Genomic DNA, 72,089 nt, shown 5'->3' with positions numbered 1-72,089 from the left:
ACCCACCCCCCACAAAAGGGATGTTTGAACCTGAGGCAGATGAGGGAACATCTGATGAAAGACCCCGCCTTCCATTTCCCATGCCTATATAATAATGCAATCTTCTTATATAATAAAAGCCTAATATGCTAAGTGTCCGGTCGTCCATTCAACCAATCAAAGCATAATATGCTAATGATATGCTAAGTACACTCAACTGCTCACTATGATGTGCACTGACAACCAGGGGGCAGAGAGTTGACTGGTCGACCAGTCGCTATGATGTGCACTGACCACCAGGGGGCAGATTCTCTGACTGGTAGGTTAGCATGCTGCTGGGGTCTGGCTGATTGGGACTGAGCGAGATGGACTGGACACGCCCTGGAGCCCTCTCATGTCCCTCTTCGGCCCCGATCGTGCACTGGTGGGGTCCCTCAGCCTAGCCTGCTCCCTCTTGCAATCCAGGACCTCTCAGGGGGGCACATTCATTGTCAAGTAATTCCATCTCTATAATAAAAGCCTAAGCAATCGTTATGGTGGAAGAACCGGAACGACCAGTCACTATGATGCACACTGACCACCAGGGGCAGACGCTCAACACAGGAGCCGCCCCCTGGTGGTGAGTGAGCTCCAACAGAGGGAGCACCGCTCAGCTAGAAGCCGGGCTCATAGCTGGTAAGTGCAGCAGTGGTGGCTGGAGCCTCTCCCGCCTCTGCAGCAGAGTTAAGGAGCAGCGAGCTGAATGGTAAGGAGTGAGCAGGCGGGCGGTAAGGAGCGAGGGGTCCCAGACTGTGAGAGGGCACAGGCCAGGCTGAGGGACCCCCCCCCCCCCCAGTGCACGAATTTCATGCACTGGGCTCTAGTTATAATATAAGCAATATATGACTACATTCTTAATGCTAAAAATTTCAAACAATACAGAAATATATGGGTAACAAGAGAACATTCCTCTTTCCACCCTCCTATTACCTTCTCTTCCAAGTAAAACCTGTCAACAACGGTGTACCTTCTGGAACTTTCTCTCTGCATTTATCTTCACTTCTATCTATGAATATATCACCTACATATTTGGCTTTCTTGTATTTCCTACACAAATGAGATCATCCTTTGTGAAAATGATGCCTTTTTATTTTCAGTGGGCAAGATCTTAATCTTCTTAAACTTCAGGGGCCTATGAGACCTAGGAGCCTCATTACTAATATGAAATAGCTGCATTTCGTGGCTGAGTGTAGGTGGATGCTTCACTTCCTCCCCTGGGCTGTTAATCTGGTATTCAGCCCACTATATGATAATAATTTGTTTCTGCCTCTGTCTCTTCTACTGGACAGTGAATTCTTTGTGGTCAGAGACTGTCTTTTCATCCCAGAATTTCCAGTGCCTCGTACAATGCCTACTACATGGTGGGTGTTCGGTAAATGAACGGGCAGTTAATTACACTTCATAAATTACCCTAGAAGGCTTCCAACACTGGATGGGATCCTGGCTGAGATCAATGGTATGTCTGTGCTAATGGGAGGCGATCCCTTCTCCAGTGAAAAATCCGTCACTGTGGGATGCAGCCTCTGTGGGATGGCGGCCAGAATGACTGTGGTCAGATTCTTTAAATCAAATAGTCCAATGTTACCATTAGAATTAAAAGACCGATTAATGAGGCCTACCTTTCACTCCCTTTGCTGAAAGAAAATGGACATTTAATGAGTAGACAAATGTGCTAAGCACTTTACAAACCGCTTCTCTTTCAAGGCCCTAAAACAACGCAGTGAGATTGATATTATTATGCAGATGAGGAAAGCAAAAACCAAGGAGATTAAAAGGGATGTTCTGTGGGTCCATTCAGGTACCCATCATCTAGATTTATCTGTCTTAACATTTCCCCATATTTGTTTTAGACTGTTTTCCTCTGGAAATAAAACACCGTGTGTGCGTACACCCTGGAGGCCCCTGTTCACAAATTTAATTGCCAACCCTGGATGGGACATTAAAAAAGACACTTAATACAACTTCATCACTTAGTCAACAGACGTTAATTGAGCCTGGGCCCTATGACCAGAGGAAGGAAGGAGGCTCCGTTCCAGGCCCCAGAGGGGCTCCCTCTCTCGGGGGAGAGAGCTGATACAAAACCTTTTACAGCTGCCAAGCTGAGGTTCTTCCAAGGGAAAAAGCCAGGCTTAGCGCTCAGGGACCAAGGGAGGTCCCTGTAGCACATCCCTGCCCCGTTGTGCAGAGTGGCCCTGAGCAGAGCTGGTCTGACACAATCCAGCAGAATCCGTGAGAAACACGCATGGCTGTTTTTCTCTCTCCACTAAATTTTGCTGCAAAGAATTAAATTCTTTTCTGGTGACAAACACTTCCTGTTACGATGAGACACACCCAGTCAGCCAATACCAGCAGAATTATATTAGGAAAAATCCCTCTAATTCCTCTAGGCACACATTTTTGGATTCCCCTGGAGTGTTGCCATTTTCCCAGGGGCTAAGCCAGAGGTGGATTTGAGGGACAGCAAATAAGAACAATACACTAATAAGGGTAGCAATCACAGTTAATTTATTATCTCCAATTAAATTTTTGTGTTCTATGAAAGCAATTCATTCTCACAGAAAAATGTCAAAAATTTGTGTTTTTTTGTAAAAACAAAACTGAAATCTATAATCTCTCAACTACTGTTAACATTTTGATATATTTTTTCTTTTTATTATTGTTTTTAAATATATTTTTATTGATTTCAGAGGGGAAGAGAGAGAGAGAGAGAGAGAGAGAGAGAGAGAGAGGGAGAAAGAGAGAGAGAGAGATTGAAACATCAATGATGAGAGAGAATCATTTGATTGGCTGCCTCCTGCACAACCCCCACTGGGGATCGAGCCTGAAACCTGGGCATGTGCCCTGACCAGGAATCGTGACCTCCTAGTTCATAGGTCAACGCTCACCCACTGAGCCACACCAGCTGGATTTTATCTTCTTTTTTTTAAATCATATTATATGCATTTTATATCCTGCTTTGTTCACATAACATTGTGTGGTCAATAATTCCCCATTAGTTATATTCTTTACAACATAATTATAAGTCATTACATAAACTTTCATTATGCAGTTGCTCTGTGATTTAGTGGGTCTTGTTGGACATTCAAAATTTCCCCCATCTTTTGGGTATTATATTATTACAACTCTAAGCAAATACTTGCCTTACTGAGAGACACCGCTGGTCTCCTTTCTTACATTCCCCCATTTCCTCACCATGAACCTGCAGAGAAGGCATAATCAGGGTTTTAGAAACGAAGGAACTGGAATTCAAAGAGGGTAAGAAGCTGTCCCAAGGTCAGTCAGTTGAACTCTGAGCCAGCCCTATCGTCATCAAACCCTGGGTGTATTCGGCTCTCTCTACGCCATGCTGACTTGTCTGTCTTCCCAGATGGAGGCGCTTTCTTGTACTCTCCTTTGTCCAAACTTCTTAATCCTGGTCTCACTCCTTTCACGTTCCCATGGATACCCTGGTCCCTCAGTAAGATCCAAGCCTTTCCACTTAAACACTCTGCATTTGTGTATTCCCAGGCAGCTGGGCTGATGCGATTGATGGTTCCCAACTGCTGGGCCATATGTTCTCTCCCTCCTTCCTCCTCAGCTGTTCTGGGATAGACGGGCTGCGAGGTTAATCACGTCTCCACGTTGTAAAACTGAATCCTGATACACTCACTAAAGCCTTCATGGTTATTTGTGCCCCATTTGGATTCCCATTTATATGCTCAACAGTTTCTAAGTTCTGAAGTGTCCTCAGCACAGCATAAACAGGATGCTAAACTTTAAAAAAACCACCAAGCTCAAACTTGTCTTTTGAATTCCAGTCTTATATATTCAACAGTCTAATTGACACCTATAATCAGACGTTTTGAAACTTACCACATCCAAATCAGAACCCTTGATGTTTTGCTCCCCAGTCTGGTGTTGACTGTGGCCAGTAGCCATGCCCTACCTCCTCCTTAGTTCACAGAGCCTTAATTTTGCTCAGGGACAACGTGCCCAGACCAGGATGGAACCAGGATTGGTCTAAGGCCATCCTGGCATCTCAGCTCTGTTGCTGGGTGCTCACGTTCTTGGCCTCCAGTGAGGGGTGGTCAGTGAGATTTAAAGGAAGTCTGCTAGAGAACTTCTAGATACAAATCGTCCTTGAGATAAAGGTCAGGCTGTAGTAGATATTTCTTGTGCAGAATTTCAAGTCATCTTGGCCTCTCTTCTTACTCCAGCCATCTCGGTGGTGATCAGCTACTTGCAAGATTCTACCAGCTCTTCATGGTGCAACTTCAGCCAGCAGTTGAGGGGTTCTTGCTTTCTGCCCTGGGGGAACTCATCGTCCCAGTCACCCCCTCAATCCAAGGTGCCATCGTCTCTCATTTGAACGACTTCAGAGGTTTCCTAATTGATCTCCAACTCTTGCCCCTCCCCCAATATACTCTCCACATCATACCAGTGTGATCTTTTAAAAATGTAACCTGAACCATGCTAAATCTACGCTTCAAATCTTTCAAGGACTTTGCATTACATGTTGAATAGAATTCAAACTCCTTCCCATGGCCTGCAAGACTTTGTATGATCTGGCCACCTGCCCATATCTCCAACCTTAGTTTACCTCAGTTCTCTCCTTGCCCAAGCAGCCTCCCAGGTCTTCCACCTTTGGGGCCTTCACAATGCAGATTCTTGTGCCTGGTACAGTTTTCCTAACACCTCCTATGGCTGGGTCATTTTTGTCAGCCTAATGTCAGCCTAATGTTACCTTCTTAGAGAGGCCACCCAGGATGAAGCAATTTCCCATTATTCTTTATTACTATATCTTGTTTGCTTTCTTCATAGCACTTGTGGTAAGTGTCAATTATATATTTATTTGTTTATTAACCTTTTTTTAAAATATATACATATATATTTATTTCAGAGAGGAAGAAAGAGGGAGAGAGAGAGAGAGAGAGAGAGAGAGAGAGAGAGAGAGAGAGAAACATCAATGATGAGAGAGAATCATTGAGTGGCTGCATCCTGCACGATTCCTACTGGGGATCAAGCCTGCAATCCAGGCATGTGCCCTTGACCAAAATCGAACCCGCGACCCTTCAGTCCGCAGGCCGACACACTATCCATTGAGCCAAACTGGCTAGGGCTGTTTGTTCACCTTTTTATTGCTTGTTTCTCTGATTAGGTTAGAATTTTTAGAACAAAAACAAGGTTTTTATTCTCTATTTTAGGCTCAGGTCCTTCTACAATGCCTGCCTTAGAATGAGTACTCAATAAATACTTGCTGAGTGATTGAATAAATTGTGCTAATAACAACATCAGTTGCCATTTAATGTGTTTCTTAATAAATCTTTATGGTTCAGATTATTACAGATGTTCCTCTTTTTTCCCCCCATAGCTCCCCTCCACCTGGTTCCCACCCCATGCCCTTACTCCCCGCCACTGTCCTCATCCATAGGTGTAAGATTTTTGTCCAATCTCTTCCCGCACCGCTCACACACCCTTCCCCCTGAGAATTGTCAGTCCACTCCATTTCTATGCCCCTGCTTCTATTATATTCACCAGTTTATTCTGTTCATCAGATTGTTTTTATTGACTTATTTTTTAGATTCACTTGTCGATAGATATGTATTTATTGTCACTTTGTTGTTCATAATTTTTATCTTTACCTTTTTCTTCTTCTTCCTCTTCTTAAAGAATACCTTTCAGCATTTCATATAATACTGGTTTGGTGGTGCTGAACTCCTTTAGTTTTTTCTTGTCTGTGAAGCTCTTTATCTGACCTTCAATTCTACATGATATCTTTGCTGGGTAGAGTAATCTTGGTTGTAGGTTCTTGCTATTCATCACTTTGAATATTTCTTGCCACTCTCTTCTAGCCTGCATGGTTTCTGTTGAGAAATCAGCTGACAGTCTTATGGGTACTCCCTTATAGGTAACTAACTGCTTTTCTCTTGCTGCTTTTAAGATTCTCTCTTTGTCTTTTGCCCTTGGCATTTTAATTATGATGTGTCTTGGTGTGGTCCTCTTTAGATTCCTCTTATTTGGGGTTTTCTTCGCTTCCTGGACTTGTAAGTCTATTTCTTTCATCAGGTAGGGGAAGTTTTCTGTCATGATTTCTTCTAATAGGCTTTCAGTATCTTGCTCTCTCTCTTCTTCTGGCACCCCCATAATTTGGATGTTGGTATGTTTGAAGTTGTCCCAGAGGCTCCTTACACTATCTTCATATTTTTGGATTCTTTTTTCTTTTTGCTTTTCCAGTTGGGTGTTTTTTGCTTCCTCATATTTCAAATCTTTGACTTGATTCTTGGGATCCTCTAGTCTGATGTTATTCTTTATTTCAGTCAGTGTATGCTTAATTTCTGACTGTTCCTTTTCCATTTTTTTGGCATTCTCATTAAGATCCTTGAAGGTCTCACTAAGTTCCTTGGAGGTCTCACTAAGTTTCTCAGAGGTTTGTAGAAGATTCTTAAGTAACCTTATAACTGTGGTTTTTGAACTCTATATCCAGTAGTTTGCTTTCCTCCATTTCTGTCATTCGTGACATGTTTCTTTGTCTCCTCATTTTGGCTGCTTTCCTGTGTTGATAGAGTGGCTTTGTGTGGTAGGTGTCCTATAGGGCCCAGTGGCTCAGCCTCCCCAATCACCTGAGGTGGACACTCTTGGTGCACCCCTTTGTGGGTTGGGTGCACAGTCTTGTTGTAGCTAAGCCTTGATTGCTATTGGTATTCCTGAGAGGAAATGACCTCCAGGCCAATTGACTGCGAGGACCCACTGTGTCTATAGTGGAAGAACTGCTGTGCTGGAGACACCCTTATGGGGCAGCACTCGCTTCAGTGGGGCTTTGGTGCTCACTGAGTCTGCCTCTTGAGTGTGTCACTTATGGATGTGAGGAGTTGAAATCTGGTATCTGACCACTGGGTACACTGGCTCCTGGATCTCCAAGGAAGTGCAAAGTCAGCCACTGTGTGAGTCCACCCAGCAGGAGCTACAGCAAGATCTGCAGATTTCTCCTCTTTGTTTGGGGTTTGGAAGTTTTGGAGCTCTCTGACCCAACAGCAGTTTGTTACATTAGGCTCTGCTCTTGCACCTCTGCACCTCCTACCCAGTCTCAATGCTCTTTTTTTCTTTCCTTCTAGTTGTAGAACTTCCACTAAGCCAGCCTTCCCGTGGTTCTGGATGATAGCCGTTTTGTCTTTTAGTTGTAGTTTTAATGTGGTTGTGGGGGGCAGCACGTACAGGTATATACCTTATGTCGCCATCTTGGTTCTCTTAATGTGTTTCTTATTTGTGGGTTCAAATCCTGGCTCTGCCACTTATTAGTTCTGCGAGCTCAGGTAAGTATCTTAAACTCTCTGTACATCAGTTTTCTTATCTTAAGTGCAGATAATAAGAGTCCCCAGCTGAGTTGTAAAAATAATTAAATTATTATGTGTGTGAAGAACTGAGAACAGTTCCTGGCAAATAGTAAACACCATATACATGCTTAGCTGCTACTGTTGTTATTATTATTCTCTCTGCAAGGAAATTGTAGCTCAGGGAGATTAGAGTCAGATAGCGAGTGATTGGCAGCCTGGGATTCCAACCATCTGGAGGTGTTTATTAACATAGATCCTCAGCTTTAGTGGAAGTAAAATTATAAACTATTTGAGGGGAAAGTTGTTGATGGGTACTACTGAAAGTGTCTGACACATTATAACCTTTTTAACAATCGATTGCTTCTAAATGCTTTTGAAAGCATAACCAGATGGCACTTTTTTTCAAGGATGTTCCTGTAAAAGTGGGAACAAAAATGGCTTAATATAATTACACTTAAAAAAAATTATATGCTGCATGATTGGGAAATTTGTGTGTGGGAAAAGAAGCAAGAAAAATGTGGTGAAATGTTTTGAAGGCATCTACAGATGCAGAACAACCCCACTTCCTCAGTTCCCATTCACCTTTTAACACTGTCCAGTCTGGCTTCTCCACCTTCCATTCAAACTAATCCCATACACGTCACCAGTGCTGACTGACATCAGTCGTATTTCCAACTGACCGATCCAATGGAAGCTTTCTGGACCTCAATTTACCAGATAACCTGAGGCACCTGATGTTATTGACATCACTTACTGACAGCACTCCTTAAAAAAATGTTTTTATTGATTTCAGAGAGGAAAGGAGAGGGAGAGAGAGATAGAAACATCAATGATGACAGAATCATTGATCAGCTGCCTCCTGCATGTCCCTTACTGGGGATTGAACCTGCAACTCAGGCATGTGCTATGACCGAAATCGAACAGTGACCTCTTGGTTCATGGGTTGAAGCTCAACCACTGAGTCACACCAGCCGGGCAATGATGCTCCTTTTTGCAACTCTCTGCTCTCAGCGTCACCAGCATGACTTTCCTGCTGCTCCTTCTCTGATTCTTCTTTGCCATCTAGCTGACCCGTCACTCTCTGCCTCTGCCCCAGGGTCCAGCTCCTGGTCCACTTCCCTTCTCATACTTCCCATTTTCTCCCAGGAAAATAGGGCCCAAGATCATCCCATCAGCTCTCACCACAACCTGCATCTCTAACCAGAAACTCTTGACATTCTAGTCCAGACTCAATTGCTGGTCATTTTCCCAAACAGTTGCAATTTTAGAGTCTAGAACTCTCAAATATGAACTTTCCTTTCCATCAAATTGCAGCCGCTATGAACCCTCGCCCCCCTTTTCCGTGGACATCCTACCATAACATCCTGCTGGCTCTTTCTATCCAGTGTCATCCCCAACCCGTTCTCAGCACTCCTGGAGATGACCTTCTGGATATCAGATATCCACTTCTGAAAAATGGCCTTGGGGTTAAATTGTTTTGGTTTTCTTTCTTTACTCTTTCTAGAAAAAAACAAAACAAAACATAGGTAGTGGCATTACCTATTTACCTCTCTCCTCAGCTATTTGCACCTGGCGGTAGTTTAATAGCTGGGCCTCTGACATCATGATTGCCATCTGGTGGCAGCTAACTGACTTAGCCAATTTCTAGGGGATTCACACTTTATAATCTCAGGGAGGTCTTGGGCTGAGGGAAGGCAGGTGGACCTGGAGTGGCTGATGCTTTGAAGACAGACTCTTATCCAAGTCAGCAAAGACGGAATGACATAGTCTGAGTTCTAGTTCTTAGGAAGCAGAAAATTGAGTACAAATGCCTTGTCCAACGGGAGGAAAGACTCCACCTGGAAGACATTGTCAAAGGTAATGAGATAGGCTGAGTGTAAATAGAGCAGAATTTGGGAGTAAAGAGAGTGGGGCTGTCCTAGCCGGTTTTGCTCCGTGGATAGAGCATCAGCATGCGGACCAAAGAGTCTCAAGTTTTATTCCGGTCAAGGGCATGTACCTCAGTTGCAGGCTCCTCCCTGGCCCAGGCCCTGGTCAGGGCTCATGCAGGAAGCAACCAATGTGCTTCTTTCACATTGATATTTCTCTCTCTTTCCACTCTCTCTAAAAATCAATGGAAAAATATCCACAGGTGAGGATTAAAAAGAAAAAGAGAGAGAGAGAGCCGGGCTCTGGTGATTATAAGGAATGTCCCCATAGTTCTGAGCACAGGTGTGTCTGGTTAAAAGCACAGCATCTTCTTAAATGAATGCCTGGAGGGACAACTTCATTTTAGTGAAAAGAAAACTCCACGAATCACTTGGCAATAAGGAAACCGAGGCTTGGCGAGGTTACACACTCTCCTCTACCAATTACTCATGTGTACATTCAATACCTTGATTGCTCATCAGCTCTGTGCTCAGCACTGCTCTGGGCTCCAGGGAAACAGGACACGCAGCATCCAGTTTCTGCCTTGAAGGCGCTGCCAGTGCTGGTTCAGCGGAGGGAGACAGACATGAGTCATGGTTTCTCTGTCTACTCTTTCCTGGAAGTGTCCTGGCTTTCGTAAATGGCCATGGCTCGACATGCAATGCCTTTATGAGAATATCTGATAATCAGCAGAAAACCAAAGGAATGACTGGAAGATGCCTTGAGTTATGGGAGCAGCTGCGCGTCTCGGGATAACACTGGAAAACACTACACCATGTGAGCAAGGGGCTGCAGGGTCCAGCTGCTTCCCTTTCAAGTGTCCCCTTTAAATTCTGCGTTTCCACAAGTGACTGTATGGCTAGGTATCTGAGTGGCCAGCTTCCCCAGGAGACTTCTGATTAGAGGCTTCCTTGTTTTGAAAAGTTAACCTTATTTTTCTCAAAGTTCTTCCTCGCTTTTCAAGCCAGTGGCCCTTTAACTCAGTTCCTTGGCCAAAAGGAGAAGATACTCTGCTAACCTACCATTTGCCTCTAATTCCATCGGTCTTAGATACTTTTAATAATTTGCTATCTCATTGTGAGGTGATTTTGATCAGAAGTTACCTTTACTCTTTCAGCTCCGGCTGTTGCAGTAAATAATCTGGCAGCTCTCTTCAGGCCAGCCATTCATTAATTCTCCAAACACTTGTCACTCATTGTGCTGAGCCAGGAGCGATGCTACATTCTTGGTATACAATGCACATAAAATAGATGTGGTCAATGCCCCCATCTAACAGACATTAACTCCACACATTTTTAAAAAGTATGTATTTATTAATTTCAGAGAGGAAGGGAGAGGGAGAGAGACATCAATGATGAGAGAGAATCACTGATCGGCTGCGTCCTGCACAACCCACACTGGGGATTGAGCATGTGCTCTGACTGGGAATTGAGCTGTGACCTCCTGGATCACAGGTCGACCCTCAATCACTGAGCCACGTAGGCTGGGCACTCCATGCATTTTAATGTGTCAATAGGAGAAGACTGAACTATTGTGTGCGTATAGTAGGGGTGGACCTAATTTGGATCAGGACATAGGGAAGGACTCTTTAAAAAGAGACAGTGATGTTGAGATTTGGCCTGTGCACCACTAGGCAGAGTCAAGGGAAGAGATCCCAGGCAGAGGGAGTAACCTCTGCATAGACAGTGAGCTGGTGCCACAGAAGGGAATGTCACTTACAGACTGCCAGAAAGCAAACACGGCTGTGGCATAGTGACGGTGAAGAGTGACACAACATGAGTGAGGTGAGGTGGCTTGGAGACAGACCGGGCAGGGCCTCGTAGCACCTGGTAGAGTGTGGGTTTCCTCCTGGGTGGCCTGGGAAGTCACGGGAGCAGGGACGCAGTGTGAGCGCCTTCATGAACAAACACCTGTGAATGCTGTGTGTGGGATGGATCAGACAGACATTGAAGAAAAACACAGTTCAGAGCCTGAGTCGTTGGGTATCTGGCTTACCTGCACTGTATCTTGGGCAACTTGATTTTTCAAACTCTATGTCGAGGTGGGCACGGAAGCGGGGCACAACTTGGGCCCATGCATTTCACCTCCTCTTTCTGGGAGGCAGAATGCGGCCCATAGACCCGGGAACCAGGCCCGAAGTGTCTGCCAGGGAGTTTTTGCAGAGGAAACAATAAGTCAGGTTTTAAGGTTCTAGTCGTAAGTTGATGCTCAGTGAAAGGAGTATGTTTGGCTACAAGTATCTCAGGAAACATGTCCTTAGGGCCCATTGATTTAGAAGCATCTCTATTTTCAAAGTGGTGTTTGGTCAGCCCCTTCCCTTTTCTAACTCAATTTCCTACTTTTCTCCCTCACAGACCATGCATCCTTCGGTTATCTGATTTGCCTTTGTAATTTATTTTTTAAGAAAAGTAAAAACGTCTTTAAAAAACCATATTTTTTTTTTAGCGTCACTTGCCATTAGTTTCCCCTCCCAATTTATTTCATGGCTGAGGCCTCCTTGGGGTAATCTTTTTCCCTGGACTGGCCAGTTGGGCTGGTTCCCCTCTCTGCTCCTGTAGGCGGAGTGTTGGGGGTTGGGAAGGGAATCCTTTCAGGCTGGGCCAGAGTTTGTTGAAGTAGGTGGCTGTTGAAGGGTGAGGGACATATACCTCCCAACCTCACATTGTAAACATGGTGGCAGCTCAGCTGAGCTTATGAGGTGTCCTTTGTCTGCTGGGTGTGCCTGGCAGTCGAGTGACGCCCCTGAAGATGTGTGAGCTAATGGGCAGGACACCAGGGTTTGATTTCTTACCACTTCCTAGTCCTCAACCCAGGCCACAAGGAAATGACCATGGAAAAGTTCCTGCTACCACCAGGCAATGTACATAGATGCTCTTGGGCACTCGAAGAGGTGAGTGTTTGTTTCCTCCATTCAGAGGTGAGGAGATGAAGGTTCAGAGAAGTCAAGCTTTAATTTTCCAATCTGTGAGAGGATAGTAGCCTATCATTGGATGAGAAAGCATGAGGGAGCCATTTATACCCTGTGGGACTTCCATGAAGACAGGGGCAGGGCCAGGGTCAAGGGGGCGCTAGGGCTAGGGCTAGGGCTAGGGCTATTTGGTCCAGGAAGATACCTTCTCAATCCCTGTGTGAGATTAGTCTGAGTAGGAATCACTTGGTAACAATTTGGGATGGAGTGTGTAAGAAAAACATAGCTTTGTCTAGGTTTAGCCTTGTAATGGGTGACAGATGTTAATGATGAGCGACTGTTTCTGGAAGAATTACAAAAAGGGTTTCTATCACACAGGATCTAAACCTTAACCTTCCTAGCTGATGCTGAAAGGGAGCTTGTTTATGAAGCATGTTCTTGCAGAACTGTTTGGTGGACTCTGACAAAGATGAATGGCCGGATACTACAATTTAAATTTGAAAATAAGGTAAATGGGAGTCCTTGTTTATGTGCGTGTGTATGTGTGTTTTCTTGGACAAAGGTCAATGCCTTATTGAAAAATAGGAAGGCTGAGGAAGTCATTCCACTCTGCCTTCCCCATTTTTCTACTCCCAACTGGAAGTAATGGGCAGGATTAAATACTCCACCTAGGGGCTCAACAAAATTATTAAAAATACCATCACTATATACATTCTGAAATATCTGCCCTATAATTACAATGGGAAAAAGAAAGTTTTTCTGTACAAACTTAATTGGTGATTTTAATTGGGGTCTCTGAGAATTACTTAAAGTTTTAAGGAGTCTGAAAAGATCCTTTGTCCAAAGTCAGGAAGAAACCGAGGTGGTGTTTAAAAGCTGCACAGCCACTGCCATAAACCATCTCCCTGTCGCTGCGGTATACAGATTATTGTGATATTTCCCAATAATTTGCCTGAAACAATTGAAGGACTGAGCAGAGTCATCTATGAATTCATCTTTGCATATAGCCCCTAATTGACATAACTATGACATACCTTCTGCTAACTTTAGCTGTGTCTACATAATAATACCATACACCTGGTATTATTAAAAGATTTAATACAGTAAAAAATCCAAATACTCTCACTTTAGAGGTAAATAATAATGAATGCCATTGAATTTATGACAATACTGTATGTACAATCGACTTATATAGCACCATAACCCAAGGTGGATTTATTATCCCCATTTAATGGATGAGAAAGAGGCCCAGAGAGGTTAAGTGACTTGCCCAAGGTCACTTATGCTAATGAGTAGCAAAACCAGGATTTGTCTTTGATATTTAAAATTCCTCTTATCTTCTAATACCTGACTGTCCTGGGTAGGACAGACATTTAACTCTCTGATTAAATCTTATGTGCTAACTGTATATCAAAATGGGATCTGATTTAAAGTATGATTTTCAAACTCAGGATCTGAAGTCTCATCTTTTTTTCAAGTCATAACCAGTTTTATTACAAAAAGACCCTGTACACATTTATCCGAGGACCTTAATAGCTACCCAACAAATCATTAACATACAGAAACATGCATCATGAAAAGCAAGAAATATCACCCATTCCTTCTGCATATCAGCAGCTTGACACTCCCGACCGACAGTGCTCATGTCACCAAGGTCTGTGAACAGTGACTGTTTGCATTCATCGTGAGGGAAAGGTGGAAAGAGCACTGTTCAAAGATACTCTTTACTCTCTGTGCTCCTGAGAGGAGAAGGGAAGTAGCAGACTTTCTTTTGCTTTGTACTAAAGAGAGACCAAGAAGGAGGAAGGTGATAAATGAGGAAGATGTCAGCTTTGGGCAAGGCAGTGTCCTAGAAGCTGTGAGGGTTAAAAAGATAAATGAGATACTTAGAGCCTACGGGAGAGTTAAGACACAGACACAAATAGTCAGCGATGATAAAGAAAAACATACAGGGGGGCCTTGACTTACGAGTTTAATTAGTTCCGAGACCGAGCTTGTTAAGGAGCTCGTTAACTCAAATTACTCTACCAACTCAATGCAAAAAATCGGCTGAGAGACAGCTGGTATCTCAAAAAACTCGTTAGTCGGGACACTCCTAAGTCAAGGCCCCACTGTACATTGAGGGATGTGGGAGTTCAGGGGAGGATGAGATTTTTAGCCCTGGTGGTCAGGTGAGGCTGCGTGGAGAAGGTGGCATCACACTGTGAGCTTCCAAGTACAAGGAGCCAAGCAAAGGTTAGTCCTTCCTTCCTTCAGTCTGACTTCCCCTTCCTGTTGCTGGCCTACCTTTCCTTCTCTTCATCGCCCAACTTCTCAGATAATCAAGATGTTTTGTCTTCATTTCTTTATTATTTACTAAATCTTAAACCGATGATCCTGGCTTAGGCCCTTTAATTAAGACGACTAATTGTCCTCCAATATCTGTTCTCTCTGTGTTTTTTAGGAAGAGTCCTCACTTTTGAGCCAGGCACGTGGCCACATGGAATAAAGCCTCCATTTGCCAGCTTCCCTTGCGGCAGGGAACGGACGTAAGCTCGGGCCAATGGAATATGACCAGAAGTGATCTATGCAACCTCTAGGTTATGCCCTTAGAGTCAAAGGGTATCACACTCCTGTTCTCCACTTCCTGCCAATAGGAATGTGGTTGTGGTATTGGTGAGCGATCTTGGCCCCTAGGGATGGAGAGGGAATAAATAAGATGGAAGGGGCTGGTCCCCTGGCACTGGGAGCTGCCATAGTGGTTCTAGAATACGTAATGCTCATCATTATATGAGAGTGTCAGGAGAAACTGAAAGAATTTGAAATGAGCAATTAAAAGATGTATGGGTGTCCTGAGGATCTCATGCAGTCAGATTATCTCTACCATTCATTGCTTTTGAACTATTTTACACTCTATACATTGTAGGTAACTGACAGGTGAAAATGATTATTTCTTTTCCACACACAAACAAATTCTGTCCAGTGGAATTATGTACATTCATTAGTAAGTTCATTCTAGCATTCCTGATTGACCTACTCAAGTGTGACACTTTGAATTCTCCATTGAACTGGAAGCAACATCTTACTGATTCATTCATCAGTTAATGAGTTAAAATCTTTATATTGGTATGAGAGTTGAGATTATTAAAAAATTATTCTTTTACAAGGGGAATAATCTTTTATCTTATTTTTAAACATCTTTTAAAAAACAGTTTATTGATTTTTAGAGAGAGAGAAAGGGAGGAGAGAGAGAGAGAGAAACATCAATGTGAGAGCACAACATCGATTGGCCACCCCCCTACCAGCGACTGAGCCTGCAACCCGGGTATGTGCCCTGACTCAATCGAACTGGTAACCTTTCAGTGCACAGGATGATGCCCAGCCAACTGAGCCACTGGCCAGGGCTCTTTTATCTGGTTTAAACCTCTGCTACTTTGGGTCTTTGTTAGAATGATCAAACCTCTATCCTAACTCATAGCTCCTACTACTGTATTTCCTTAACAGTCAATATTGACTTTGTTTACTCTTTTCTTTTGTGTTTATTTAATGAGGATCCAGCACTGACTCTGAGTCACCAAATCCAAATATCTCTGCTGAGTCAACATTCATCCTCAATGAGAGACAAAGTAGAACTATTTTTTCCAACTGTGGTGACAACCGATCAACGAGTCATGAAATCAGTTGAGTGGGTCACAGCGAGTATTGATGGGAAATATCAAAGTACATCACCCGTAGGAAAGCTACCTTGTGAAGCGTGGGATTAAAATACATTGTAAGTTCATGTTTGAGTTTCCTAGGGCTGCTGTAACAAGTTACCACCAACCAGGTGGTTTGAAAACAACAGAAATGTATTCTCTCACGGTTCTGGTCCTGGAAGTCTGAAAGGAGGTGTTTGGGGCTGTGCCCTCTCAGAAAGCTCTGAGAGGGAGACCTTCTCAGACTCGTCCAGCTCCTGGAGGCGTGTGATGGTCCTTAGCTTCTAATAGTGTAACTTCATCTCTGCTTCCACCTCACATCGCCTTTTCGGGATGTCCTTTTTATCTCTTAGAAGGATACACTGATTGGATTTAGGGCCCACCATAATGCAGTATGATCTCATCTCAATCCTTACCTAAATTACACCTGCAAAGGCCCTATATCCAAATAAACTCATATTCTAAGGTTCAGGGTGAACATAAATTTTAGGGCCTCTCTATGAATAAATATATATTCTTTTTTTATTATTGACAGTATTACAGGGGTTCCCCAATCCCCCTCCCGCCCCCCAGCTTCTTCCCCTCCTCAGGCCTTCACCACACTATTGTCTGTGTCCACTGGTTATGCATATATGCATATAAGTTCTTTGGTTAATCTCTTCCCCTCTCCCCCTCCCCCTCCTCCCTCCCTCCTGATATATGCCAATTTGTTCCTTGCCTCCATGCCTTTGGACCTGTTTTGTTTGTCAGTTTATTGTGTTCATTAGATTCCACTTATAAGTGATTCGTGTGATATTTACCTTTCTCTGACTGGCTTATTTCACTTAGCATAATGGTCTCCACGGCCATCCATGCTGTCGCAAAGGGTAAGAGATCCTTCTTTTTACAGCTGTAAAGTATTCCATTGTGTAAATGTACCACAGCTTTTTTATCCGTTCATCTACTGATGGGCACTTGGGCTGTTTTCAGATCATAGCTATTGTAAATTGTGCTGCTATGAACATAGGGGTGCATACATTCTTTCTGATCAGTGTTTCTTTTTCTTATCATGGGAAGAAGTCTCAAAGTTCAAAGCACAGGACTAGAAGACCCCACTAAGTCTTCCACTCTGATTCCAGAAAAATACTTAACATTCTTGGCCAACCCTTCCTTTTTTGGAGTAATAATAATCATAATTAATTTAATAATAGTAATAATAATAATTGATAATAGCAATCATAGCAGTAATTAATAGTAACAGTAGTAAATCATTTCAATCTCATAATACCTTAGAAGGTGGGCTTTAATAACATCTCTGTTTTAAAGGCTATCATCAGCTAGAAAGCGAGGGAGCTAGGATTCAATTCCAAGCCCATGTTTTCTCACCACATCATGTTTCTTTGGGACTTTCATCCCCCTCGGCTTCATAGTATTGCATTGACCTGAGTGTCTCTAACCTGGATTCATTTTCTGGCTCATATCTTTCTCTGTCTATCTCCTAATATTGTCACCCCATCAATGTCTGGCTATGGCCTGCTCCCCCCAATCTCATTTGCTTCCTTGGCATCTACTGATAGGCATTGCGAAGCTCTAACCCCATCTGCAGGCAGCACGGAAGGAGCCAGCAGACAGCAAAGCCTGAAGGGATTTGAAAGAGGGAACGACTGATCAAATGAGGTTCCAGAGAGATGACCAAGTGCCAGGCGGAGGAGCTCCCCGTGGCAGATGGGACAGACACTGCTTCCTCTGAGACATGGGGCCATTTAAAATATATGTATTTTTCTCAATTTCAGAGAGGAAGGGAGAGGGGAGAGAGACAGAAACATCAGTGATGAGAGAGAATCATCAATCAGCTGCCTCCTGCATGCCCCTACTGGGGATCAAGCCCATAACCCGGGCATGTGCCCTCACCGGGAATGGAACCATGACCTCCTGGTTCATAGGTCGATGCGCAACCACTGAGCCACACTGGCTGGGCCATGTGTTCATTTTACCAGAGCAGCAGAAAACAGGGAGCTCCTGTCATTGGAAAAGGTCCTCCAGTTTCTGGCCTGAGCCTTGATGTGAACGGCAAGGCTTTGCCACGTGTGGAAGGTGCCCCATTTTACGGATAAGGCCAATCCAGCCCGGAAAAATAGGAAGTAGTGCAGAGCGTTCAGTTGCATTGTTTACGAAAGAAACATGGGAAAGCAGAAAGAAAAATCCAGCGCCCAGAAGCCTTCCTCTGCCACCTCATTGGCTGGGGTGATGACTCCCAGGGGGACATGTCAGGAATCCAAGACAGCCGTGTTCCCAGCCCGAGGGGCAGCCACAGCCACAGCCACAGCCGCAGGAGCCCTGGGGGATGACAAACCGCTCTCTCCTCCGGATGACGGATGGGCTACCCTCTGGCAAATGAGGAAGATGGGAGCTTCCACTGCTTGCTTCTGCCAACCGGGCCCTTTTCTATAAGCATGCACTGCTGAGGGGGCAATAAAACCATCAGAATGTGGCTCTGGCTTCTTTCCATCTTATTAGGCTCCAGGTAATTATCCAGGTAATTCAGGAAAAATAAACGGCTTTGCCTGAATTACTCAGATAATTACCTCCATGTTCCAACTCAGTCCGGCGGTGGAGGGCCAGCTGTAAAGGTCTCACAGGCCTCAAATAGCCTGATAACTGAAAACAGGCGGGCCATTTAGGAGACGGGGTGAAACAGTGGAAGGGGTTGAGCTCAAATAATTAGGAAACCTGGGAGTTTCCGACCAAGCACTGCAAGCGACCTGCTTGCTGGTCAGCTGCTTCCTGCACTGGGCCGAAGGCCATTTTGAGGATGGTAAACTAGAAATTGCTAGCCAGCATGCTTTAATCAATTATTATTAATAATGCATTTTTTGGTGGTTTCATCAACAACTGATGTGAACTTGTTCTGGCCTAAAACTGGATGGAATAGAATGCTTTATGCAAAGGCCTGAGAGTCCAGGGCAATGCTTCTCATTTCGCCGCCCATTAGACTCATCTCGGGAGCTTTAAAAAAAACAGGATTTCCCAGGCCCCACCCCAGACCAATTAAATTGGAATCTCGGGGGATGGGGCCCTCGACATGGGTATTTTTTTAAAAGTTTTCCAGGGATTCTAGCGGGCAGCACCACTACATGTCAGATAAAGACTCAAAGGGGAAGGGAGATTTCTGTCACCGGAGGGAGGGTCCTGTCTGATGGATAAGCTCTGGACTGACAGGTGATGCTGTCTGTCTGTCCAGCCTGTTCCCCGGAGTTCCAGGCGGAAGGGGCCCAATCGCTGGATCCCAGGATCCTGGTCTGAAGGGCCAGGGAGGAGCGTGGGGGGCCTGCCTGCTGACCCCCCCCCCCCACTCCTGTCTTAAAGGCTGAGGGTCCGTGCCCATCTCCACACCAATGTTGTTCGAGTAACTGAAAGACGTGCCCAAGGCCACTCACCCACAGCTAGTTATTGACAGAGATGGGCTGAAAGTATCATTTCTACTTCCTGCTAATTCCTAAAAACGTCCCTTCCCAAAGCTGAGCACCAGCTGCCTCCCCCCACCCCCACGAGCCACCAGGTCTCTCTAAGGCGCATCCGTGCATCACATCAACATTCAATAAACGTAACGAGACCGTAACTGCTGGAAGACGTGACTTCATCTGGCAGCAAATGTCTCCCAAGGGCAAACCTGCCACATGTTAGGCAGCGCTGGGAACGGGCAAGCTCGCTCTCTTGAAGCACATCCTTGGATCCCCTGCCTCACAGCATCTGGATGGTAACTGCTGTCAGCATGCAGCTACCTTCCTGGTTTCGCTTCCAGTGGCCCACTGTCAGAGCCTGAGGACAGAATTCCTGTGGTCTAGACGCCAACGCCGCTGCCAGGGCTTACAGATGGGGCTCTCCTTTAAGTCTTGGGGGGACGTGGCTCAGAAATGATGGCGCAATCTCTCAGGAATGGTCAACAATCTCTCCGGATACGGCAGAACATCTGTTTCCTCCGTGCGGCCCCGCGGAACCTCGGCTGCCTTCCCCGGGCACGTGAGGCTCCTGCCGGGGTTTTAGGACACGCACATTCAAAGGACCATTCCTTTTGCCCCGTGACAAGCTCCTCAAAGGGCGAAGGGCTTGGATTTGCAGTGATTTCCCCCAGTTGTTGAAATATGGAAAACACGATCTGCTACAAGACAATGCAGTGCTTATTCCTGGTGGAGGGCTCTCCACGCCCTGGAGAAAAGCAATAATAGCATGCATCCTCCCTTTCACTTAGAAAATAGTCTAGTCTTTTAAAATTCTCCCTGACTGCAGACAGCCCTGGTACCCTTCAAGGCCCCGTTCCAATGGCATCATCTCCTCTTATAAAGCCATCCAGGGTCCCCCAGCGCCCCCTCCCTGGGGACAGAATTAACCACACCTTCCATGGCAGCTCAGTCTTTCTACTAACTCAGCTCAGCTACATCCTGTAATAGTTTCTTGCTATATGGTGTGTGTCTGCATCCTTGCCACTCGCCCTGCATTGGACGATGAGCTCCTTGAAGAAAGGGATCATGTAGGTAACATTATTACATTATCCTGTATAATAAAAGGCTAAAAAATAAAAAATAAATAAAAGGCTAATATGCAAATCGACCAAACGGCAGAATGACCGGTGGCTATGACGTGCACTGACCACCAGGGGGCAGATACTCAATGCAGGAGCTGCCCCTGGTGGTCATTGCGCTCCCACAGGGGGAGTGCTGCTCAGCCAGAAGCCCTGAGCCAGGCTCACAGCTGGCAAGCACAGCGGTGGTGGCAGGAGCCTCTCCCGCCTCTGTGGCAGCACGAAGGATGTCCAACTGCCAGTTTAGGCCCGCTCGTAAGCTGTCAGTTGGACATCCCCCGGGGGCTTCCAGACTGTGAGAGGGCTCAGGCTGGGCTGAGGGACCCCCCCTGAGTGCACAAATTTTGTGCACAGGGCCTCTAGTAACAAATAACTATCATGTGGGGGATTGAATTTGATCCCTAGTTCATTTTTTTGGTTTATTTTGTTAATCCTCACATGAGGGTATTTTTTCCATTGATTTTTTACAGAAAGTGGAAGGGAAGGAGGGAAGCGGGGAGAGAAATATTGATGTGAGAGAGACACATCGATTGCTTGCCTCTCACAGGGATCAGGGGTAGAAGCTGCAATCTAGGTACGTACCTTTACCCAAAATTGAACCTATGACTCTTTCACCAAAGGCTGATGCTTTAACCACGGAACAACACCAGCCTGGGACTACTTCAAAAAAATTTTTTAAACAGTGGGTGTCAGGGATATTTAACACTTTTAGGTGCTCCAAGTCCTTGCAGGGAATATTTCCTGAACCTCCTCACCCCTCCCTCCCATTCGTCTTGGCACTATGAAACCTTTCTCCTGAGACAGTCCTAGTTTTCTCCCAGGACCTTCATGTTTCTGGTTATTCCTGACTCTTTTCGTGTCCCTTTTCTGGTTGTTTCCCATTTACTGTTTCACATCTTGGGCATAGCTGGCGCGTCACTGTAGCTAGCTCTCTGATGCTCTTTTCGGCTTCTCTCTGCCCGTGAGTTCATCATTCTCTCTACAGACTGGCTTCCTTCATCTGGCAAGGAAACATGGTCATCAAAACTCCCAAGTTTCACCTCTTGCAACTTTCACCAACAGAGGGATGTTTACTGTCTTCTTCATTTTAGTTTGAAAAAAAAATGAGGGAAAGGCTCTGATTGGCTTTGCTTGGATTAGGTGCCAACCTCTGGATCCGTCAAATGTGGCCAGGGATAGGGTCTGTAAGAATATAGAATTTCCTGGGAAAATCACATGCTGGCAACTGGGGGAAGAACTATTTCCAAAAGGGCAAAGAGGGTTGGGTAGTCACTATCATAGGGGAGTTCCTATGGTAGCCCTGATCTACAGAGTAATGTCAGCCAAATTTTTCTAGTCCTCATTAAAGTAATGATTTTTAAAAGGTGCCTTCCAGTTCAAATTTCTAAAATTAAAGCTATAACCACAGCTTTCTGTCTTTGCTACCAGCTAGTTCACTGGTTAGGCTTCAGGCTTCACTGGAAAAGAAACCTGATTCATGCAAACATCTTCTTCCATTATTCACCTGCCAAAGAGCAGCTACATCACTGACAGCCCTATGAGAACAGGACAGAGGTGGATACAGGTGGGATAATTTGGAAAAGGCTTTTCGTTCCAATGCTTTTCCTTCTTTTGTAAAAAATCCATCACCTCTGCAGATCCAAGGCTCAGATGTTTGTCCAAGCCCACCCTCTGCTGGTGAGATGGAGCATAGCATGTTCTGTGAAAACAGTTGGTAGAGAGGTGGTGCTTTTCATATTTCTTAGTCTCTTGGACATGTGTACGTGTTCATGTTTATGTTCATGTTTGTGTTTGTGTTTGTGTATATAGAGAGAATAGGGAGAGAGGGAGGGAAGACAAGGGAGAGGGAGACAAATAGAGGATAAAGGGGGAGAGACATTGATGAATAGTTCTGAGAGTAATCTCGGGGAGGCTTTAAGGAGAAGGAGGTTTTGTGCCAGGACTTCAGTATAAAGGTGATTTTATCACAGAGAAGCTGTGGTGAACAAAGGCCTGGGAACCCACCAGTGCATGTGAAAACATTTCTGCTCTGGGAAGGCAGAAGATTAGACCCTGGATCTTCAGGTGCCACCGCACTGGTGTACCATGTCTCCAAGGTGCCAATGACTGTGGGTGTCTTGCTCACCCCTGAATGACCAGAACCCAATGCCATGTCTGGCCTATAGAAGGTGCTCGGTAAATGTTGAAGAGCTTATTAATAAATGAATAGATGAATGAATTTGACACAAATGAGCCTAGTAGTAGGGCCATATTGCTTAAATGTGCAGGGAATTCGCCAGCAATTATAAGAGCCCAATCTCTTCGTATCTCCTTATCTTCAGTCCTTGCATGCACTGACCCCCAACTTCTGGACCTTACAATTATTCCCACTGACCACAGCTCCCAAATCTGTGGTCACAGCTCCCCAGAGTGATTGTGGTCACTTCATTTACATGTCCTTGGTAATGCGCTTCTCTGGGGTCGGGGTGGGGTGGCAGTAATGTTGGGGTCACTCTATGGGGTTGCACTGCATGGTCAAGCTGGGACTGTAAGACACTTTGCCATTTTTGAGGGAGTGGATCTCACCCCTTTGGGGCTCTGTTTTTAAATATAAGAGAAACATATAGAAAAACATCAGTCTGGTTCTCAAGCATTCTGGCTCATTTTAGATCGAGGAGACAATGAAAGGGGTGAGGAGAGAGGCTTCCCCTCTGTCCCAGCAACGAGGAGCATGATTCTCGAGATCCTCATCTGCAAAATGGAAGAAGCGATGATTGACAACCGATTTTCCAGCCATGACTATGATTATTCAATGCCATGTGGACTTCCTGAGAAGCACGTATGGCTTCAATTCAAAGGACTACTTGTAAACCCTAGGCTTTTCCCATTTCCCTGCATAGAAAATAAATGTGCAGTCAGCCATCCTCTTGGCCTGCCCCCCTGTTTCTACTCAGTGTGAGAACACCTTGGATCATGCGATGGGGAGGAGGAGGTACCTGAGCTGTCAGCACTGTCCACTCCATGAAGCCCTCAGTGAGACCAAACCCAGAGATCACCCTCTGAGCAGAAACTGCCAACGGGATGAGTGTAGACCTGCCCACTGATGACCAGAGAGTGTCTGACTATATCCCGAGATTTGTAGAAGAACTCACCACCTCTTTCCTGTGGTTCCACTTGCCTGTCTTCTGGTGAAGAAGGGCTCCTGTAGCATTCCACGAGGCCCAGGTAGGGAGCCATCCTGCCTCAAATCTTTTGGAGTAAGCATTTCCATCATGACACTCATAGAAGTTGCTTAAACAACATAAGAAGGACAAGGATGGTGACCCCTTATTTATTAACTTACTAGAGGCCTGGTGCATGAAACTCGTGCACTGGGGGTGGGTGGGTCCCCCAGCCAGGCCTGTGCCCTCTCGTAGTCTGGGACCCCTTGCTCCTTACCGCCCACCTGCTAACTCCTTACTGCTCAGGTCACTGCTCCTTAGCACTGCTGCGGAGGCGGGAGAGGCTCCCTCCACTGCTGCTGCACTCGCCAGCTGTGAGCTCGGCTTCTGGCTGAGTGGTGCTCTCCCTGTGGGAGTGCACTGACCACCAGGGGGGCAGCTCCTGAATTGAGCGTCTGCCCTCTGGTGGTCAGTGTGCATCATAGCGACCGGTTGTTCTGATCGTCCTGCTGTAATGGTTGCTTAGGCTTTTATTATATAGATGGAGTCTGCATGCACTATTTCTAAGCCACACCATAACCCTAGGAGTTAAGTACTATAGTCATTCCTACAAGAGGGCACTGAAGCTCAGAGAAGTAGTTAAGTAACTTGCCCAGGACCACATAAATGATGACGTTGGAAATCAAATCTCACATCTGCCTGGCTCCAACACCCGTGGCCTTACCACTGCACCATGATAAGCAGGAGGGCCAGCTTCAAAATAAAAATATCCGCTGAGCTCCCACTACTTCCATGGTGTAGTAGACATAATCATGCCTCTGCCCCTCCCCCTCCACCAAAGCTGGTGGTGTCCTGATCCCTGGAAGCTGGACTCTTCTCTAGCATGAGAAAAGGGAATTTGCAGATGTAATTACATTAAGGATCTTGAGATGGGATGAGTATCCCAGATGAATGGGTGGGCCCGATGTAATCCCAAGAAGTCACACAATAAAAGAAGGCAATGCGATAATGGGAGGAGTGTCAGAGAGACTGGAAGATGCTATGCTGCTGGCTTTGAAGATGAAGACCAGGGCCATGAGCCAGGGGATGAGGCCACTTCTGGAAGCTGGAAAGGTAAGGGGTTTTCTCCTGGAGCCTCCACACATAACACGGCGGCACTCACACCTTGATTTAGTCCCTATGACCCATTTTTGGGCTTCTGGCCTCCAAAGCTGTAAGGTAATACATTTGTGTTGTATAAGCCTCGAAGTCTGTGGTCATTTGTTATAGCAACAATCGGAAACTAACACGCCCTGGAAAATATTACTAATTGTCAGATGACAGGAGGTGACTTGAAGGTCACTGCTGGGCAGGAGTCACCATGAGAACCAGCGACTGTGAACAGCAGAGGCCGATGCTATTGGCCCGAATGGGGCACCACCTGCCATACTTCTCAGACACAGCTGCCTGGCACCTCCCCTGGGCTCTGGCTTCAGCTTTTAGGAAGCGCCCAGCGATGGACTTGGCTCCTTCCTGACTCTGCCTCTCCAGCCAGGAGCGATTCCAGCACTGGCCTTTCCACCCCTCCCTTCCCACCTTTGCCAGGGCCCGTGTCAGGCCAGGAACACCAGGCTTTGGAGAAAAATTCCAGTTAAAACAGTCACTTTCACAGGCTGTGCAGTATGCATGATGGCTGCAATCACAGACTGAAGGCCAGATTTTTAATGTTTCGGCCTTGGTGACCTCATCTGTAAAACGAGGCGAGGAACACATGCCTCATGGAGCTGTTGTGGGGAAATTTAGGTGATTTATGCAAACTGCACTGCACAGTGTGGGGCACCCGGTCAACGCTCCCCAACGATGGCCGTTGCTATTATGATTACACACTTCAAGCGTGACTCATGGACACGAGCTCCAACGTAGTCTCAGGTTTAATATCCACGCAGGTATCTGGAAGGCTCTCGATTCCTCTGCGTCAGGCATTGCACCACAATACAGAATTTCCGGGCTAGCGTGCTTTGCAATGCAGAATTAAGTTTGGATTTTAATGTTTCCACCCATAGCTGGTGGCTTTGGCTTTCTTCTTTTCATGTTAATCATTAGAAAGCAAAAATTTTTAAATATTTGCGGGTGGTTGTTAAGGTATTTGGAGTCTATGGAGGGATTTTGTGGACAAGAACAGGGGTCTAAGAAAATCTGGTACATGGAGAATAAAGAGATAGGACTTTGGGTTGTAGACGTATGAGCTGTGTGGACTCGATTGTCACATTCCTCCTCCTTCTGCTTTTCTGCCTCCCTCCGTCTTTATAAGGACTCTTGTCCTTACACCAGGCCCATCAGACAGTCCAGGGTAGTATCCCCACCTAAAAACCTTTAACTTAAGCACATCTACAAAGTCCCTTTCTCCAGGTAAGCCCACAGTCACAGCTTGCAGGAATGAGGAGGAGAAGCCGTTGGGGGGCCATTATTCAGCTACCACAAGAGTAAGGGACATGAAGGACAGAGGATGGGCGGGGCTGGACAGAACAGGTGTTGTAGATGGAATCCTTCGGAACAGAGCCTGAGACAGGGATCTGGGCACACATGATGACTTCTGTCGAGGAGGGTGTGAAGCAGGACGGGAAGCGGACGGCTGAGCAACCCTGTGGTCACACGCTCTCGACTTGGCTTGACCCTCAGACAGAGGCCTCCGAACTTAACACTGCTCCACAGACCACAGGTTTGCTCCCCTTGAGGCAAGAGGCCTGACTCTATTATTTTTAACTTTTTATTCTGAAATTATTTTAAATTAACAGAGAAGTTGCGAAAGTAGTACAGACAACTCCTATAATATCCTTTAATTAGTTTCATCAATTTAAAATTTTTCTCTACATTTTAGTATTCTTTGTCTCTTTATCTTCCTCTTCTCTCTCTTTGCACCATCCCCCTCCCTTCCCCCCAATTTTTTCTGATTTTCGGAAGCATCTGAAAGCAGTTGCTACAGCACGCCCCCCTCAAATTGTATTTCTTACCAAAAGCACAATGCAGTTATCATAATGAGGAAACAACATTTATGTAATACTTTCTACAGTTTATATTCCGTTTATATAATCTAATCTATACTTTAGACTCCGACTATGTCATTCATCCCAATAATATCATTCATAGCATTTCTCTCCCTCCAGCCCAGGATCTAGTATTGCATTTAATTGTCATGTCTCTTTAGTTCTTTTTAATAAACTAGAGGCCCGATGCATGAAATTCGTGCAAGAGTAGGCCTTCCTTCCCCTGGCTTCCGGCACCAGCTTCCCTCTGACACCCGGGACCCAGGCTTCCCTCGAAGCCCCGGCTTTGTCCAGAAGGTCGTCTGGAAGGACGTCCAGTCTAGTTAGCATATTATACTTTTATTATTATAGACTAGATAAGAAAATTTATCAGCCCCTTTTTGTCTTGATATTGGCATTTTTAAAGGATATAGTCCAATTAATTTACAGAAATGTTTTCTCAAGTCTGGATTCATAATATTCGTCCCTTTCTGGCTTATTGCTTAGGTCAAGTGTTCTTCCTGGGTGTCCTACCCGGGGGCACACATCCCTGGCTGTTCCTGGCTGGTGAGGGTAATGAACATGGTCACAGTGTTGTCTGGTTTCCTCACTATAACATTGACATTTTCCCCCTTGCGACCAGTTACCAATCTTTGGGAGACACTTTGTAATCATGCAATTATCTTGTGTCTCATAAAACTTACTCCTAGATTTAGAATCTATTGGTGATTGATTCTTGCTTGAACTATATTTATTATTATGTTTGTAAAATGGTGACTTTTTCCCAAACTCCACCTCCCTCCTTCTCTGTGGGTCATTGGCACTTAGCTTATATAATAAGAAAGAGCTCTCCTTCCTTCCCTGTTTATTAATCGGTTGGTTTGTTTATTATCTATTTATTATCAGCATGAACTCATGGATTCTTATTGAGTCAATAAATTATAAGCCTTTACTATCCTTAGTTCCTATGATCTTCAGAGTGCACCAGGTTTGGCAGTTGGAAGATGATAATAAATAAAGAGTGTGCAGTCATATAACTCCTGTGTCTGTTTGGTCTGTCCCGTCATTATTATTCTGAACACATTCTTACTTTCTGGCACAACGAGATGCTCCAGGCTATCTTGTCCCTTCCCTACTGTTGCCTTTTCTTCCTACATATGCATGGCTTAGTGCTCAGCAACAGCTTCAAGAGGCTCTTATGCAAATTTCTGGTGTCTTTTCCTGTGATTTTTCTTTTCTTTTCTTGTAAACAAACAAACCAACACAATACATGTTTGCTTAATTTTTCTTATTTCTTAAACAAAACATAGCATATTATCTATACTCTTTTGCCCTTTGCTTTAAAATTTTTTTTATTATTGATTTTAGAGAGAGGAAGAGAGAGAGACATCAATTTGTTGTCCCACTTATTAATGCATTCATTGGTTGATTCTTGTATGTACCCTGACTGGGGATTGAACCTGTAACCTTGGTGTATTGGATGATGCTCTAACCAACTGAGCTACGCAGCAAAAGCCCCTTTGCTTTTTCTCACTTAGCAATGAACTGTGGAAATGGTGCCTTCTCAGCTTAGAGAAGTCATTGATGACTCTACACATCGTCCAATGGGTACTTTGTCCCACAATCAGCCACCTCAGCTCCCATGATCTATCTCCTCAATGTGGCCAGATGGCCCTGCTCTGTTGGGTCCCCATCAGGTGCAGGGCCTGGAGAGTCCCTCCAAGCAGGCTCCCCTCAGCTGTCTCCCTTTCTCAGAGGTCAGATTCCTGTGCTGCTCAGTACCCAGCGTCCCCAAGCAGTTGTTTCACACATCAAGTCCAGGTTTCTAGTTGCTCCTGGTGGGAGGGCGAGTCCATCCCAGTTACTCTATCATGGGAGCATGCCCAGGAAGAAATCTGCATGTAGAACAGAATGGCTTCATTTTGCTCAAACAAGTGGAGTTCCTTCTTCCAAATGAGCTCTTTTTAGCATGGCCAGAATTCTGGGAAATTTTTTTCTAAATTTTCATTGATTTTTAAAGAGCGTGGAAGAGAGAGGGAAAGACAGAAATATTGATGTGAGAGAAACACATCAATTGGTTGCCTCCTGCACATGCCCTGACCAGGGCCCGGGAGGAGCCTACAACTAAGGTACGTGCCCTTGACCAGAATCGAACCTGGGACCCTTCGGTCTGCAGGCAGACACTCTATCCACTGAGTCGAACTGGCTAGGGCAGCCCTGCTTAGCTTTTGAGGTCTTCTGTTCTGAGATGGTTTCTTTATACAACGCATAGCACATTTAAAGCATCCTGCCTTTTAAAACTTGTTTCAACCTTATAACAAGCTCATGGGGCAGATACTGCTGTTGCTCTCATTTTACAGGTGAGGAAACGGAGGCACGGGGAGGTTGGTAATTTGCCTAAGATCATCCAACCTGAAAGTTGATAATTTGCCTGAGATCTTACAACCTGAAAGTGGCAAACCCAGGTAGTTTCCCCCCAGAATTCGTGCTCTCCACCCCTCTCTGCACCATCTCTCAACCTTATATGCATAGTGGTAGGCCTGGGCCCTGGAAGGAAGTGGGCCTGCTTTTCAATCTTAATTGTGTTGCTTAGCAGTGATGCGACCTTGGGCAAATAACTTAGGCTCACTCAGCAAGTTTTAAGGTCTGCATTTATAAATTAAGGATCATAATAGCATCTAACTTAGAGTGCGGTAGAGCAATTTAAATTATATATTAAATTACATATAAAATCATACCATTGTACAATGATCTATGCCTGTATGTGTCATTAATTAGCAAATGCTTGGCAACGATGTGCTCTTAATAAAGTGCAGCTCTTGTTATCACAACATGACAGATCAAATCTGACTCTCAGTGTAGTTACACCCCCACACCCCGAGGCAGACACAAAGGACCCAGTTGAGGTATTGCTTCTCTTCACGCCAGCATCTGCCTCATTGTCTGGCATATGATATGGACACTCTGTAACAATACTTGGGGGAAATAGTAATGAACAGATGGACGAGTGAGTGAGATGCTGACCACACAGTAAGGGGACTGAGAGCTTTCTCATGGCTGACATCCTTGGCCCTCTGTCTGGGGACCTGCGGGAGGGGGAACCTCACGCTCTCAGAAGACGGGCAGGTGGGACCGTGAGACCTCGAGCTCTGACAATGCACTCATTGTCTTTCACAGCGGAAGGACTGGCCCGAGCTCTCATTTACTCTGTTTGTTTGGAAGTCCTCCAAGCAGTGACCACGCAGGAGCCTCAGCCAGCGTCTGGGTTTGCTTTCTCCTAATGGGACACAATCGCTGCCCCGGACTCCGTTTGCTAGCTTCAGTCCTCGACAGCTTCAAAGGCTCGAGGGAAGTTCTAGCTCTGTTTTCCTTCCGAGGGCTTCCCGGGTCCCTGCCATGGTACTTGAAGGCCACTTCTCATCTATAGGGTTGACCACTTCTTGCTTTTCACTGCACATGAACTTGCTAGAGATCTGGCATGGCTGGGTCAGAAGCCTCTATTTGCCTGCCCAGGCTGTGTGAACTTGAGGGAGTTACCTTAATACGCTGAGCCTTTGCCCTGTCATCTGTCAAATGGGGGTGTTAAGATTAAGAGCTATGAATGTGACCTGCTTAAAACAATGCCTGGCTGTTTAGGCAAGGTTCTCCAGACATATAGAGCCAATAGAACATAGAGAGAGAAAAAGATTTATTATGAGGGATTGACTCTCATCATAGTGATATGGAATTTTTGGACTGGAACCCGGATTCTTTGTCCGCCAGAATCAAAGAATGAATCCATGGACAGAAAGTGGTACAGCAAAGGTGGAGATTTATTGAAGAACAAGTACAGACTCCCACATGGGGAGAGGGAAAGAGTCCCATAGAATAGACTTAGACTCCAAAGTAGGGAGGAGGAAAGGGTCCCACTGAGTTCCTTTTCCCTATGGCTTATAAAGGCTGCAGATCCTGGTGCATTGATATCCCCTCTGATTGGTTACTATTCCCGTGGACTGGTTACTATAGTAACTCCTGGGCTCAAAGGTTGAACCTCACATGGGACATGGAAGGTTCTCCCCCTTCCTTCCTTATTGTTTTTCTATTCCCTTTGGGCTTTCTTCCTCTCCATCTGGATGAAGGGCTTCCTTCTCTTTATTCTGTAAATACAGACCTTTTGCTGTTCCCACCTTCCTCATTCTATGAAAATGTACCTGTTGCAGCTTTCCACCTCCCCCATTCCATGGAAATATACCTTCTGCTGCTCTGCAGCCCTGTGCTTCCTCCATGGTCCCCCTAATTTCCAAGATTTCTAATATTTCCTAAACCTGTCCTATTTCACCCCTAAAATTACTGTTTCAATAGTGTGTCTGAGAAGTCCCATGATCTGCTGTCTGCAAGCTGGAGGCCCCAAGATCCAGGAGTGCTGACGTCTGAGGGCAGGAGAAGGCAAGGTCCCAGCTGAAGCAGAGAACTGTCACCCTCTGCTGCCCTTCTGTGCTATGAAGAACTTCGATGAATTGGCTGATGCCCACACCTTTGGTGAGGGACATCTTGCTGGGTCTACCAATCTAAACGCTGATCTCTTTGCTCTTTCCATGACAGCCTGGCAGCCCTGCACTCAGTCGGGGAGATGAAACAGCCTCCCGGACACACCCAGAAACAATGTTTTGCAAGCTCTCTGGGCATCCCTTAACCCTGTCGCGTTGACACTTAAAATGAACCATATATTGGCCACATGTGATGTTAAAGGTGAGTTGCCTTATGTCGCACTCCTTTAAGCAGGCTGAGTCAACAAGGATTTTTCAGTCTAAATGATAACTCTGAGATGGTTGTCTCCTTACAGAGCATGTTGCCTAAGATGGCTTGTCCTGTCTCTCCCAGAAAAGTCCCTGCCGCAGGCAAATCCTGCCTTGTTAGGGCCGAGTGACCTGCCTGCTTTTACTGTCCTGACTGCAGAATTTCTGGCCATCACTCCTCAAACTCTGGACATCCCCACCCACTGTCCTCATCAACAAGTCATATCAGGACTTGCTGAGTCTGCTCTCCGGCAGTTGTGGAGATGGAAGGCTCTGGGAGACACTCCCTGGACACAAAGAGGTATTCACCATGTCCTCAGCCGGCAAGAGGGTGTCCACGTTCTTACATTATCGTAATTATTGTTATTAGCACTATAGTAACAAACAGGTCCACCCCTAAACCCAAATAGTTCAGAGCACTTTTACAAGAAACAAGGGAATTCTCTAACAAAATGAGGAAACTAACGTTGCTATAATGCTATCAATTACAGGCCTTATTCACATTTTACCGATGGCCCTGACAATGTCCGTTATGACTCCCCTGCTTCCCCCACGGGGAGGCGCCAGTCCAGGGTTATGCACCACATTAGTTGTTACTTCTTTCATCTCCTTTAATCTGGAGTTTGCACAGAGCTGATGCTCAGTTCCTTTGTTCTTTCCACTAGAGCCTGGCTGCCTTGTGCTCAGTCAGGGAGAAGGAACTCAGGACATCAATCTTCCCGGGCAGCACCCTCCCCGGTACTGCTCTGGGCCGCTAGTCAGGTGCTGGACTCACGCCAGTGCCTGGGAGGTGTCTGCATGGCCAGGGCATCCTGTACCAGAGCTAAGAAAAGTAAATGATGTCTTTGCCTTACCTATTTGAGAACAAAGCCTTACCTTAGCAGCTCATTTCTTTAGTTTTGGCAAAAAATATGCTGCCTCTGAGGGCTGCACAGTGCCAAAGTCAAACTTTTCAAAATGGTTCTCTCCCTCCCTCCCTGTTTCCCTCCCTCCTCCCTCCCTCCCTGTTTTCCTCCCTCCTCCCTCCCTCCCTCTCTCATGGTCTCTCTCTCTCTCTCTCTCTCTCTCTCTCTCTCTCTCTCTCTCCTGTCCCTCCTTCTCCCTCCCTCCCTTATTCCCTTCCTCTCTCCTTTCTTTCAATTCTCTGAGCTCAAAGGTCATCTTATAGAGATCTTTCCTGAAGGGTAAACCCATGGTTCTCCAACCTGAGAAGCCACAGCCAGGCTGGCTCACCAGGCAGGGTTCCCTCTCAATGCAGAACCCAGGCTCTCACTTTGGGTCGCTGCTACAAACACATTAAATGCACATAGCAAGCGTGTACGTTTTTAGATGTCTTTTTATAATTCTGCTTTTGCAATTATTTGTTTATATTACTTATTTCCTCTAGGTTCTGGGAAATCTTTGTGCATTCTCTGGAAATCCTGTGACATGAGGCAATCTAACCTTAAATCGTCTTCAAACATAATGAAAATGTCAGCAAATAATAAAGGAAAAGGTTAATGAATCTGATTTAGAAAAGTCAGTCTATTACATTTTAGAGATATTTAGATTTGTAGTCTTCTTGGTTTTGTAAATTCTCTACCGTATTTTATTTTATTTTTATTTTTTTTTTTAAAAAATATATTTTATTGATTTTTTACAGAGAGGAAGGGAGAGAGATAGAGAGTTAGAAACATCGATGAGAGAGAAACATCGATCAGCTGCCTCCTGCACACCTCCTACTGGGGATGTGCCCGCAACCCAGGTACATGCCCTTGACCGGAATCGAACCTGGGACTTTTCAGTCCGCAAGCCGACGCTCTATCCACTGAGCCAAACCGGTTTCGGCCTCTACCGTATTTTAGAACATTGCGTTTTGTGTCTGTTGTTGTTTCCCGGGGTTCAAAGGTTTGCACAGTTCCCGCAAAGACTGGGGCCTGGCACTGTACCCGTGGGCCCAACGGGTAGCATGACCCAGGCCACATTGAGTGACACCTGTGTGAGCACTAGCTGTGTCCCCCCGGATGAGTCACTCAGCACCTCTTGGCTTCAATGTTCTCATCTCAAACTGGGATAAAAATACCACAAAGAAATGATTTCCATGAGATAACACACTTGCCTGGGAAGTATTAGGCCAGTAGTATATAGCAGCTATTATGAGTCATTACTGAAAGTCTAGGCAACACGGAGTTATATTGTGCCTTATATGAGGTCAAGTACGTGAAAACGTTCAACAAACTACAATGTTCCCAGGGAAAATATTGTGGGTTTTCAATATCCTCACACAGATGTGACTATGCCACTTCCCTGATCAGACAGCTGCAGGGAGTCCCTGCTTTCCACAATCAGCCCAAGCAGGCCTAAGGGGCTGATGGTCTTTTGCAGGCTGGCCACACCCCCATAGGGTGAGGGTCCCCGCTGTGGGGCATGGCCGGCCTGGGCGAGGGGCTGAGGGCCTTTTGGGGGTGGTTTGCAGGCCGGCCAAGGCCCCGGCTTTGTCCAGAAGGACATCCGGAAGGTGCCCGGAAGGTCTCCCGGTCTAATTAGCATATTACTCTTTTATTAATATAGATGACCTGCGATTTGATCTAGTGCTTTCCAGCCTCCAGTCTTGTCTCTCTCTGATCAGTGCTCTACAGTGACATTTCCAAAAAAAAAACAGGATCACGTCTGTCGCCTGCTTAAGGCTCGTTCGTGTAGAGTCCTGGCTCTCACCCTGCTCCATGAGGCCCGGATGTTCTGGCTGCACCTGCCTGAGGCCCCACCTAACATCACCGCCCACCCACCTGCCACTCTGCACTTCCATTAAAATTCTCCACGTTCCTTAAATACATGACACTCTCCTCACCTCTGGAGTTTCACGGTGGCTGTTTATGCTGTTTGCTCTGCTCGGAGCACTCCCTGCGGGCCCGGCCACCCCCTTCCTCTGGACCTCAGCCTTGAGGTCCCACCCTCACCCCTACATTAAAGTAAAGCTAAAATTTAACATTACTACACTCATCAGACATACTGAGACTGTGTGTGGGAGGTTGGTCTCTGATGGTGAATGATGTGGAGCAGGACACTTGCCCTTTTGTGTCCCATGTTGTATCTTTGGGACCCGGAATGGGGCAGCCTATATTCATCCATCCATCCACCCAGCGATCCAGGTAACAAAATATTTATTGAGCACCTGCTACATAGTGCTAAATAGTGACTAATGGTGCCAATCCACCTTGGAGATTGGAGATGGGGGGGCGGGGGAGGTATTCTGCACCGTAAAATGTTTATTTAGCATCGAAATATGTGACTTCCTTTTAATATAGTTTGCCTTATAAATCGCATGATTTGTCTAAACTTTGTAAAAGTTTTATGAAGGAAGAACCCACGCCCTGAATAAGGTTTGTCCCAACCCCGCTGTGGGCCCGGGTGTAGGGCAGAGGCTAAAGCACAGTGTCGCCGTGGGAGGGCTGGGTTCAGCTCCATGTCCAACCAGCGGGCTGAGCAGCCTGGAGCAAGCAATTTAACCTCCTTAGCCCCGAGTTCTTTCACCAGTAAAGTGTGTCTAATGGCGACTGCGTTATTGGCCTCACGGGGTTTTGGAGGGATTCATGAGATCATGAATATGTGTTTTATGAACTGTGAAGAGCAATATGTGGTTGTAAGAAAATACGATTATGAAGGTGATGACCAGGGCCATTCTGGGAGGGGAGCAAAGAGGTGTCAAATTGTAAAGCACGCTATAAATCCAGATTCCAGATTAAGAAAAATGACAAACAGACAGGCTGGAAGAAGCATTTTAGGGAATAAAGCCGTGGTGGGCAAACCGCGGCTCTCGAGCCACATGCAGCTCTTCGGCCCCTTTAGTGTGGCCACGAAGTTTTAATCGCACTGTACGTGCACGCCCACACGTGGCATTTTGTGGAAGAGCCACACTCAAGGGGCCGCAGTTTGCCGACCACTGGAATGAAGAGTGATAGGCACATAGCACCCTCCTCCGTTTCAGTAAACACCCAGATGACCTGGACGTGAGAAGACAAGTCCAGGACATCATTTATGATTTAACAGCCTTCCTGTCATCTCCTAAAGCAAATATTTATACTTCAGAGTCAGTGACGCCACCGAGCTGTTACTCCCTGGAGGAATTCGGGTCACCCTCCATGGAGACCGAAGAGAGACCTGCGCTTTTTCCTGTTTTGGAAATTCGCTGGTCCTGCCGGTCTCTTTGCGGAGTTGTTCTGTTCGTGCAGATATGGAGCCATAACTCGGTCCCATTTGCACGTGCCCACGGAGGGAAGCGATGGCTCCCACTATCCCACACGGTCAAGGCTCAGAAAGATGGGCTCACGAGGTTGGCAGTACTTTGTAATACAGAGCAGCTCAAGGAGCCACAACCATCGAATCAACACCCTGGCAAGACTGGTAAGCGTCTGTCTAGTTCACTGCTCATCCTGGGCACCCACTCAGATTCGATGTGGGAGGTGAGAGGAGAGATAGGTAGAAGAAGGTGTTCATTAAATCACAACAGAGTGAATAATCTAGGCACCTCTAAACCAGGGTCAGGTAGCCACACGTGGTCCTTTGCCATTGTTCACTGGGTATTGTGGGCTGAGGAACTCCAGAGAAAAGAGCGGGTTCCATCACCGTTTCAGAGCTCAAAGGCCCTGCCCCACTTTCCCAATTCCCCCTCCCTTCTCCTGAGCAGGGCCCTCTGTTACCTTCCACCTGTCTTCCCAAAGCCCCCTGCTTTGAATTCTCCATCTAATCTTCCTGAGTGAGCTTTGCTCCACTACAATGAGTCACAGAGTGTGGAAGCATGAACAGATGTGACCATCACTAAGCACACTCTTTTGCAATGATTTGGTTATGAACTGACCTCCTTTGCCCTCCTGTGAGCTCCGTGAGGACACCGCGTCATCTTCTCTATCCGGGGCCTTTGCTTCTAGCTGGGTTCTGGAACCGAGTAAGTACTCAGGAGGTGGTTCCTGAGTTGAATCAGAAATCATTGAGCCTGTCCCTCTCACGGAAGTGCAGAAAGTGAGGTGCAGGGTGGGAGTGGAGCCCAGGTCTCCTGTCTCAGTCCAGGGCTCAGATCACTCACTCGGGAGGTTTTGTGCCGGAGAGGAAGAACAGAGTTCAAGTCCTGGCTTCCCTACTAATTAGCAATGTTGCCTTGGGTTAGTTAATTAGTTAACTTCTCAGACCTTCAGTTCTGTAAAATAGGATTAACTATACCTATTTTTCAGGGTGTTTTCACAGATTTGAAATACTATATTAAAAGAGATAGGCACTGAGTTAATTGTAGGTGTAACCATTATTACTATTACCCTTTCCCTCCACATTTGTGTGCAGTTGCTAGGGATGCCTTCCTGGCTCTTCTAGAGCAGCAATTTGTCCCATCTGCTGAAAGGGTCTCCCGCACCATCAGCCTGGTCAGATCCAGACCCAGGATGATCCAGCCCAAGGTGCTTGACTCCTGGACGCAGAAGATGACAGGATCCTGTGGCCAGCACAGACCCTAAATTTACACTCCCTGACTCACCTTTGTGGTCTCAGCCTCTTTCTGGCCAATGACCTAAGTTCCCATCCCACTCCCAACATCTTGGAACTACGAGGTAGAAAGAAATGGATTTCATGTATTCCCACCTGCCCCACACTGCAGAGATCCTTGACACTAAGTCCTAAATTTCCTACAAAATACTTCTACTGACAGAACACCCCAGCCCACCCACTCTCTGCTTCCGGAGGCAGCCCATTCCCTTCCTGTTCAGCACCAATTAAAACTAGGGTCTTCCTTTCATTGAGTGAAAACATCGCCCTTATAAGTCCTGGTTCTGCTTTCTATAACCACATAGAACATGGTAGTCCCCCTTCAACAGGACACATAAGTCCCTAAAAGATGGTAGTCATTTCTCCCCTAAGTTATCTGTTTGGGATGAGAAATTGCCATGCAAGCTTTACAAGAGCACACTTCTTTCGGTTTCATTTAAATAAGTGCCTTGCATATCATAGTTGCTCAATAAATATTTTCTGAATGAATGGACCCCTATAATGTGCTGGACAATTCACTGGTCACTATATTTATTATTACTAACTAGAGGCCCGGTGCACGAATTTGTGCACATTGAAAGGAAATTAATTAGAAGAAATATTTTAATATCACTATTTGCCCTTTCTCTATAATAGAAGTGTCAACCAAATTCACGATCGACAATGACAGATGGAAACATATGCGTGTGATTGGCTCCAGTGAAAGCTTTATATATATAGATAAACTTGCTTAATTAGACCTGCTTTCTGATGTAGCTAAACTTTTTCCAGCCCAGTGAAGCACCCCAACTTCTCTTTTGGGTAATTGTTGGCAACACAGCAGTAAATATCAACACAAAGCAGATTATTATTGTAGATCATGCAGGGAGAACAAAGGGTAAAATATTTAACTGCAGCAGTGTTTGACTATACTCTGCGCAGTGAGAAAACCTGAAGTCATTTTCAAGGTCCACCATTTCTTACTTCTTTTCAGTCGGGTCAAGTTTCTAAACTTTCTAAATCTCCATTTTCTGGCTAATGAAAAGAAAATTGGACTCTACTGAGTCTCCTATCTACCTACTCCAGGACTTCTGTGAGGATCAAGTGAGATGAGGTACATGAAAATGCTTCACAGACATTTGGTTAAACTGTGAAATGTTTGCACCTGGCTATAAAGCAAGTGTTCCTGGGCTGAAGAAAATCCAAGGATGCTAGTCACTAGGGAGAGGAAGCCAGGTGTTGCTACATGATGTCATTACCCAGCGCCTACAGCCACTGGTCTGGTCTGTGGACCGCATTTTGTGCCATGGGGTCTTGGCAGCATCAGCTGCGATTTGGTGGGCTGTCACTCTGGAGTGGTGGCAAGGCCTGTGTCCCACTTGGGGGAAGCCGAGTGTTGCTTTGTGGGTGCCAGGTCCGCAGTGCTGTTTCTCTCTAAATGTCCACTGCAGGTCATGGCAGCTCTTGCGTTGAGTGTCTGTCCCCTGGTGGTCAATGCACATCATAGCGACTGGTCAGACTGTCGGACACTTAGTATATTAGCCTTTTATATATATAGATTCTCACAACAACGTGCTGGAAAGAAATCACTAGTCCCATTGTATAGACATTATATTGCATTTAAATAAGGATCCTTTCTTTATTCATCTTCATTTCACCTGTGATATCAATTGTTTATTTATTTATGTATGTATGTATTTATTTATTTATTATTAATCCTCATCCAAGGATATTTTTCCATTGATTTTTAGAGGGGGGAGGGGAGACACAGAGAGAGAAACATCGATATGAGAGAGACACATCAATTGGTTGCCTCCCGCATACATCCTGACCAGGGCCAGGGATCAAGTCTGCAACAAGGCATGTGCCCTTGGCCAGAATCAAACCAGGGACCTTTCACTCTGCAGGCTGATGCTCTATCCACTGAACCAAACCAGCTAGAGCTCAGGCCTCCTTTTAAAATTCAGATAAAAGCAAGTGTTTGTTTGTTAATCTTTTAATAAAACTATTTTACTTAAAACAATTTTATTGGTACTTTTACTTTTTGAATTGAGCCAAATATGGGCTTTTTGTTTATTATAAAAGGTTGTTTGGAGTAATGATGTGTGTTGCACTGAGTTCCTTGGTTCTGGTCTAAGGGGCAGGGAGCCCAGCATTCTGCAAGGGCCAGGTCCATGCACTGGCTGGGCCTTTCCCGGGCTTTCTGCCGAACCTCAGAGGTTTCCCCCCTATTTGAATGATGCTCAAGTGGCTGGGCCAGCAAGTCACAGCCCCAGCTGCCCACAAGAAGCCAAGAAGCCTAGGCTGACTGAGGCCTCTGAGCAGTGGCTTGTTTATGTGGATGAGAGTATGGGCTCCCACACAGCAGCATCCAACAGGCCTCACTGGCATTTTCATGGCACAGAGTCGCCTGTAAGTCATCGCTGTGTCCCTAGATTACCTGGCACCATTCCAGTGGGATATTGACAAAGGAAAGTGAGAGGTGAACAAGCAACAACATGGTTCCAGACAGAGGACAAAGGGGAAAAGCAAGCACACAAACTTAAAGGAAAGACTTCATGGCCATCGTCCAGAACGTGTCTTGGTCACCACTGAATGTCTGGGCCGATTTGCACATGGTTCACTTTTCACTTGAAGATGCTGTGTTTGAAAAACAAATAACCAAACCAGCCACAAGTTACCTTTGAGAACACGAGAAATAGTCATAACTTAAATATACCAGGAGGGGGCGATCCAAGCATGTGCAAAGGTCAGCACAGTTAGTAAAGGCAAGTTCACTTGGGGAGAGATTTTTTTTTACAGTATACTTTTCAAAACTTGAAGAAATCTGAGATCATTTAGTCTGAATCTGCAGGCCAAGGTATTTGAAACCGTCATTTAATTTGGGGAGTTATTTTTTGACTGAGAGAGAAAAAGGCTCCCTAAATGGTCAAAGACACTTATCAAAATGAGCTTTGTTCAGAATTATGTTATCATGACAAACAACAAAATTAGAATGACAGTGTATCTTATACACTTAGGTCCTGTCCGCAAGGCATTTGAGAAACATCTGAACGTTGGCCACTTTTAAATAGATTTTAATTAAGGGCATACATTTCATATGAAAAGAGTGTGAAGAAAGTTGAGTGCTCATTCGCATATAAAGGAACAGAGTCCTGCATGATCTGTGTTATACTTGGACCGAGGTTACAAGTTCTCAGGTATGTCATGCATCTTTGCAGTTACGTGCACATATTTTCCCTAGTGCATCTTCTTTCCATATGCTAACCAGTTGCTCACAGGGATTAAATCGAAGCTTCATCAAGGATCAAGCAGCTCTTGCTCTGTCCTGCATACCCTGCTGCCCCCTCCCCCAACCAGGACATGTGGTTAGTAACTCTGTGGTCCCCTGATCCCTTGCTATAAGTAGAACCGGAGCAAGTACAACTCTGGAGGCAGACTGCTAGGATAGGAATCCCAATTTAGCGGTGTTTTTTGGTGTTTTTTTTTTATTCCAAGTTGCTTAACTTCTATGTACCTCAATTTCCCCATCTCTAAAATGGGGATAAAATCAATGCCTACTTCATAGGTTTGTAGTGAGAAGTGAGTGAATAACATATGTAAAGTACTTAGATAAGTGTCTCGCATGTAGCAGGCACTCAATAAATGCTTCTTTATTTTATGAATGCCTCAACCAATGTAAAGTCTTTATAAGAACAAATTCACAAGGAAATCGCAGACTCCTTGGATGGGTTTTTACTGGCTATAAAAAGTCAGTGGGCCAGTGGCAAACAGGGGAGTTGACTAGCGACACCCTCTACAAAAGAAACTAATTGGTGTCAGGTCCATCAGACAAGCCTCTCTGTCCCTCTTCTAGAATGTGGTGACAATCAGTGAGCCAGAAATATGGAGCACTTCAATAAAAGTGTAGAGCTTGGTCTCAAAAATGCCAGCCAGCCACTAGAAGAGTGCTACCTGTAGTCACAGAATCTCTTGCTTTGTTTTTCATCTTTTCACTTGTAACATAAAGAACTTAAAAAATGGCCAAATCACTAATTTGACTCTCTAGACAGATCAATAATGTTTCAAAGAAAATATTTTTTAAATGGCATCTAAAAAATACTATATAAAGGAGTTACGGGGCTCCAGAGTTAAGAAAAGAATGACCCAATACACACTATAAATGAAAAGAAAATTTGCAGGGAGACAGAAACTCACAGTAGGAAGATAATTTTTAAAATCAAATCAGACTTTCTTACTCCAAAAAATGATATTTCCAAGCAAAAATGAGCCATTTGAAAAAATATGGGCTGAAAAGAAATCTGAAAGAAAAAAAAAAAAGAAATCTGATCACAAATCTTAATATCCAGATTTAGAGACTGAAATGTGATCATTAGATATTTTATCCTTTCACACAGTGGATATTATAATTTTATTTTTATTGATTGATTTTAGAGAGACACAGTGAGAGAGAAACATGGATTTGTTGTTTCACTTATTTATGCATTCATTGATTGATTCTTGTGTGTGCTCTGACTGGAGATCGAACCCGCAATCTTGACATATAGGGATGATACTCTATCCCACTGAGCTACCCTTCCAGGACTCACACAATGGGTATTATAAATAACTAGAGGCCCATTGCATGAATTCATGCACCGGTGGGGTCCCTTGGCGTGGCCTGCGGGGATCAGGCTGAAACTGGCAGTCCAATGCTGCCAGCTGTTCCTGCCTGCCGCTCTTGCTCATTCCAGCCCTGCTGCGCCTGCCACCACCACTGCTCAGTAGGTTTACTGCTGCTCTGCTGCAGTCTCTGGACTGCGGTGGCCCTGCGTCTGGCACCTGTTGGTCAGCTGAGCAACACTCCCACTGTGGGAGCGCACTGACCACCAGGGGACAGCTCCTGCATTAAGCATCTGCCCCTTGGTGGTCAGTGCATGTCACAGCGACCATTCGACCGATTGACCGGTCATTCGGTCATTTGGTCGACCAGTCACTTAGGTTTTTATATATATAGATTGGAGTTTTAAGTAAAAAAATTTTTTTCCAGATAAATGTCCATAGCATTTTCCCATTTTTGAAATCTCAGATGAATGGAAATGAAGATAATGTGGGATATTAAATAGCTTGAAAAACTTAAAGAGGCATAAAGGAGCTGTTCAGTAAAAATATAATGAAGGAATTGAATGCATTCTTCCTGATATATTATAGTTGATTAACAAACTCATTTTTTCCCATGAGAATAAAAAACTGGTGGCATTTCTGTGGGATCATCCAGCTCCGTGTTTGGCTGGTCTGGCAGACATCCTGCAGTAGTTAAACGTGTCACTTTTAAAGGACAACGTCCTTATGTCTCAGAATGGCTTATCCACGGAGGATATTAGTCATGCTTCAGTTATATTTACCAAACATGGCATTTTCCATCAGGGAACTGGATGTAGAGCAAGGATGACTAAATCCCAGAAAACAAATGCACTGACCAGGCAGGACAATCTAACTCAAAGATTTATTAAAATGTGAGGGGAACATTGAATTAGTTCAATTTACAAAGTGGCAATTCCACTTCACTGACGCCCAGACAGACGTGGAGAGAGGGTGATTACAGAGCCTTACAACCTGGGAGACAGAGCAAGAGTCACGACCACAGTGACCTCACAAGGAGAAGACACAGGGACATCTCAAACACTGGGCTGTGTCCCATTTGTTCCTGCAGCTCTGGTATGAGCACAGTCATTGGCACCGTGGACTTGTTGCTGAATGAATGATTGAACAATTGCAGAGATGGGGAAGGGCACCCCAGGCTGAGCAGGAGAGCTTAGTAGTAGGAGAGGCTTGAAAACACAGATACAATCAGTACAACTTCCTGGAAGCCCGGTTGTGTGACTGGGTGGCAATCGGGGATGAACCTGACCACCATATTGGGGGGTGGTGGATCCCAGGCTAAAAAACTAAGCTTTATCCTCTAGTGGTCAGAGTCTAGTCAACAGGACACATAGGGGAGTGGCCTTGGACAGCTGTGGGTGAGCTGGGACACTCAGGATGCAGTTTGGAGTCTGCTATGATAGTCTATAGGACAGAGGCTAAGGGCCAGAATCAGCCCCATGGAGAGAAGGGCATGGACAGCGCAGCCATCTAAGGAACACATTGCTCGATTTCATGTGAGATGGGGGAGAGGAAAGCCTCTCTGGGCCACAGGCTAACTCATAACAGACATCCATTTGTTTTCCCAGCAAATATTTTCTGTGCTAGACAGAGGGCCCGACAATGGAAGATGATTTTACAAGGCTCAGGGTCTAGTGAGAGAGACAGACACACATAAAACAACAGCAGTGCAATGCATGCTGGAATGGAATGGAATGGAACAGAACGGAATGGGTACAAGACATCACAAGAGTTTTATTCTAGAATATATTTGAACACAAGAAATATCCAAGACCAAGAAATGCTATGATACAGGCTGTGTAAAGCTACTAGGGTTATTTGTTCAATCATTCAGTTAGAAACATCATGTATTGAGAACCTATGTGCCAGGCACTGCTCTAAGTGTGGGGATACAACAGACAAAAATCCCTGCCCACACAAAATCACATTTTAGTGGCGGAGAAGGACGACAAGAGAAATAAATATAATATGGGATATGTGAGAGTGATTAGAGCTGACCCGAGACAATAAATCGGGGAAGGGAAGGAAGAACCCCCCCTCCGAGGGCTGGATTTTTAGAGAAGATGTCCAGGGAAGGCCTCTGAAGAAGACAGAGCCATGGACGGCAAGGCCGAGCCACTGTTCCCACGGCTGCTTCTCCAGCTCCAGCCACTTGCTCTGTTTATTTCATTTTCTGAGATTCTCCTCATTCTCTCCAACGCAAACACTTCAATCTTGATTCATTGGACTGGAACTCGCTAGTTCTCAGAACTGTCCTGGCTCTTTATGGAAGAGAGAGCTCTGGTCCTGTTAGAGTCTGAAGACAAGGGGGCAGTGATAAATCAAGACTAAGAGAGCACTCGGTATTTTTACACACTCGATACACACACACACACACACACACACACACACACACACACACCACACTGAAGAGTCATGGTGCACTTTCTGCCCTCAGAAAGCATCAGCTGGACAGGAAGGGCTGGCCATGTGCCTCCCTGCATCCACGTTTTCATGGCCCTTAGAAGCCAGGACTTCCCCAGGGAGAGTGTGGCCCTGGATCCTTGCACTTCCTGTTGGCAGAGCTGTCCCAAGGCTCACAGGAGGATTCAGTTGATCAAGCAACCAGTCCTGCAGGCAGGGACGGAGCAGAGCCTGTGCTGAGCAGTGGGAGCACAGAGAGGCACAGGTGAGCTTCTGCTTGGAGGACTAGGTGATGCCTCCTGGTCTCCTGCCCCCCACCCACCTTGCCCACTGTACCGAGAGGGCCATTTCTCAACACAGCCTATCACGCCACCTGATCTTGTCTTGCCCTTTGCCCTCCCTTTCCCACACTTGGCTTCCAACTTTTTCCTCTTGGCTTATGTGAGGCCACACTTTCCTGGTTTTCCTCTGACCTCATGGGCAACTGTTCCCAGCCTCTTTGCTGCCTCCTCCTCCTCTTCTTCTGCTATGAACCCCACCTCTAACGTTGGTGGACCGGGATGCTGTCCTCAGCCCTCTTCTCAACCTTATTCTCCTCATTCCCTCCCAAGTGATACTATCTTACTCTGGGACTTTAAATGCTATCTACATGCTGATCCAAGATCTTTCCATTGAACTTTACAACCGGAGATCCTCACTGCACAACTGGGGTATTTACGTCACATCTCCACCTGGGTGTCCACTAGACATTTCAAACCTAATGTGACAAACACAAAAATTCTTGATTTTCCTTGTTTTTTATTTATTTATTAATTTGAGAGAGAAACATAGATTTGTTGTTCCACTTATTTATGCATGCATTGGTTGATTCTTTTTAATATATATATATATTTAATTGATTTCAGAGAGTAAAGGAGAGGGAGAGAGAGATAGAAACATCAATGATGACAGAGTATCATTGATCAGCTGCCCCCTGCACCTCCCATACTGGGCACCAAGCCCACAATCTGGGCATGTGCACTGACCAGAAATCGAATTATGACTTTCTGGTTCATAGGTTGATGCTCAACTGCTGAGCCACACCAGCCAGGCCATTAGTTAATTCTTGTATGTGCCTTGACCAGGGATTGAGCCTTGAAGTGCCTGGATGATGCTCTAACCAACTGAGCTATCTGGCCAGGGCTTCTTGATTTTTCATTCTCCCCAATCCTCTTTTCCATCTCAGCAATTGGCACCTGGACTCTACCTGCATGCTCAGGCCCCAAACTTAAGTGTCACTCTTTTTCTCTTTTTAAAAACTGAGATACAATTGACATATTAGTTTCAGGTGCATAACATAATGATTGGATATTTGTATATATTGCAAAATGATCACCACAAGTCTTGTTAACACCTGTCACCATTCAGTTACAACTTTTTTTTTCTTGTGATGAGAACTTTTAAGATTTTTAGCAACTTCTAAATATACAATACAGTATTATTAACTATCATCACCATACTCTGCATTACATCCCAGGGACTTATTTTATATATTTATAACTTTTTAACCCCTTTGCCTATTTCACCTTTTGAACAGACAAAATTTGATCTTGCCAGGGCTCTTGTACTCCAGATCCCTCAGTCTGGGGCATTTCCCCCAAAATCCTCAATGGGCAACTCACAGTCAGGTGTAGCAAGCCTGTGAGCTCCCAGTGGGTAAGGCCAGCATGGAAGAGAATGGCTAGGCTTGGGGTATTTTACTGTTTCACCACCAGAGAGGACTGTCTACCAGACAAAGGTGCCCAACAACAGGAGGCAGAGGGTTATATCACCAGAGGTGAGAGCTAAGGGGGATGGAAGAGCTGGTATTATCTGAGACGTAGTAACCACTGAGAAACGACACAGACATTTGCCCTTTCTCTCTTCCTTTGCTCTACCCCAGCCCACTGGAGGAGCTGGAACCCAGAAAAGAGAGGATCTTTGAATCAAATAGGAGGGTTGTTTTAAAGTAACCCACACTGAGATGTATTCCCCAAAAAGAACCAGGTAACTATGGAATCAGTCTGCCCAACTCCAAGACCACCATCTCCTCACACCAGTCTGCTGCCCTAGCTCCCAGCCTTGTTTACTCCCTTCTCTGGTTTATTTCCTTCTCTGGGAAACAGTAGACTAAAAACAGATGTGTGTTCATCTGCTAGAAATGGTTGTGTTTACCACTCATGTACTCTAGACTTCACCCCATGAAAAGGAATTTTGATGTTTCCTTCCCTTATCAGAGGCCCTCAGAATGCTGATCCAGGTGGAGAAGGCATGCAGTAGGAACGATAAAAACCGGAGATGAGGCACACTGTTAGCTGCAGCCCTGTGGTTGCTCCTGGATTAACAAGGACTGTCAGTCTGCATTCCATAAAGTGCTCTGAAGGGTTTACCAATTAAGGCGACCAAACATGCTTCATTTCCCGGGACATACCTGGTGCACACCTGCTGTCCTAGCCTTTTTAGGAATAGAATTCCCCTTCAGTCAGTCTCAAAAGAATTCCACTCTAGACGATAAATTAAATGGCCACATTACCAAGTATCCATGGAAATCAATTAATGGAGGCAATTTCCAGGCATCCTGGAGCTGGTTCATGACAAGGACTAAGGAAAGGGCAGACATGAACAGTGAGACTCAGGCCAAGCAAGAAGGAAGGTGCAGGAGCTGTCCACTAGGCTCTCTGGCCCGGAGCTGACCGCCCTCAGAGAGGAAGTGCTGGGCAACAGCTGACAGAACCGCTCTGGACACCCTGGGTGGCTGTCATTTACATGTTAGCACATGGCGGTTAGAGCATCATTACTCCAGTGCAGGCTTGTCATCCTCAAAAGTTCTGAACCGAAGACTCCTCTAGGTGTCAGAGAGAGGCCACTACCTTAAATATTGAACCAGGTGTCCCTGGGGGCTTGCCCTCTATGGGGCAGGTAGATGAGTTACACATAGTGAAGGGCATGATCCCCATGTCCCCACTTACTCTCCAGGGTGTTTTTTGTTTTTAAATATATTTCCAGTCCAAAAAAAGTAATGAAAGAATATACATACAACTCTGCCACAGACTGGCTTATATTTCTTTACCTCTTTAGTTGCCTATATATATATATATATATATATATATATATATATATATATATGTATATATATATATATATATGTATATATACACACACACACACAAATATATACAATACAGTATTATTAACTGTATTGGGGGGCGGGACTACTTCCTTTATAAAGTTCAAAATTCCAAATAAAGTCTATGGAAAATATGTGCCCCAAATTCTGCCACCACCTTCTGATACTCAGCAACAAATGATTTTCAAGTTTCTTCTCTGCCGTTTCATCTAAACACTTTCAAATCTGGATACGAGGTTCTGGTTAAACCCAAAAGGCACTGACACCTGACAGCACTTTGAGCTCATCAGACTTTGTGCACCTTGACCCAAAGGCTGTCACAGCAATCCCCAGAATGTATTTATTAGAACACTAAATTGCTCATAAGTAGAAAACAAGGCTGTGGTGATCAAAGATGTTTATTGAAATGCAGATATTAAATCATTAACATGTCTCCAGTACAGGACTTCTTAGAGCTTTTCATGTGCAAACAAGCATGTGAATCCCTGATAAAGGGGGGCTACTGAGGGGCATCTCCCTCCTCCTTGGTGACGGTGCCCTCTTTATTTTTGGTAGAAAATGTGGAGGGATGAGTGGTTAAGGCACACACTTTAGGAAACATTCTACTCATCTTACTGGGAATATATGCTTAGGGTGTATAATTAATACACAAATTATCTTAATATCATGAGTCTTTTTTTTATTTCAACTTCCATGATAGTTTAATATAATGCTTCCTTCTATTACCACTGAAAAGATGGACATGTTGAATGATTTTACAGTCTTGAGGTACGCTGCCAGAGCACGTGGTACAATTCTTTAGTGAAGTTACATCTACGTGAGCACTAAACATTGATGCTATTTTGGCTTTGTGCCACTGCCTCTCCTTGATGAGGAAAGTTTAACCTTTGCACAGGAACGACATGAAGAAATCAAGGTGTATTTATTGATTTTTTTTTTTTTTAAAATCAGTTCCGATCTAGGTATTCAGTGAACACCTCTTTACACCAAGCAAAAGCAAAACCAAACAAACCCCCCAAATACCAGACATAGAGATGGAGACCGCTCTTCTTCCTCAGGCTAGATTCTTGCTAGATTCCAAAGCAAATTGTACTCAGAAGATTCCTGGTGGCCCTGCGCCTCTTTGCTATGCATAGTATTTTTTTTTAATCCTCATCCAAGGATATTTTTCCATTGATTTTTTAGAAAGAGTGGAAAAGAGAGGGAAAGACAGAGAGAAATATCGATGTGAGAGAAACACATTGGTTGGTTGCCTCCTGCATGAGCCCTGACCAGGAACCAGGCCGGGGAGGAGCCTGCAACGAAGATAAGTGCCCTTGACTGGAATTGAACCTGGGACCCTTTGGTCTGCTGGCCGACTCTCTATCCACTGAGCCAAACTGGCTAGGATGCTATGCATAGTATTTCTTATGAGATTTAAATAAAGCACTATGGTTGTACATTTCTTGAGTGCCTTAGCAGGATTATCCTTCTGAAAAGTTCAAGAGACACACAAGCCAAACCACCTGGGGGAGGTTTAAGCACCAGTATTGTATTTGGATGTCCTCACAAATAGTCAGAAGGCGGACTGAAGTTACCCGGGGAGCGAGAACAGCAAACATCTGCCTTGTGACCCATTTGTAATCCATTTAAAAGGAAGTGTTCAGGCTGAGAGGCAAAGAATGAAAACATAGAATAAGTCAAACTCTTTCCTGTATCTACTGTGATTTTCCTATTGATAAAACGTTCATAAAGGCACTTATTGGAGTGATGATTCTGATCCATTTTGCCTTCTCCCACTTGCCATTGTTCTACTGTACTTGATTATATGTGCCTGCAGCTTAGAGTATTCCAGTAAAACAGGCCCTTTTAAAGCAAGGGAGAAAAAAGTCATGTTTTTTCTTATAGCACCTTCCAAATATTTTTACTATAAAATAAGTAAAGTACAAGAGAAAAGTGTCCAAATGACCCAAGCACACAGCTCCCCAAAAGCACCCTGAAAAGTATGCGAAATAATTCTGATTAGGCCGTGTGACTGTGCCAGGCTCCAAACAAGTCCTCATTCTGCCGTGACATCTGCCGAGCAATGCATCCATTGTTCTCTGGAATTTAATTCATTTTCAATTACTCCATCCAAATGATAAAACATGAGATGTGCTACACTCCAGGGGGAAAATGCAATGATTGTAGTGTGACCACAACTGTTCGCTGGGAAGCAACACAGCCTGCTCGAATGAGGCCCCGATTCTTGTCTTCTGAAAAACAGCTAGTTCAAGAAATGTGAGTGAAATCCTGTTAAATCCTGGAAGTACTGGCATCAACCATCTAGCCTACTCTGGGGTGGGCCATATGCAAAGTCTTCCCCAAATGTAGAGCAACAATCTTTGGAAGAGGAACTATTTCAAAACTAAAAACACCTTGGGTACTGACTGACTGTAAGGTATAATTTAATGTGTACTAACATCATCAACAAATTATTTTACTGATCAAAGACTACTGCGCAGATGCTCCAAATCCAAAATATGGGAACTGCCTGTCTCAGATGTGCTGTGAAAGGTACCATGCGTTGTATGCAGCCGGGAACACTGCCATCTGGAAACATTAGTGATTAGGAATTTAAAAAACAAACAAAACAAAAATAAGATGACTCTCAGGAGAAAGTACACACTATACACACATTAGAAATTATATCTCCTATATGCCACATATTTAATATAAACCTTTGCAACAAGTTCAGATGAAACAAAAATCAAAATTCTCAAAAAGTGAAAGATTAACTTAATCGCTAGAGTCCCCATTGCCCCAAACATCAGTATGCTTTTTATTTCTATGCAAAAGTAGGCTTGCCAACTGCTCAAATGATATGACATGATACACAAACCGATTTTCAAATCATGATGCCAGTCATCTTGCAATTTTAAAAAATGGTGTAAAAGATATTATGACACATTACATACACACACACACACACATGCACACACATACACACACACACACACACCAATGACATGTGGCCTCTCCTAAAATAAGGATACGAAGACCTTTAAGTGCCGCAGGAAGGATGAACGTGTCACCCCTCCCTGCAATCCAGGTAGTTTCCTTTAATCCAATAGCAAATCTGGGCGTACTTGAGAGGCGTGATCCTAACAGCGACATTGAAATCCTGTGGAGAACCATTCATGTCTACCCATTGGTGCCCTGAAAAGATGCCAATAATTTTTCGCTCCCACTTCTGCTGCTGTTTCTTCCACATCCTCACGTAGACCCCTGACCCACTGGCCCCGGGCTGGGCATCACACTGCTGGTAGAGCAGGTCATAGGTCTCATCTTTGACGTCGCAGAAGCGGTACACCAAGTTGCCCAGTCGGTCATTGTCATAACCAGAGAAGTGGATTCGGCCCCCCGGCAGCTGCTTGGCGGGAGGGCTCACCCCGATCTTCATGAACTTTCTTTTGTGGAGTTTTTTGAGTTCCAGGAGAGCATAGTCATAATCCATGCCAATGTCGTTGGCATTGCCCTTGATCCAACCTTTGGGCACATGGGTGCGTTTCACTCGGATCCATTGAAATTTCATCTTCTCGGGCACGGCTGCGCTGGAGTTCTTGGCCCCTCGACCATCTTTAACCTTGGGCTTCAGGAAGCCCACGCGGAGTTTCTGGGTTCCTTTCACGTAGGTTTTGCCATCGTGTATGCAATGGGCAGCCGTGAGGACGTGCTTCTCCGACACCAGGGTGCCTGTGCAGCCTGTGGATAGCTTCACCGATGTCGAGAAGGGGTAGTTGAGCAGGAAGTCCTTCCCAAAAATGCTGAACCTGCTGTCGTAGCCGTAAATCTGCCGCTTCCTCCGGGACTTGCCCGAAGACTCGCCGCCACCACTGCTGAGGACATAAATGCCCACCTGGGTCTCTGTGCGGCTGCCGTTGGCATAGAGCGTTTCATAAGACAGGTACTGCTTGACCTCTTCGTAAGTGGGCAGTGGGGTTCCCTTATGACACTGGGGTCCACATGAGGAGGACACTTCCAATTTGGCTTCGGCCCCGAAGTCTGGCTTGGCTAAGTGGAGAGTGGACTGGGGCAAGATGACGGGGAGGCGGTAGGCAGGCCAGGTGGGTTTCCAGTGGGCTCCGGAGGGGCTCACCTGCCCGACAGCACAGAGAAGGAGGAGGAGCACGAGGAGGAGGAGGAGCCCTGGAATCCCCGCCATGCTGAGCACCACTCTCTGTGGGAACAAAGACAAGCGGGTCAGGAGGGCAAGGGGCCAAGTGCTGGTTTACTGCAGACACAGTCAACGGCATGCCTGTCGTTGTTTCATATATACATGTGTAGGCTTCAGAGAGAAAGGGAGAGGGAGCGACAGAGAGAGAATCATTGATTAGCTGCCTCCTGCACGCTGCCCCAGTGGGGATCGAGCCCACAACCGGGGCGTGTGCCCTAACCGGGAATCAAACGGAGATCTCCCGGTTCATCGGTCGACACTCAACCACTGAGCCATGCCAGCTGGACTGTCATTGTTCCTAAGTCTGCAAACCCTCCACAGGAATCAGGGTGTGGAGAGGAATCCCGAGATGATGGTTTCACTACAATGCAAGGGCTTGGCCTTGGAACATTCCCATGGCCTGGTGTCCAAAACCAAGTCATTCCCTTCTATGTGGAAGATGCCCCTGAGGACGGCCCACTGCAGGGCGGTGAGCGTAGGGCCATCAATCCCCAGATGAACTGATGGACCAGCCTCAATTTCCGGGTAATTTTGAGCCTCTTTGTGCTTCAGACTAAACCTTCGTGCCTTTCTTTCCTCTCATTCTCATTAAAGCATGAACTTGGAGCATCCACAGAGCAACTTGCTCACGCAGAGAGTAAATTTAAATTGCTCAGCTTGCTGAGTGACACGCAGAAGGAGGGAGAGCTCCACGGTGTCACTCATATGGGGACCCCCATCGCCTCTAAATGGGTGCATTTAGAAGGATATAAGACTTTTGCGTTTTTGTGTGTGCTTCTTTGGTTTTTTGCTTTGAATTTAGAACAATCTTAACTATTATAAATTTAGTGCCAGAGTAGTCAGGCCTCTAACATATAAAATATTTCTTCTTCCTATAGGTTTTGTCTTATACCAGCAGGACCTTAGTCAAAGGTCGATCACATCATGACTGCCCCTGTTGGTTACTTTTTTAGGCCTTTGTATGTATGGTCCCAGCTAGTCTAAATGCCTTGAATTTGGGCCTACGCTAGCACTCAACACCGATTTATTCATTTACTGTGTGCATGAAAGACTGAGCGAATGATTGGCGTAGCTCAAAAAAAATCCTGTTTTTGAATGATACCTGCTGAGTGCTAATGACAGAGATGGATGAGGGTGATGTGGTAGCTCAGAGAAAGGCCCTGAAGTCAGCTATGGGAATAAGAAGAACAGGGGAGGGGTTCCAGAGGAGGTGAGGCTGGAGATGGGTGCTGAAGCCGAACAGAAGTTAGGTCACAGAAGAAAGAGTGAAGGGGCCTCTTAGAGGAAGCAACAGCCTGTGAGGACAAGGAGTCCTGCGACAGGGCACGTCCTTTCAGGAATCATGCTTAGCTCCGCAAGGGTGGAACAGAAGAAGCGACAGAGGCAACAGGCAAGAGCTGGATTGTGAAGGGCTGAGTCTAGGAGATGAAGGAGTTTGGATTTCATCCTGAAAGGTATGTTGAAAGCCTGAGATCAATCACCCCACAAGAAAAACAACAAGAAAAAGAAGATGGGAAGGAGAACTTCCCCAGATGTCGAAGCATCAGTCGGTTTTGAATGGCTCTGAACCTTCTATTCAAGGGAAGCTGACTAACAGGTGAGGTAATTCATTCATGCTCAGACATCCCAAAACTAGGCCAAGGCGGGGTTAGGTCTCAAGAGGCTAGTGGAATGTAGCAGGAGTCAGAAGGAAACTGTTCCATTATTCTCACCCTCTCCCTCTTCGGAAGTACAGACCCATTTGCAATTTTGGGGTGCCATTGAGCTAGCTGATGTAGTCCAGCTGAGCATGCCAGTCCATATCCCCATTATCCACACATGGTATTTCTACAATGTGGGCGCCCCACCCACCTCTGGGATCCTTGTGCTTGTCTCTTTCTCCCCTCTGCTGCACTGGATGGTTGGGCATTATCCAGTGTACCAGAAGGTTGCCAGTCTAATTCCTGGTCAGGGCATGTGCCCCCGGGTTGTGGGCTCCATCCCTGGTGGGGGTGTGCTTATCTGATTCCACTTCTGTCAGGGAGGACAGGGATGGGAAAGGCAGGCAGGAGGTCTTGGAAAGCCAATTCCTTGGGGCTTCCTGATTCCTTGAAACTGCTTCTCTCCATTTTTTCAAATAGGAAGGATCCATGGGTCCTTTTGTGGGCAGGAACTACATCTGATTATTTCTCTAAATCCTTTAACTCATGGGGTGCATGCACAAACGACTGAAAGTTCTTTAACCAAAGAACTAGGTGCATATATGCATAGCCCATGGACACAGACAATAGTGAGGTGAAGGCCTGGGGTGGGGTGGGGGTTGGGCAGAGGGGGGAGTAGGGGAGAAATGGGGAACATCTGTACCACTGACAATAAAAAATAAACTAAAAAAAAAAGATGAAAGTTCCAGGTAGACAAGGCAGGGGGTGCTAAGGCTAGTACAGGCCAACTTTATAGGTGGGGTAGGTGTGGTGAGGACGACCATGTAGACTTCGGGGGTGGCTCTGTACCTAATTGCTCCCATCTCCTGGGCGAGGACCCAGCTCTTGGGCATATCTAGGGCTTGGACAGCCTTTTCTCTATGTAAGTTGCTGTCTAGGTGACTAAGTACCTCCACACCAGAATCCCTGCCAAGTGTGATATGTACTAGGAGGAATCATGTACCTCCCACGAGGCTGCATCTTGGGCCCCGAGACACCACCCCCTCCTTCCTTCGACTAATGTGGAGAACGTTAATGCCGGCTAACATTGAGCAGCAGATGTGGTAGGCCAAGTGTTACTTCAGCTAATCTTAAGAAAGAAAACACAGACTCCAGACAGAGGTGCAAGCTGCCAAGTATTCCTGTTTTCAAAATATAATTTTTAGGGGAGAGAGAGAAAGGAGGAGATGAGATCTTATTATGCTATGTATTATCCTAAGTAGTCAATAATATTTTTGGTGTGCATGATGAACATAACAGTGCTCATAAAATATGCTCATATTATTATCTAGATCAGGGGTGGGCAAACTTTTTGACTCGAGGGCCACAATGGGTTCTTAAACTGGACCGGAGGGCCGGAACAAAAGCATGGATGGAGTGTTTGTGTGAACTAATATAAATTCAAAGTAAACATCATTACATAAAGGGGTACGGTCTTTTTTTTTTTTTTTAGCTTTATTCATTTCAAATGGGCCGGATCTGGCCCGCGGGCCGTAGTTTGCCCACGGCTGATCTAGATCATGCATCTTCAAACCCCAAACCTGAAATTTGCATGTTAACTGGATGCTGGGAATAGAGAGTTTGAATTATCTACTGTAGCAGAATCGCTCCAGTGGCGTTTGTCTTTAGCTTCATCCATTTGTCCAAACACTGAAATAGTCCTTTGACAAGGGTATCAGGGAAGAGAACAGTAGGAAAGAGTCTGGAACTAGGATCCATCTAGGAGCCTTGCATTCATGAATTAATGCCCTCTCAGGCAAAATTAACTCTAATTTCATTTTTCCAAGTGCTTTGCCTATAGTAAACCCCTGTTTAAAAAATACTTTTGCCCTGGCTGGTGTGGCTCAGTTGATTGGGTGTCATCCAGTGCACAGAAGATTGCTGCTTTGATTCCTGGTCAGGGCACGTGTCCCTGGGTTATGGGCTCCATTCTCAGTGCAGGTGTGTGCAGGAGGCAGTCTATCAATTTATTGCTCTCACATCAATGTTTCTCTCTCTCTCCCTCTCCCTTCCTCTCTCTCTAAAAACCAATACAAATTTTAAAGGAAAAAGACTTTCAAAGACCTTGAAGCGTGAGCATACCTCTCTTTGTTGTTGATTTTTCAAAGTCTGTCTTTCAAAAAAGAAACAGTGTTTTTACAAGTCAGTTCATGAGAGTTAGTGGGTATGGAGAAATTAGAACAAGTCTCTTCCTGAGTGTGTGCACTGGGCAGTTAGCTAGGCCCTCTCACTAGCCACAGCTTCACTCCAGCCTCTTGATATAGGATCAAATTTATTTTTCAGCAAAATGATGGATGACTAAGCCATGAACGTCTAGGATAACTTACAAATCAGTGTTGCTAGAGAGGGCTAAAGAGTGTACCAAAGAATATTACTATTCTAGACAGAGTATTATCTAATGAGTATTAGATAATATTACCAATTCAGAGTCCTTACAAGTTAAATTCTGGGCATCTAGCCAGTTAAGGAGTCTGCCATCTATAAGAACTGCAAAATCGCAGGGCAAGGTGAAGTTCTAATCCCTTAGAACTAAGCTTTTTCAATACCTCAAAAACCAGGGATTCTATAAGTTTGAAACATTGTTTACAAGTTCCCTATATTATCACTTAAATCTATTAACTTGTGGGGTACAACCTTGCTCTGACATTTCCTACCTTTTAAAAATACATACATTGATTTCAGCGAGGAAGGGAGAAGGAGAGATAGAAATATCAATGATGAGAGAGAATCATTGATCGTCTGTCTCCTGCAGTCCCCACAATGGGGACCAAGCCCACAACCCGGGCATGTGTCCTGACCGGGAATCAAACCATGACCTCCTGGTTCATGCTCAACCACTGAGCCATGCCGGTTAGACTGACATTTTCTATCTTGATTAAAGTTTCTATGTAACTCTAAAAGCTATAAAACTGCATTTTAAAAATTTTAACTCAGATTTAGAAATTAATGCAGCTCAGATTATTCTGCATTGATTCATTAAAAACAAAACAAACAAAAAAGAAAAACCTGATCAGAAATTGGGAAATAAAGTTGTGTGCGCTCAGGTCCCCAGATGGGTTTAAAAGTGACATCATATTGAAGTTCTAACTTCATAAACTGTCCTCTCCTTTACCTAATGTGTGTTTAGGGTGGCTTAAAAATTGTTATGAATACCAGGTGATATCTCTCTCTCTCCCTCTCTCTCTCTCTTAAAGGATAGTTACTGATTTTTAGAGAGGAAGGGAAAAGAGAGAAACAGCTGTCTCCTGCACACACACGCCCCCCCCCCCCCCCCCTGGGGATTGAGCCCACAACCTGGGCATGTGCCCTGACCAGGAATCCAACCAGCAACCTCTCTGTGCACGGGAGGTCGCCCAGCCACACTGGCCAGGGCACCAGGTGATCTCTTTAGTCTTCTCAGCGCTGGTCTTTTCAGGCCTAGGAGTCTCTAATTTTATAATTTTCTAGGGTCACAAAAAGTCGAGGGCAGGCGCTATTCTGTTCACAGGTAGCATGTGTGCAGCCAGCCACAACTCAGGCAGGGGCTTACCTTTAGGAAACTCTGGAGCAGGGGTCCTCAAACTTTTTAAACAGGGGGCCAGTTCACTGTCCCTCAGACTGTTGGAGGGCCCGACTATAGTTTAAAAAAAAACTAGTTGGCTGCTAAGCAACAGGCAGCGGTGGCAAAAACACCCGGCGGGCCAGATATATGTTTTCCGCGGGCCTCATGTGGCCCGCTGGCCGTAGTTTGAGAACCCCTGCTCTGGAGGGTGGGGGCATTGGGGAAAAGAAAAAGGAAACTTTACCATGTTAATCCCTTGCTTATCTGGGTGACAAGATTTCCCTGATCAGTCATCAAAGAAAGCAAAGGCCTCCAGCAGAGGGCGGCTTTCAAGAATGGAAGGAAGGATGTCTGGGTGTGAATGCTCTCAGGAGAGTGGGAACTGACCTGCTGCTTGCTCCCTGAGGCCCTCACACCTTCCCCAGGTCCCTTCCCCATTAATCACACACCAAGGAGAACGGTGATGCTTTAAAATCAGGTGGGTGGCTTTGCATTAATTTCTCGACTCACCTGATTATAGAATAATTCCCCAGGAGACAAATAATCATTGTTTCCATTTTTATCAGCTCTGGGTAAGCCTGTGCCATGCCCAGTTATTTAAATAGAAACACTCTAGCATGTAAACAGATGTAATAAAAACATTCATAAGCTCACAGCTGGAAAGGTAACTAAATGGGTTACATAACTTTAAGTTCTCTCTTTACATATGAATCACCTTACCCTTATAGAACTGTCTGGAAAATGCACACCTTGAACAAGGAATGAAGATGTCCAAGTCTTACCTGATTGTATCTAAATCTGGATGAAGAAAATTCAGGTCTACAACATTTCGTTTTTAAGAATAAGTCTTTGTAAAGGATAAGAATCCCTCATACACACATTTATCTTTTAAAGTTCTCGGCTAAGTAAGTTCGTGCATCGCTTCACCCAAATGGCAAAGCAGAATGGAAAATTGAGGGAGGCAAATATTTTCTCACCACGCTTGGTGATAGAGAAACTGTTTTCCTTTCCCAACTCTGTATACTGACTCACAAGCGGATTACACAGCCCCCGCTCCATCACTCACTGGGAGCCACTGTCCCGCTGCCCACTGTCGAAACATGCGCATACCTCATGAGGACGCGGCCAGTTCAGGAGCTCACCACTGACCTTACGGTGAGGGAACAACTCGCATTATCAGATGTGCAAACAACACTCATCTCCTTGGAGACTGGGCCCATGACTGCTCTCTTCTAGTTCTGCACCTTAGACTTCAAAACTGCAGCAACACAGGCCTCCTCCAGAGGGCACGTGTTTGGGAGAAAGCTACAACTCCTACAGCAAGTAAGGGCTGGGAGGGAACATCTACTCCGGGGGACAACGTGTAAACTATTGCACAACGGATGAACTCCTGTGACTACTATACACAGTCATGACAGAAAGAAACAGTGGGAAAGCTGGTGAAGATAGAGGTTTTGGACACCAGTTGGAAGCATGAACAAAGGGTTTCCCATGGAATCTGTGGCCAGGGACACTGAACAGTGAAACCAGACTAATTCCTAAAGCAAATACCTAAAAATGAACAAAGCTCTGTAGCCAGGCTTGCTCTCATTTTCCAAAGTCCCCGAGTCTGTTAAAGGAAAACAGACCTGATTGCATAATGGCTTAAGAATTACAGTCCCGTTCAGGAAAGAAATGCAGGGCATTTACAAGTGCAGCCACCCTAAACATAATCTTGTGGGCAATAGAAGCTTAACTTCTCTATCAGATTTTAGGCAAAATGAACTGCCCCAGTGACCGGGGACAAACCTGGCAGCAGTACAAGAACAGAGGGTATAAAACTGTCAATGGTGCATCCATGAGAAACAAATCCCACCCCCCCCCCCCCCAAGTCAGTGGGAGTTACGCCTGAATAATGCCTGGTGAATTGAATCCTAAGGGATCTATGAGAAGAAACATGGAGGAGAACCTGAGACTCTGAAACAAGGCAGAGTGGGCCCAGCAATGTTCCCAGACCCACTAATGGCCTCCTTGGCATTTATGCTGCAGACGGAAAAATGCGCCCACCATTCACCATCTACCTGAATAAGTTGTCGGTGTTACAGAATGAGATCCATATTAGTTACCTTGGAAGAATGCTTCCTTTGCAGCTCAGGCACAGGAAGGGATGAAAACGTACCTCTTGACTTTATATGAGACAAGCACAAGAGAAACAATGTATTGAAATGCAGATGGTGTGCATATGATCACCAACACTTCCACAAGTAGAGAGAAGGGCTTTCTGTGGCATTTCCCAAGTGCCTCCTCCCCACTCCCTCTCTATGCACTCCTGCCTAACAGAGACGTCTTGCGAGACAGCGGTAAGTCTATTTTGAATGCCCTTATGCACAAATAGGACCCTGGAGCAAGTGCAATAAATATCCTGATATTAAGTTGGCATTCAGCTTTTGGCCACAGCTGCCTTCAGACTATGAATTTAACTCCTTCTCACACCACCACTCCTAAAAACGATTCTCACTTTGGCGTATCTGATCCTAAAAAGTGCTTGGGGGGGGGGGGCCCTCAAGTTCAATTTCAGGAGCTGAGAGAAGTCAGCCCCATGCCAACACTAAGCGGGAGCTTTCCACCCCCTACGGGCTGTTTCTGAAATCTCCTGGGTGTCGCCCAAAGGGCAATAAAACAAACAGGATTTTTATCAGCTCTTTTCTGGTGAAAGCAAACCAAATTTGTACTCTGATGGGGAGTGGCGGTTTTCCTGCACCTACACAGTTCTCCCTCCTCTTGTAAGCCACTTTTTAAACTTTTTCTCAAACTTTTATTCCTAAGTTACCTCGTGATGGAGGACCACAGGCTGAAGAAGTCTTGGCTTTCAACAACTAGTTCACAGACGCTAGTTTCTTAGGGAAGCACAGGTCCTTCACTAAGGCTCCGGAGGAAAGGTCCTAGTCCCCAGGCCGTGCCCACTGCCCTGTCCTTGCTCGCTAAGGTGCGTTCACAGCCACGTGCCCAGGGTTAAACTTTAATGTTCAGATCTTGGTGGAACGTATACACGCAAAACTCAAGGCGAACAAGTAGTGGCGGTGGTGGTGTGTGCAGGAGGTGGGGTGTTGCCACCCGGGGGAGAGCTTGCCCAGAGCCGGCTCTCTCCACTCCCACTCCCACCAGGCATCCCAGACAGCAGTGTCTTCCGAACCTTCTTTCCCCGCCCGCTTCCCGGGTGACAGTGGGTGAATCCAAGTGCCCAGCAGCGCCCGAGCCTCCGCGGACTTCTTCCTGCCTCGGGCCCCAGCCCCCCAGCCCCCCAGCCCCCCAGCCCCGGGGGCGGCCCGGGCCACGTCCTCCGTGCGCCCCGCAGCCACCCCACCCCGTGCGCACCGGCCCATTGTCCCGCTCCTCCCGCGCCCCGCCGCCCCGCGTCCGGGAGGGCGCCCGGGCCGCGCCCGCACTCACCCGCGCCCGCACTCACCCGCGCCGAGCTGCCCGCTGCGGCCGGGGTTCCTGCGCCGCTCAGACAGGTGTGGGCGCCGGGAGGGCGCGCTCCGCTCCCATGCCTGCCCCGCGGCGCGACCGAGTGCGAGCGGGCAGGCGGGCGAGCGAGCAGCGCGGGCAGCGGGCGGGTCCGCCCCCCACGCCTCCCGGGGCCCGCCCGCCCCGCCTCCGCCTTCGGGGAAGCCGCGCGCCCGCCACCCGCCCCACCCCCCGCGCCGACCGCGCCCCCTCCCCTCGCCGCCCGACCCGGGCCGGAGCCGGGCGCGCGGCCCCGGGCAGGTGGGTCCCGGCGGCGCGGCTGCCAGCTCCCGTCCCGGCCTCTCGGCGCAGGTTCTCGCCGAGGGCGCGCCCTGCCCAGGACCCTTGCGCCTTCACCCTTCCAACACCGCTCACCCCCGCGGCGGGGGGCTGGAGTGCGCTGCTTACTTGCAAATCTCGTTACCCCTCCTGTCCCCAAATCCACCGAGCTGGGGACCTGGATCACACCTGGCGCACAAGGAAGCCCCTCTGCCGATGTGAAGAATTGGCGAAAAGCCGTGCGCTCCCCACCCCGCAAGCACCTTTGAGAGATTTTAGGTGACGACCCAGTTCCTCCCAGCTTCGCCCCGTTTCTCAGGTGCCTCCAAGGAACGGAACCCCGCATTCTGGTGACGCGCCCACCAATGCTTTGCCTCCCCTACAGCACCCAGTGTGGTGCGTGGGGACCTGAGCGCGCACAGCAGGGGCAACTTAAGATGCTAGCTGGTGAGCCCGCGGGCCTCTTTGTCGCTGCACCGGCTGGTGGAGCCACCTCCTCGCCCAGTGGGCCGGCTTCCCAAAGTCACTCCAAGCGGCCCACAATTCAGTCTTCCTCTAACCAGGTGGGTGACTGTGCCCTTTAAGAACCTAGTGGTAGAGCCTTCCTGTTTCTCCCAAATACATCAGAATTTTACTTAAATGGCCATTTACTGAGCGCCTCTCTGAACCAGCTTCACATATAAGGCCGCTGTGGTGAAGGAGATGCAGGTGACCAGTGTTTCACAGCTAAGGAACAGGGGGTTTACAGAGGGTGAATGACTTGCCCCAAAGCACAGAGGCCTCATTTTTTTCTATCAAGTCTGGTAGCCTTTCTATCCCCCATCAAAGCCTGCTCTCAAAAAGAGAGGGCCTAACACACCATTTCACACCAAAGTGTTAATGACATAGCTAAGGCGTTTGCGTTTGTAATCTATTTTAAATAGGAAAGCCCCCAAATACATGTTATTGTGTGGTGTTTCTCAAATGTGAGAGAAACCCATATTCTCCGCTATTCTAAGGGCAAAATTTTCTTAGACCTCCTCAGTATTGGCTTAAATTATTTTCTTTAAAAATGTTGCCTATAGATATAGGTATATACACATATAACCAGATATAAGCTTAAGTTACAGCGTTTGAACAACTCTGGAATAAATCCAAAACAAATTTATAAATAACATAAAATCCTCCTCCCAGAACTGTAAAATTCGAGTTAGTAATGTTTACTCAACTACTAGCCTTACGTGGTGCTGACTGCCTAGGTTGGGTCCATTTGAGTTCTGTGTGGCTCTCCACTGTCATGGTGTATGAAGTGCCCTGCATTGACCCCATTTTCTCACCTTTTTCCTGTTCCAGCGATCACACCTTTCCTCACTCCCTGTGTCATTGTAATACAGCCTTGGACTCTAACACATCGCTTAGAGATGAACTTTGTTTCTGTTCCTTTGTTATTAGCATCAGAACTGAAGTGGGAGCTCTTGGTGTCGAGGCCCGGCACACATAAGCACTGAAATCAGGAACAAGTACTTGGTATCATTCACTTGTTATCATAAATAGGAAAAAATTACATTATGAATCTTCAAGAGTCTGGAGCACCCAACTGGAGAAACACCATTAAAAGCCAAATACTTACTAGAGGAGCTGAGGATGGAATTGGAAGGAGGGAGAGAAGGGACAGACTTCCCAACTATGCTCCAGTTGTATTAGTTTTACTCCAATTCAACAAATATTTACTTAAGCACACATTACACATAAAGCATTGTGCTGGGCTCCAAATGAAAGAGATGGCCACAGGAAGACAGAACAGGACATAAATGAAAGGCATTTATTTATGGCATTCAACTGTGGGAGCACCACTCCAGGCTCTTCCACTTCTTGGCTGTGTAGCTTTTGGCTGAGCTTTTCTGTGCCTCAGTTTCCTCCTCTGTAAAATGAAGACTACCTCATAGGGTCGTTGGAAGAACTGAGTGAATTAATACACACAAAATGGTTAACACACTGCCTGGCACAGAGCAAGCCCTCAGTAAATACTGGCTATGTTATGTCTGTTATGCCACAAGAACGCCCCTTAGCTTCGTCTTGCACACCCCGGCCCACTTTGACATTCATTAAAGCTCCTTTGTCCTGGCAGCTTTAAAAATAACATTGCAACCAAGTTAGGGAGGAAGAATCACAGAGAACAAGGTAATTATTGCCATCATCCAGAGTCAGAAACTGAGACACCTAAGGGCCCAAAAGCACATCTCTCCCCTATCGCCATTCCCACAGCTGGTCTCAGGCCTATTGGCCCTACCCAGGCAGAAGCTCTCCCTACAGATGACCCAGGGGAGCTCAGGGCTTGAACAAGCACCACAAGCTTCTGTTGTTTCCTGGAGCTGTCAATAGTAAAATGAGAGGATACTGTGGCTCCAAGGTTGTCGCTGTGATTGCCGTAAGGACAACGTTGAGGACAGATGTATAGGGTACTTTGACCTCCAACAGAAACACCCTGTGTAAATAGCAGGTATCCTTTGCTTTCCTTTTTGTATTTGCTCACTCCTCTCCCTAAATAACAAAATAAGAAAACCAAAATCCTCACTGCTTAAGAATTAAATTCAACTCCATAATTGTAATTCTCAAATACTTTCCATATGTATAGCAATTGAATGCAGCCAATCAATGTCTCTCTCTCTCTCTCTCTCTCTCTCTCTCTCAAAAAAAAAAAAAAAAAAAAAAAAAAGCAATATACCCTAGCTTGTTTGGCTCAGTGGATAGGACGCTGGCCTGTGGACTGCAGGGTCCCAAGTTTGATTCCAGTCAGGGGCACATGCCCGGGTTGTGGGCTCGACCCCCAGTGGGGAGGCGTGCAGGAGGCAGCCGATCAATGATTCTCTCTCATCATTGATGTTTCTATCTCTCTCTCCCTCTCCCTTCCTCTCTGAAATCAATAAAAATATATTTTTAAAAAAGCAATAAAAAGTATTTTTTAAGAAATTCATTCAGGTCAAGGCTCAGACATTTACTTAGTTCCAGCTCTGTATAAGGTGACTGTATAGGGGCAAATAATCATCACCTTTAGGAAATTATGCTACAAATATAAACAAAGCAAACTCAACGATAGGAGAAAGTGAGATAGGGCTGGGTCAGGCTACAGCTAACGAGCATGGAAGAGGGGATCATTCATTCTCAGGCAGGGGTGAAGGCTCCTATAAGGTGGTAGAATTTGAGCTGAAACTCAAAGGAGGAAGTTTGAGCAAGGTTTGAACAAACATCTCATTGGTTCCTCCACTGTAGAAATGAGAAAATCAGTGGGTGAGTGAAAGGGGTACAACAAGGATTGGATTTTAATTATGGCTATGTTTCCTGAATGCATAGTATGTGCCGTGTAGTATGCAGGTAATCTTCAAGGCAAACAGAAAACTGGAGACTATGATTATCTCCATTCTGCAGATGAGGAGACTGAGGTTCAAAGTAGTTTAACAGGATAGTCAGTGTTTTGCAATGATGACTTCTGCTCAGTCTCTTCCACTCTTTTTATCAGGCTCCATTTCGTTTTATATTGCTACCCAGACCTGCCTTTTCTCACGTTTACAGTAAGAGGGTTGCTGATGTCTTTGAAGCTCTAAACATCCTTTTGATTCTATCTTGCTTTTGTTGCTGTTGTGCAATCCCTTAGTAATGACCTATTAAATGGCCTCAGGGCAGGAGATGGGACTGAAAGATAACTGGAAACAGGGTGACAGGGCAGTGAGAGATTCAGTGCCAACTCTAAACTGCTAAACTCAATTTCAGTGCTTACTTTTCTTTCTTTTTTTAAATTGATTTCAGAGAGGGAGGGAGATGGGGGAGAGAGAGATAGTAACATCAATGATGAGAGAGAATCACTGATCGGCTGCCTCCTGCAGGCCTCCTACTGGGGATTGAGCCTGCAGCCCGGGCATGTGCCCTTGACTGGAATCAAACCGGGACCCTTCAGTCCACAGGCCGACAATCTATCCACTGAGCCAAACCAGCTAGGGCATCAGTGCTTATGTTTCATGAGGCCAAGATCTATATGCAGCTTCACAACTTGTCAGTTTGAAAGTTATCAATCAATGAGGATTATTGCAAAGGAGATAAAATTACATATTTAAAAATCATTCCCATGTGGTTTCATTTCCATGATACTATAGATCTAGTGGGTTACTTAGTAAGTAAAGGGGTTTTCAGCACCATGTAGTGAGTATAAAGAGGAATGGACCAAGTGAGCATCCCTACCATGGGGGCCTTGGGTAGCAAAGAATGGGAATCCAATTTAGAATTCCGACTGACTTGGATTCAATTTAGAGTTTATATAGTTGCTGGGTGACCGTGGTCAAGTTTCACACCTCAGTTTCCTCATCTGTACAATGGAGCTAATTGAGGGCTGTTGTAAGGACTCCTTGAGTTACTCAGTACAAAAAGCACACAGCACCGGGCTCAGCACAAAACAAATTCCAAATTGGCATTACCTATTATTAATATTATTACTACTACTACTGTCAGTGCTCAACAAATGTTTTAAAATTTGTTGAATGAATGAATCAAATTATTATAGTATCAATGCCAAAAAGTTTAATCCAGGCTTTCTAAGAAAAAATTATCTCTTGTTCAAACGCAGATCTTCTTGTCATAGGTCTGGTCTATAGGCAACAAAGTGTTTCTTAGTATCAAATTTAGGAAATATTACAATTCAAATGGGAGCCAGGATTGTATTTTTTTTTAAATATATTTTATTGATTTTTTACAGAGAGGAAGGGAGAGAGATAGAGAGTTAGAAACATCGATGAGAGAGAAACATCGATCAGCTGCCTCCTGCACACCTCCTACTGGGGATGTGCCCGCAACCCAGGTACATGCCCTCGACCGGAATCGAACCTGGGACCTTTCAGTCCGCAAGCCGACGCTCTATCCACTGAGCCAAACCGGTTTCGGCAGGATTGTATTTTTTGTCTTCTAATCTCCACTTATGGTACTATCAGTTCTTTTGCTCAATAAACATCTATTGAACCACTAATATTGTCAAGTCTATATATTTGTCAGTGTTTTAAGGGCAAAGCCAGATTTTATTTTTTGATGGTAGCTTTAAAATATTACACAGTAAAAAAATAAAACTACAACAGGCTTCCATAATTTAAAAAAAAAAAAAAACTAACACAAAGAACCACCAAAAAAACACAAACAAACCAAAACCACAAAACTTTACTGCACTTAATTTTTTCAAAAGTATTTGTATTGCACTTAAAAACCTTTTAAAATTTTCTGTTTTCGTTAAGTATAGACCTTTTATTTTAAGTGTTTGGAAATACAAGTAGTACACTCTGAATATAAAAATGTAAAGGTATAATATAGAAAAGCTTAATATATAATGTAGTTGTATAGTTAAATTGTCATACATGGTACCTTAAAAAAAGGCTGCCCATCAAAGAAAGCTTTATTCTAATCCTACTTAAAAGACTATAGCATCTAAAATTATTAGGAAGAAAAGCAGGTTTTGGCACCAGCCATTTCCTGTATACTGTGAGCATTATTTTAAACTGAAAAATTAGAAACATTTTGAAATAACTGTGTGTTTCTAATTTTCTCTGGTTAAAATGAGAGTCTCTGGAGGCCAGAGCTGGATTTCTCTGATGTACTCTAATTTGTATACTGGATCTCATGATCAAGAACAAAAGAGAAAATAAAGACTTTTTTTCTTCCTTTAACTTAAGGAGAAGCAGCAGAGCCACTGGCCTTGAAATAGACTTTAAAAACCTTTGGACATTCTGTTTGCATTTACACTATAAAAATTTCTACCAAATCTCTGTATCTTTAAAAGGAATTTTTGGAGTGTCTTTTTGTTTTTAATTTATGTTTATATTTATCCATAAGTATTGGATTCTCTTTTCTGTGTTAAAAGGAGTGAGCTTTTATGCGGTTAAATATGGGATCTGGATATTCAAATTTAGCATCTTTTATGAGGTTTCTTCTCCTTTTTCCACAGGCAAATTCTACTCATATTCAAGCTCTCAGAAACCCTTCAGTGCTAGAGATATAAGTCTATTCTCTGTGTTTCAGAGAATTGTATTGAAATTATATCTTACATTGTAGTTATATATTTAACCATTCAACCTCTAGTGGTCCAGAGTTCTTTATGAGCAGGAACTCTGTCTTGTTCCTTTTTCAAATCTTTATGGTTGTCTAGTCTGTATATGTATAATTATTGTCTGGTCTTATAATCACACAGAGAGCCTGGTTCATTTTAATGAGCTTAAAATATCAGAGCTGAAATAACTTGGCTGGCCAGCCACTAGGAACAGGGCACATAGTATATGAAATTTTACCGCTGGGGCTCCCATATTTTCCCAGATATGAACCCCAATTTCTGTTTGATGCCCATTGACCATTCTTTCCTTATGGACCATGTCAAAATTTTCACTTGGCCTGTAATTGCATTTCACTGTTCATGCCACGGCTGCCTGATGGCACTCTAGGCATCATCTGTCCATGACTGTGACATTCCCACCGACTCTCTGCAGAAACCTTGGAACATACTCTGGCTGCCACAGGGTGTTCTGAATCACTCTGCCGGGATTCCCAATAGGAGTGTAGGTCCTATTGGACAATATGTGTTTCCCAAACTCTGTTTCCGCCCACACTCTGAAAGATGTTAATAGACTATCCATGGGGGAAAAAAAGGTAGTCAAATATGCATACTGACCGCCAAAACCGGTTTGGCTCAGTGGATAGAGCGTTGGCCTGTGGACTGAAGGGTCCCAGGTTCGATTCCGGTCAAGGGCATATACCTTGGTTGCGGGCACATCCCCAGTAGGAGGTGTGCAGGAGGCAGCTGGTCGATGTTTCTCTCTCATCGATGTTTCTAACTCTCTATCCCTCTCCCTTCCTCTCTGTAAAAAAAAAAAAAAATCAATAAAAATATATTTTAAAAAAATATGCACACTGGCCTTTCAAATGCTCTGAGAAGTCCTGAGTAGAGAAACCTGCTTAAGTTCATTGATTTCAATGATATCCAATCAATTTTATTTGACTGTGGACTCTCCCCCCCGCCCTCCCCAATGCGGTAGCAACATTTCATAGGACATCGGAGTTCTATAGGGTGCAGTTTGAGAAACACCATCCCTAAGCTAACTCCACTTCCGGGGCTGACCCCCTTCGGTTCCCGACATGTGGTGTGTGTGCTTTTATTGCCTCAGTACTTTTGCTCATATTTGAAACTCTTTCCTTCATATCCACTTGTCTCAATTCTACTCATTTTTAAAAAGCCTAACAATGTCACATCCTCAGCAAAGTATTTTTGTTGGCCTTTGATTTCCCATAACACTTTCTACAACTTCCTCATGGCTCTTGTAATTTCATTTATTTTCTTATCAGTTTACTTTTTCCCTCTCCTACTACTGAATACTGTGGTTTGAATCTCTGATCTGCACCTCTTTTGCTAGCTGTACTGGTTTGTGTCTTGACAGGAACACAATTTTTCCTTGATTGGTTCAAACGAAAGACTTTCATGAAGTCACTACTTACAGAGGTGAGGACAGGGCTGAGGGAACAAACAAGAATGGAGAGGCCTGGGGTCTAGCAACATGGGGAAGCCATCACTACCGTTAGGGCAGAAGTGGAAGGGGGAGATGCTATGAAGGGCCCGGTGATGAGTGTAGGCGCAGTGGCGGGGTTCTGCAGCCAGGAGCTGTGCAGTCTAGGGAGGGATGCAGCTACTGCGAGGGATCCGGTGCCCAGGAGGGAGGGAGTGGGAAAGAAACATCCCGACCTTTCCTCCACCCTCTGATCTCTGGGGCCTGCCAAGTCAGCTCAAAAGGGAGCCAGGTTGGCTGTCTGCAAGGCTCAGTCTCCCAGGCAGAGAGCAGGGCAGTGAAGGGTGGAGAATTGCTGGGCGGGAGGCAGATAGAGAACAGCCAGCACACAGAGAAAGCCTCTGGGGCCTCGTTTGCAAAATAGGATGGTGACAATACCCTCCTGCTAGGGTTATAGTGAGGATGAAATTAGGAAATGCATCAAAATATCATCAATATGCCATACGGTGCCTGCTTCTCCAATTATGTTAGCTCCCATTTTTACTATTATTTTATCACTATTATTATTATTATTGCTATAGCAACTCTATGGATAGCTATAAGTATAAAAGCTCATTGAGGAAAGTATCATGTGCTGGTTATTTTGTAGTCCTTACACATCCAGCACAAAACCCCCACTCATCAGAGCAAGGCCCCAAATGGACCGCATTTTGTAGACGATAGGGAGCCCTTCGGACAGAGATAATAGGGCCTCCCTTGGCTGTTTTGACTGACATCTGCAGCCAACCTGACCTTGAAAACACCCAACAATGAGCTGAATTTGAGACTTACGTTTAGTTTCCAGCAAATTGCTCGGACACCTCTGAGACATGGCTGGAAGCCTCTGGTTTCCCCCTCGGTGGCAGGGAGGGGTCCTGAAAAACAAGCCAGCTCCCCAGGACTCCCACCTGCAGCTGTCCCTGCGAAGAGCAGTGATTTCTCATCATTTGAAAGCAAAGCAAGGACAACCAGCCCAAGGGTGAAGCAGGAAGGCTTGTCTCTACAGAAGCAATTTGCTTCCTGCTCTCTCAGCCCAGCCACCTGTTTTCTTTTAAACACAGGATCACCTGGCTCCTGCTGCCCTGGGTACACAGATTGGGGAAACCACAAGAATAACCATCCGTGTCCCTTTCCCCTTCAAAGTCTGCAGAAGGACTGGAGCCAGCTCTCCGCCTGACACAGAGGAGGCTGAGTGAGAGCGCCCTGCCCCAGGAGCGGTGGGGGGAGGTGGACTTACCCACATGAAGGCAAGTGGCTGTCACTGCTGGTGGCCGTCCACAGCCGCCTGTGCTCTTAGAGGAAGGACAGGTTCGGAGGGTGACAGCTCTAGGGAGCCTGTCACCCTGACAGGGCAATAAAGGTCACGCCGGGAGGAGATTCCAGTACTGACACCAGCAGCTGCAGGTGGGACCTTCCTTCAGGGAGGAGTGACATTTTATCCGGGTTTTCGGCAGACTAAAATTAGTGGGAAGACACGAGATCCTGTGGTGCCTGCAAGTAGTTGTTCCATTATTGTCTTGTCCTGAAAAATCAAGGCAGAAGCCAAGACTGTTAATAAACGGCTCTGAAGTCACCGTGTCCACGAGCCTCCCACTCTCTGAGGGCCCTGCCGGCTTTGGCTGGAGCACACAGACGTCGTCTGTCTTTCCCCAAGGCTGGCTGGGTCCCTGTTTGGACAACAGTGCACAGCCAGAGTGAGGGTATCTTCTCCAGATGAGCAGTGGGTCCACTCCATCAAACAGAGGGATAAGAGGTGACCGAGTAGTCTGGGAATCGTGCTGCTGATAAAAATTAGCTCCCCCTACCCACTGTGACACCATCCAAAAGGACAGTATATATATTTGCTTTAAAATGTTGAAATGAAAAAGGCATTTGGCTCTAATCCAAGAAGATCCAGGAAGGCCCAACCCAGTCCTAAACCACTATGACCTCACAGTTGTATAAATAGCATATTGGTAAAGTGAGGTTATCCAAGTTATCTACTCTTTCAGGACAAGAGATGGCAATCTCTCTCTCTCCTTCTGTCTTTTTTTAACAACGCAATTAAATTGAACTATTAAACCCTTAAGACCCTTTCTGCAGAAAAACTAAAAACAAATAAATGACAAGCCTTTGATTTGTTAGACTGCCCTTTGAAGGGTTGGTTGCTGACTTCAAGGCAAATTCCAGTCTTGGTAGCAGCCCCCCAACCTCAGCTTCAATCGAAATTTTATTATCAACTCTTTCATCCGCTGCCCAAGGAGCTCAAAGCTTCAGGGAAATGCTGTTCACTCAGATGTGGGGTATTCTTGATCTAAGCTTGATAGGACTCAACCTTTGCATGTGAACTCATACCTGCCTGACTAGAGGAGGAAGGCTGAGTGAGCCATTAAATTGTTTTGTGTTCAATTGTACTTTTAAAAGTATGTTTTGTTGTTTTTTTGGTAAAAGTACTTATACCATTGGCATAGTTAACATGTATCTTAGCAACAGCTACGTATTATTTATAACCCTGAACAGTAGAAGTGAGTATCTCTCTCTTCACTGAGGTTCCCAGTAGTTAAAGAACATTCCTGGTTTGAAGTGTTGAAGAGGGGATTTAAATCCAGGACTCTCTACCCCAAGCCCATATATCATACAGTTTCCCATATTGTTTCTGTGAGGATGATGTCAGATACAAGAGTGGAAAACTCTGACCCAGGCTGGCTTAAACAATAATAAGGAAATGGATTATCTCACATATTAAGAAGTTCAAGGGTGGGGTGGCTCCAGGTGAGGGGCACTCAAGGCTCCAGCTCTGCTTCTCTTGGCTTTGCCCTTTTCTGCATTGGTGCTGCACGCAAGCTTGTGGCAACATGGAGGGAGAAATAATAAGCAAATACCATATACAGTTACATTCAGGAGAAAAATATGGGGAGTTTCTCAACGTATGTCTCTCTCTTAGGAGCAAGAAAATGATACCACTTCCCAGACCTCTGTTCATATCGCAATGGCCAGAATTCAATGGTCATAAGTCCTTTGCTAAGTCACTCACTGGCAAGGGAAGGAAGTTATCTGTTGGCCTAAGGCAGGTAGCATGGAATAATTGGAAGGGCTCTGGATTGGGGGTCAGAAATCTTGGGTTTTCATCCTAGTTCTGTCATCTACTTAGTTATAAAAACTTGCCGGTTGCTTAGCTCCCTTAGACCGTACTTTTCCTTATTGGTAATACAGGCTAATGGTCCCTGTCCTACTGATCACAGGGTTGTGAAGCAGGAAGGAAGTACTGTGCATACAAGTATTTTTTAAAATGTATCACACGACTTATTAGTACGTGCATGTTATTGCTTTGGTCAACATGGCTCAAAGTGGACTGTTGGTCGTGAGACACTTTTTCAATTGCATTTATACGTAGTGCTTGATCATCGTTTAGAATTTTTAAGGCTTTGTCAAAGATTTACTTGAATTTTACTTTTCTGTTAGAAAATTAATAGTGCAAAAATAGGGGGAAAGTGTGAAATTTAGTACAGAAGAAAGGCAATTTTAAAGCATCCTCATGAACTCTGATAGTATCTGTTTATATACAGATAGCTTGTTTATAAGTTATTTTTTATATTCATCAAAAGGCAAGTTTTCTAAAATTCTGTGAAACAATCTTTCTCACTCCTTTTTAAAAAAATATATTTTTATTGATTTCAGAGAGGAAGAGAGAAAGCTAGAAACATCAATGATGAGAGAGAATCATTGATCGGCTGTTTCCTGCACGCCCCACAATGGGGATCACGCCTGCTACCTGGGCATGTGCCCTTGACCGGAATTGAACCTGGGACCCTCAGTCCACAGGCTGATGCTCTATCCACTGAGCCAAACTAGCTAGAGCTCACTCCTTCTTTTATACCAATTTAATAAGCTTATGTGGAACATTATTGGGAGGCAGGGGTGGATGCACTCAAAACTGAATCCGAAACAGACCCTGTCTGAAAGAGAGTAGTAGGGAAGACTTCTAGAGAGCAGATTAGGTAGCACAAATCTATAAGTAGCTACAATAAAATGTAGAAAGATAAGAGGAAGTGACAGGTCAAGTCCCAAGGAGTGAAGAGATAAAGGGGTGTAAGGCTTTAGAAGGTTCCCAGCTATGGAGTTCAGGACAAGGCTGGGATTTAAGCATTTGGACAGGGAATAGCTCTCACCTAGGCTCTCCATCAGACCTGCTCTGAAGACTTCAATACCCAGCTAGAAGGCATAATCCTTGAATATAAATTGCATGAGTTGCTTTAGCAAATTAATCAAACCCAAGGAGGAGGCGGTGGGAACCTCTGATTTGTAGTTAAACGGAATAGAAGTTATGGGTAATCTGGGGACCTACCAGTGAAGTTGGGGAGCAGTGTTTTAGGACTGAGACCTTAACCTGTAGGACTTAACTTGTGGAGTCTGACACCAT

General features: G+C 45.3%; 1 protein-coding gene across 3 annotated transcripts; it reads right to left on the bottom strand.

Moving 5' to 3' along the window:
• Positions 1 to 47,356: 47,356 nt before the first annotated feature.
• Positions 47,357 to 60,466, bottom strand: PRSS23 (serine protease 23). Of its 3 annotated transcripts, none has more exons than XM_081098985.1 (2): positions 60,279 to 60,466; positions 47,357 to 51,167 (listed from the first exon to the last, which is right to left on the bottom strand). In XM_081098985.1, exon 2 carries the CDS (start codon positions 51,150 to 51,152, stop codon positions 50,019 to 50,021), a length of 1,134 nt encoding a protein of 377 aa, XP_080955111.1. In that variant the 5' UTR covers positions 51,153 to 51,167; positions 60,279 to 60,466; the 3' UTR covers positions 47,357 to 50,018. The 3 variants fall into 3 exon arrangements, with proteins under 3 accessions (XP_080955111.1, XP_080955110.1, XP_080955109.1); XM_081098984.1 differs by lacking the exon at positions 60,279 to 60,466 and adding an exon at positions 59,814 to 59,938; XM_081098983.1 differs by lacking the exon at positions 60,279 to 60,466 and adding an exon at positions 59,830 to 59,932.
• Between the last annotated feature and the right edge of the window lie 11,623 nt (positions 60,467 to 72,089).

Source organism: Myotis nattereri, assembly GCF_964212035.1.
Source record: "Myotis nattereri genome assembly, chromosome: 9".
Lineage (NCBI taxonomy): Eukaryota > Metazoa > Chordata > Mammalia > Chiroptera > Vespertilionidae > Myotis > Myotis nattereri.
Note: the sequence above shows the minus strand (reverse complement) of the source record. Positions and strands in the feature narration are given on the sequence as shown.

Excerpts from the sequence above, each read along its gene's own strand:
- PRSS23 (XM_081098985.1), bottom strand. The coding sequence starts at position 51,152 with ATGGCGGGGATTCCAGGGCTCCTCCTCCTCCTCGTGCTCCTCCTCCTT.